This window comes from Nesoenas mayeri (assembly GCF_963082525.1).
Source record: "Nesoenas mayeri genome assembly, chromosome: Z".
NCBI classification, from domain to species: Eukaryota; Metazoa; Chordata; class Aves; order Columbiformes; family Columbidae; genus Nesoenas; species Nesoenas mayeri.
The window spans coordinates 69,681,735-69,742,682 of record NC_137542.1 but is presented as its reverse complement, the minus strand read 5'-3'; the positions used below and the strand labels follow the sequence as shown (position 1 = coordinate 69,742,682).

The window sequence follows — 60,948 nt, the reverse complement described above, 5'->3', positions numbered from 1 at the left end:
CTCGCTGGATGGCAGCACAGCCTTCTGGCGTGTCAGCCACTCCTCCCAGCTTAGTGTCATCAGCAAACTTGCTGATAGTACACTCTATTCCCTCGTCTAAGTCGTTAATGAATATATTGAATAATACTGGCCCCAGTACTGACCCCTGAGGTACTCCACTAGATACTGGTCTCCAACTAGACTCCGCATCATTGACTACCACTCTCTGGCTTCTCTCCTTAAGTCAGTTTGTAACCCACCTCACTACTCTATTGTCTAGACCACACCTCTGCAACTTAGCAACTAGGATGCTGTGGGAGACTGTGTCAAAGGCTTTACTGAAGTCAAGGTAGACCACATCCACGGCTCTGCCATCATCCATCCACCTTGTAACATTCTCATAAAAGGCTATGAGGTTGGTCAAGCATGACTTACCCTTGGTAAAGCCATGCTGACTGCCCCTAATAACCTTCTTATCCTTGATATGCCTTGAGATAGCACCAAGGATAAGTTGTTCCATTACTTTCCCAGGGACAGAGGTGAGGCTGACCGGTCTATAGTTACCCGGGTCCTCCTTCTTGCCCTTTTTGAAGATTGGAGTGACATTTGCTTTCCTCCAATCCTCGGGCACCTCTCCCGTTTCCCAAGACTTGGCAAAGATGATGGAGAGCGGTCCAGCAATGACCTCAGCCAGCTCCCTCAGCACCCGCGGATGCATCCCATCTGGACCCATGGATTTATGGATGTCCAGTCTATTTAATTGCTCCTTAACCCAGTCCTCATCAACTAAAGCAAGCTCCTCCATTGACCTCGCTTCATCTGGGGTCTCAGGGGTACAGGGCTCCCCAGGACAGCCTCCGGCAGAGTAGACAGAGACAAAGAAGGCATTCAGTAATTCTGCCTTCTCTGTATCTTCCGCCACCAGGGCACCCACCCCATTCCTCAGTGGGCCTACATTGCCTCTGGTATTAGTTTTATCCGCTATGTATTTGAAAAAGTTCTTTTTGCTGTCCTTGACCCCTCTCGCCAGCTGTAATTCTAAGGAGGCCTTGGCTATCCTAGCTGCCTTCCTACATCCTCTAACAGCAGCCTTATATTCCTCCCAAGTGGCCAGCCCCTGCTTCCATGACCTGTAAACTCTCCTCTTCTGCTTGAACATACCCAATAGATTCCTATTCAACCACGCAGGCCTCCTGGCTCCCTTCCTTGACTTCCTACGTGTGGGGATGCTCTGATCCTGAGCGCGGAAGAAGCAATCTCTGAATGCAATCCAGCTCTCTTGGGCCCCTTTTCCTTCAAGCAGTCTTGCCCATGGGATTTCCCCCAGCAATTGCTTGAAAAGGCCAAAGTTAGCCCTGCTAAAGTCCAGGGTTGCAATTCTACTTGCTATTCTGTTCCTGCCACACAAGATGCTGAACTCCACCATCTCGTGGTCACTGTAACCTAGGCAGCCCTCAACCTTTACTGCTTCGACCAGACCCTCCTTGTTAGTGAGGATGAGATCCAGCAGTGCACCTCTCCTAGTCGGCTCCTCCACCATCTGCATGAGGAAGTTATCATCAATGCACTGGAGGAATCTCCTGGACTGTGGCTGGCTGGCTGAATGGTCCTTCCAGCAAACATCAGGGAAGTTAAAATCACCCACAACAACCAGGGCCTGTGACTGCGAGGCCACTCTCAGCTGCCCATAGAAGGCCTCATCAACTTCCTCAGCCTGATCTGGTGGCCTGTAACAGACGCCCACAACAGTGTCACCCCTGCCAGCCTGCCCCTTGATCCTGACCCATACACTCTCAACTCGCTCATCATCCACTCCTGGGCAGAATTTAGTACATTGTAGTTGCTCTCTCATATAGAGAGCAACTCCACCACCACGCCTGGCTGGCCTGTCTTTTCTGAAAAGGGCATAGCCATCCATGACCACATTCTAGTCATGTGAACTGTCCCACCATGTTTCTGTAATTGCCACCAGGTCATAATCTCCCAGCCGAACATAGGATTCTAACTCCTCCTGCTTATTCCCCATGCTGCGCGCATTGGTGTACAGGCATTTCAAGGAGCGAGCAGAGCACTCCCATTTCTCCCTAGGAGCATAAGAGGCCATCTGGTCCTCATCAGTTCTAGAATGCTGCCCCACTGGGACAAGCCCAGCTACAACCCCATCCCCCTTCGAGCCTAGTTTAAAGCTCTCCAAATGAGCCCAGCTAATTCCTGCCCCAGCATTCTTTTGCCCCTCTGAGATAAACCTTTCCCACGTGACACTGTCCGGACTGGTGTCTTATAGAACCAACCATTATCAAAAAATCCAAAGCCCTGCCTGTAGCACCACTCTTGGAGCCAACCATTTAGAGAATGAATTTTCCTATTCCATCCCACATCGTCACTTGAAGATGGAAGGAGTGAAGAAAAGATCACTTGAGCCCCTGAGTCTTTCACCATCCTTCCCAAGACCTTGAAATCATTCTTCATTGCCCTCAGACTACGGGAAGCAGCTTCCTCCCCATCTGTCTGGAAGACCAGCAGCGGGTAGTAGTCTGTCGGGTGCACCAGTCTTGGGAGCTCTCTAGCAATATCCTTGATCCGGGCTCCAGGTAGACTACAAACTTCTCTAAGATGAGGGTCAACTCTGCATATTGGGCCCTCTGTTCCTTTCAGAAGGGAATTTCCTATTACTATCACCCTTCTTTCTTTCTTAATAGAGGCAGTCTTAAGTTGTGGAGTCAACCGCCTCTTCCTATGTGATCCTGTAGGCAGGCTTGGCACTGCCTCCTCACCTACCTCTTCTTCCAGATCCAAGGCCTCAAACCTATTATGGACGGGCACCTGAGGAGACAAAGCAGGCAGGGAGGGGGGCTGCCCGTGACGCCGAATTGGAATACGCTTCCAACCCTCGTCGTCTTTTAGGTCCCCTACCTCTGCCCGACAGCAACAAGGGTGGGGCCGTCTCAAGACTTCCGCCTCTTTCCGAGAGGGCAGGAGGTCCATCTCCTTTTGAGGGGTACCTCCCTGGGACCTTTCCGACTGGCATGTCAGGGTGTTACTCCACCAGTCAATCTCCCTTTCGCACTCCCTGATGGTCCTCAGAGTCTCAATTTCCTCCTTAAGCTTCACGACCATGTGGAGCAGATCTTGCACCTGCTCACACCTCACACAGGTGGAGTGCTGGCCTCCCTCCCCCGGCAGCAGCAGGCTCTGGCACTCCCTGCAGCCGGAGACCTGAACAGCCACCGTTCGGGACAGAACCTCAGTCTGCGTTGCCACCGTCTGTTTGAGACAAGCTCTCCTCCTGGAGGCGACCATGGTCGTCAGTAGTCTGGGATGCTGGCAATAAGTTAGAGGGGCTAGCAAGCGTCAAGTGCTCTCTGCACCCTGTTGCACAAGCTGCCACACCCGCTGCTGCAGCACAGTGTGGGTGGGACTCACCCGCTACTCAAGCTGGTTGCTCCTCCCTGCGCCTGGTGGGCAGCGACTAGTCGCTGCCCTCCCAAAGGACTTTTCAAGGCAATGGGAGGGGGTGTGGTCGCCGTCACGGTGGGAACGTCCCCCGCCACGTCAGCCGCTCTCTCGCAATGGCTGCCTGGGCTTTGGGGATGGGGACCCGCCGGGAATCACGCTGTCCCTGCACGTTTCCCTCTGAGCTTCCTAATCTCGGCTGAACCTCGTGGTCGGCTGCACCCCGCCGGCTCCGGCTCTCGCTGGGCTGGCTCCGATCAGCTGACTGACTGACTGGCCAGGCAAGGCCATGGCATGGTACACGTGTGGAGCAAAGGCAGGGACAGGCAGACATCAGGGTATGGGAACTCACCTGCCTCTGTCCCTTTATCTGCCTCCACCATGCAGAAGAACCTTGTGCACCCCTGCCCACTGAAAACCACATTGATGTAGGCTTCAACAGGAGAGGAAGAGGAAGGAGGAGGGAAGGATTTGGATGGATTCGTTCAAAGATCAGCTAAAATAGCTGAAACTAGTTGCACTAAGTGGGAGGTGAGGAGACAGTGAGGACCCTTTCAGTGGGGAAGGTTTGGGTACGGTAGGAGGAGAAGCCTGTTCAAGGTCAGGGGTCTTGGAAGGAGATGGAAGGATGGAGAGGAACAAGTAGAGGAACAGAGCCCAAAGGGCCCATGGGACAGCGCACAGGCTGTGTCCCTGATGCCCTGCCATGGCTCTTTCCTCCAGTGACGACCTCCCAGCTCAGTGTCCTTGGGGGCTGAGCTCAGTTCCCACATTTTTAGAGCATAGGTGACCATAAAGCTGCATTACCTTGGTCCAGGAAAAGGCTCTCATTACCCCTGCTCCCTTTGTAGCTGACTTTCCTCCCAGGGGCTGACAGGGCTGCAAACATTTCCTCCTCAAAAATGAAAGGAAGAAGCCGTGAAGAGACCAAGCCCTGAGGGGAAATAATAAACAAACCCGTGACAGCATCACCTCTTTGATAAAATGCTGGGAATATTTTACAAGAGCTCCACAGAGAAATGCGGCTGGCTGCTAGCCTGGAGCAAAAGCTCCCAGATCTCTTGCACCCCCAAATTCCCAGTTTGCTTCATCGGGTCTGGTCCTCTTCCCCCTGTATCCATGAACCACAAGTACAAATGGGGCTGAGGGTCTCTGCTAGGATCAAGTGGGAAGGAAAGGGAAAAACACTGAAGAGGAGAAGAGTGACTTAATGAAAGAGAGGAGGAGGACAAAACCTGGAAGACAAATTAATCTCAGAGACGCTGAAACAAGGAAGAGGCGTATAAAAGGGCTGAGTGGAGAAGAGGTCATGGGAAGGGAAAACACTGAGCCACTTAACCGAAATGATTGAATACCAAATGTTGGGTACAGGCTGTCTCCACCAGCACACGACACTATCTTCGGCGTGCACCTTCTCCCCGCCTGCCCAGGGGTAGGGTGGTGCTGATTTCTCTGCTTTAAAGACACACAAAGGCTCGTGCCCAGACCAGCAAAGGGTCTCGGGCGTGGGAAAGCTCTGCGTCACCACCCCACACTTCCAGGCACCTGGCGTGCACACTGCAGGAGAGACACCAGTGCCCTATAGCACAAATACAGAGACAGAGCCACCCCTCCCAAAGCCAGCTCCCGTCTCCCAAGACTTTCCATCCTGTGTTAACCTCCCCTTGGTTATATATACAAAATGTAGCGTATTTTCCTCAGTTCTACAGTTCAGCAAGACCCCCTGAGCCTTGGTTTTTTATTGTTGTTTAAACTCAGCCACTCTTTCTGGGAGTGCAATTCAAGACTTTAAAGTCACTAAACTAAAATCAAGTACAACTATTGCTGTTCTCACCCCGTCAGGGTCAGGGCGTCCCTTGCTTTCTTGCTCTCTGTCCCATGGATTTTCCTCCCAGTAAGACCAGGCTCAAAAGAAGGGAAGGTGGGAGACTGCATCACCCAGGTAAGCACCTTGCACTTGAGGCAGGTAGGAATCCTGCAACCCTTCATAGGACCACTTAGCTTATGAAGCTTAGCAGGGCTGGTACAAGAGCCAGGTTCTTCTGGACAGGGATCCTTCAGACGTGCTGGAGCAGCTGAGCTGGGATTTATTTGGTTGTGGCTCTCCCGTGTCTAGTTCTTTGGTTCCTCTGGCTTAGTGGAGCTTTATCATCATGTCTCCCATCAGCTTCTTTCTTCCTGAAGGGCCAATACAGCTCCAAACATTTCTTGAATGGGCACGAGGTAAATGAGAGGAAAGGACCCAGACACGCAACAATTTGGCTGGAGACTGCTTAAGCAAGTTAAAGGTCAACAGAAACTCTGCAGTTCTGTGCTGGATGGAGTTCAGAGGTTGCAAGTGAGCCCGGGAGGTTAAAGTGAAAATGTAATTGTTTAAGGGACTGAGCTGACACCAGCCAAGACTCAAAATTCAACTATTACAAGTCGACCCAATGACTCATACCTGAGAGGTGAGTGTTACGAGCTATTAGCCATTTGAACCCACGCTCTGGGTTTGCATCTCCTGGCCAGAGACAGTGCACAGTCCTATTAAGAGCTCAATATCTGAAATGACATGTTTATGTGGTTGATGCCTGAGTGCGATCCGTTCGGGGAGGACTGGGAGACTGGGTACAGCCCCCACCAGCTATCCTGCCTCTTTGACTCAAACTACACCTCTTTCAGCTCCAATAGCCCTGTCTGAGCCTTACCTGCTGCATCAGGCAGGGAAGGACCACCTGGGGCCATTTCCCAGCAACAGGAGCCATAAAACTGAGCACCTGGGGAGTTCCCTGCAAGGTTGTCCAGAAGGGCATTGCTGTACTCTCAAGTACAACTTAGAACAGGTGAAGATCTCCTCAGACAAGCAAAGCCTGTCTGGCAGAGAAGGTGTCTCCCAACAAGAAAACTAGAGAAGAAGTGCTAATTACAAAACATCAGTGTTTCTCCTTGGGACAGTGAGTTTGTTCCTCCCAGTATAAACCAACAAACTCCTTCCAATTACTATGTAAATGCAGTGTTACTCTGGCTCCTCGAGAAAGCTGGTTTCGACCAAGTCTGTCACAACTCAGACCAAAACAAGAAGAATATCTGGGAGCTCTGGGAGTCACCTCATCCATGTGGTTTTCATTGCTCTCTGTTGCAACATTCCTGAAGAAGGTATGGAGGTGCAAGTGGCTGTTGTTGGAGAGAGGGTGCAGGGGAAGACAGACCTTTCATCTTGTCTCTGTGCTATTCTTAAGCCTCTATAGCAATGGGCATCCTACCACAAAGGAAACAGAAATACGGAAATTCGATGAGCTTCTGCCTCTGTCCAGGCCATAGCTTCCTGGGAAGGAGTTTAGCTCCAGTTTGACATTCTCCAGGACTTGACCCAGTTGCACACACACAAAGGTATCTACACGGGGCTTGGAGGTATGACACAGGGCCTGCAGGAGACCTGAGCCCTTCTGGACTGCCAGCTGGAGCCAGGATTTCTCAAATGTCACCAGATATTCCTCAGGGCATCTTAAATGTCTCCAGACACCTACATTTAGGCATCTGAATTGAGCCTATAGTCAGCATGAACAGCTAAGCCATTTAGCTCCCCTTTGCAGATGTGCTTAGTGAAAATTCATGCTGTCACCTGCCAGACTGAGCCAAGTCATGGGATCCTGTAGTTCCCTCAGCTGCTCTTCACCCCTCTTGCACTGTGCTTATCTCACTGTCAAGGGCTATGGGGCTCAGATACGATCAGCTTCTGTACCCATCCCCTCTTCTAGGTCTTCCTGCACTTTTGCTCACGTGTGCCTCCACCCTATACTCCCTGGAGGCAGCACAGAGGTTTTCACAGTGTTTCCCTTTTGCATGTGGAGTCTTTGTCGCCTGTCTGGAGGGACAAACACCACCCCAGTATCGGGAATATTCATCACTGCGGTGTGTTTTTCAGGCTCGGCTGTTCATCTGGGTAAGCACAGGGCTGGGCTGCAGTGCCTGATGTCTGCTCAGTGCTTGGAGCATCTGGACTAAGAGGCAGCAGACGTAAGTGACAGGTTTGGCAAGACGTCACTTCGTGTCCTGTTGTTCAGAGATAGAGGAGACTCTGTTATCTTGCGTTTCCACTGGTGACAGAGTAATGAATTTAAAGAGTTAGTGGTGTTTCAGACACTGGAGAGTGAGTAAATGCTGAATGTCCCACATTAAAAGAGTGTAAATCCTGACAACAGAGAAATACCTAACCTGCACTCAGTACTTTTCCTGGAGCAAAAGAGCTTTTAGGATGACAAGACCTGACCTGTCCCCCAGCTGTCTCTCTACCTCATCCCATTCTTGTGCATTACAACCACACTACACACATTTTTCCTCCTGGAGGTGGTTAGGTGTGAGCACACTGGAAGTTCTTTTGTCTCATGGGTTACATTTGGGTGTCGAATTTTATACCTGGACTGCAGCTCTTCAGCAGCCACCGAACAGTGTAAGACAAGAGGGTCACCAAGTCATCCCACAACACCCAGTTAACTGATGTGGGCTCCCATGGCACCGACTGATGGGCAAGCAGAGGCAGAGGGTAAGGTGTCCTTATCTGCCCTGGGGTCTAGAGGAAGGTCGCACCCCCGTCTCCAGGCAAGAACTCTCCTCTTCTGCTCAGTATGGGTCAGGATTGTTAACTGCACTCAAAGGGTGTCTGTTCCTTCGTGTGCCACCAGCTACAAAGTCTGGTGTCACTTAACCACACAGGTCCCCTCAGGCAGCTAGCCTGGGCTTAACTCCTGGACTTAGACACAGGTGAGCTGTATCTCACCACTTAAATTAAAACATTGAATACAAGCAAGCAAAAGAAGTCAAAGACACTTTAATTTGAGACAATCAAAGCTCAGGGGAGCGGGGGGACATTTTATAGACTATTTCCCCGATCCTAAGGAAGACGTTTCAGCCAGTTGCATGCCAGCAGAAGAAATGAGAAGAAAGAAAGAGGTTATCCCAGGAAGGCTGGGGGAGTAGAAGAAGACATAGGTGGGAACTGTGCAAATTCCCTACAAAGAGTTAAGGTAATTTGTGATCCTGCAACCACTAAAACCACCATCTCAGGTAGCACATTTCTTGTTATGTTTTCAGAGGTGTATTCTAATTGGCAATCTTTAGCCTGCAAGCTTGCTCTCCTGGTTATCCTCCTCCCATTTATTTATTTCTCTTTTATTCACCTCCTTTGCCAGATTCCCAGCCCCAGCTGGACAGGTTCTGCTGGGGAAATACCTTGTTAATACCTGTTTCTCCTCAGATCAGCTGGAAGATAGACATCGAAGAAAAACTAACTCAGGCTTAACTAAACTTTATTTTCTGGAGCAGTTCAATGTAAAGGCTGCAAGACTATTTTTATGTCCTCTGCCATTCCCTATCATCTCTCTGGGCAAAGGAGGTGCTGCAGCTGATGAGGCAAGAGCTCAAACACTTGGACACCCAACACAGGACTTAGGGAAGATTTTCCTTTGTCAACTATAAATTCCACGCAGCAATTAAGAAAGTAGATAAGAGAGTAGAATTTGTTGCTGTATAGGATGAAGTCTCCATCGCCCTTCCCTGATGCTCTCGTAGGGCATTTAGCAGTTTCCCAGCCTGAGAAGGGACCGGGTCTCTGGAGAAGGTACAAAGAGAGCATGGGTAGGATAGAGAGGAGACTGGCTCTTCTCACTGAAAAGAACAATTCAAATAGGGAACCCCTACAAAATGCTAATGCCCATTGCCACAGGATGTCCCCAGAGACAAAATTAAGAATGGATCAAAAAAAGGCCTTAGGGCAAATGTATTCAGGAGTGATTACTGATTTCCATACTCTTGACACAACCTCCAGCTAAGAAAGGGTCTGACATGCAGTTCACCAGACATAGAGACCCCAAGGAGATATCACACCACACTTGTCCTACCTCCTAGGCTTTTCCACCACAGCACCAGGCTGCAGGAGTTGGGGAGGGAGATGTTGTGTTCTGGTAGCATCCTCCAAACCCACAGACCATGATGGGGAGGTTGGCAAGCCAGAGCCACAGCCAGGAGGGACAGACGGCTCAGGCACTGAGGGGGAAAGCTGAGCATGAGAGAAACTGCAGCCGCTGAAGGGCACCCGCATCCTCCCACATAGGAATGGGGATGAGGACGAGGCTGGTCTCCAAGACAGGTTCACCTGCAAGAAGGACTGTTTTAAGAAGACACCTTGAAATTCCCGATGCAACTAATGAGTGATGGCAGAATTAGAGGAAACCCCACAACAACTTAGACTTTCACATCATTTGCACCCCGGTTTACCAAGGTACTTTGTACAAGTGCAAGTACCCACTCAGTGGGATGTGAGAACACATCTAGAGGGATAGGACCACATACCCATGGGGTCCACAGGTACAGAAATCATGTTATTTTGCGTGTGCTCCCCCCTAGGTATAGCTGACGTACAACTGCGTACCTTTCCTGGCAAGGGAAACGATCCAAAATTGACTCTGTCTTCCCGTTCATGTTGAGGTTTCTTTTTAATAAGTGCTGTTTATTTTGGATTTCATAACCTGCCTAATTCAATGTCATACAGTTTCTCAGGTATCTGTGTATCTTGCTCAATGACCACTCTGTGCAGCTGGTTTTACTTCCAAAATACCAGACACCTCTGTACACCTACCATTCATTAAAAAGAACTCAAACAAACAAACAGATAAATACCCCAAACCCAAGGGATAGAGGTACTGCAGGGCTGCCTGAAACTACGGCAAATGAGATCAAGGGTTTCATTCAGTGGTGCAGCAGCTCTTGGCTTGGGTGTGTTTCAGTAGCGTGTCTGCACAGACCTATCCAAACGCGAAGGTGGACTTCGAGCCGTTCATGCAGCCTGTGAAGTCCCACTTGCAGGGGGAGGGCTCTGATGCTAGTGGAGATGTGCTGCCTTAAGCAGCCAGGACAGCTGGATGTCAAGATGTGTTTACCAAGATGAGACACTGATTATTATTAAGTTCTTTAGAAATGTTAGGAACAACAGATCAAAACCAAATGCTTAGCCCTGAGCTTGTTACACAATTTAACAAGGGAATCCCCATTTTCATTCCTTCTTTAGGCTGCTGTTAGAGGACTGAAGAAAAACCCTAAATAGTCAACCCAGTCTTGCAAGTAAAAAAAAAAAAAAAAAAAAAAAAAGAAACAACAAAACAAAACAAACAAACTTGAAATCTTTCCTGACTAAAGTTTGAATTCACCTCCACACTCTAATTGACAATTATAAATAAAAGCCACACCACAAAATTTGCTGACAGAGTATTTCAGCTGCTTCATAAGTAAAAGTGTTGCCCTTTAAAATGATTGAGTCTTTCTGTCTATGGCTTTCACAACTTTATGCCATTGACCTTTTCTTTTTCAGTGGGGTTTTTTGTTATTAATATATGGCTAGATATGAAAATATTTTATATCTGATAAGCTCATTTGGCTGTATAAACATTCTCCAGCCTCCAAGCGTGAGATGGTTGTGCTCAGTTCTCTAGCCAAATTAATCCCTTGCAGCAGTGACAAGCCACATGACAGCAGCTCAGTCGCAGCCACATGTGCCTGGAGTTCCTTGATGTCCTCCTCACGTGCACACTCTGTAGCCAGAGAAACCATCATGTGGGTTCCTGAACTGGAGCTTGAATGGGGAAGAGTGGAGAGGAAGCTCCTGCTCAACAAGGAGTTTGTGGCACCAGAAAGGATTTTTATTGTTCTTTACACAGTAAATAACAAATGAGGTAGTTTAATTAGAATTATAGAATCAATTAGGTTGGGAAAGAACTTTAAGATCATAGAGCCCAAAATACATGTATCCAAGGATTCTCCGAGGCTAAAGAGGCTCCTAAAGTCTTGAATGCCCACAAACCTGGAGGTCCTGGAGGCACCAGGCCTGCGGCCATGCCAGAACTGGGCAGTGGGTAGGGACGTCTTTCTGCCTTGAGATATAGGATGAGGGCAAAATCCTTGGCCGCACATAAGAGCTGGGAGTTCAAGCACGACCTAAGCATGCAGGACTACCAAGGACTTACAGGAGACAGCGGCGAATACAGCAGCCTTCACAGTCTTCAGAGAACTGCTGGAGAGGGTCCAGCACGGGGCAACAAAGATGATTAAGGGAGTCGAGCATCTCCCTTATGAGGAAAGGCTGAGGGAGCGAGCGCTCTTTAGCTTGGACAAGAGGAGACTGAGGGGTGACCTTATTAATGTTTACAGATATATAAAGGGTGAGTGTCAAGAGGATGGAACCAGGCTCTTCTGGGTGACAACCAATGATAGGACAAGGGGTAATGGGTACAAACTGGAACACAAAAGGTTCCACTTAAATTTGAGAAGAAACTTCTTCTCAGTGAGGGTGACAGAGCCTGGAACAGGCTGCCCAGGGAGGTTGTGGAGTCTTCTACTCTGGAGGCATTCAAGACCTGCATGGACACCTTCCTGTGTAACCTCATCTGGGTGTTCCTGCTCCGGCAGGGGGATTGGACTGGATGAGCTTTTGAGGTCCCTTCCAATCCCTCACATTCTGTGATTCTGTGGTCTGTGCCAATGTTGTCCCTCAAGAGTCTAGTCCTTCACCCTCTTTCTAGGAGGGCAGTCAAGGAACTTGTCCTCAGCTGGAGGTGGTCAAGCAAGTCCCAGCCTGCTCCTGCAGCCCCATCACCCACCACTGGCAGACTAAAACATGCTTTGTGATAGAAGAACTGCACAAACGGAGGCTGTACTATTCTCCCATCTGCACTGCAGTGCCCAGCAGACTCGGCCTTTCGATTCATGATGCCACCTTGTTCCTACAAGGAGAAGCAGAACAGGGTCTGAAAGAGCTCAGCACTACTGCTGGCGCTGCATGGACAGACAAAGCAAACAGAGCTGGAAAAGCCTCCTGAGGCACCCATCTCAAGGCACCAGGAGAACAAGGAACCAAAAGCAGGTTTCTTTAGGTCCCAGCTAATGTGCCACCATATTACAACACCTGCAGCAAAGAGCTTAGACCAGCTGAGGACCCAGAGGAAATGAATACTTGGCCACTTTCAGCCTGCCTTATAAATTTTGTAGATTTTGAAGTCAGAAGGGGCAATTCCTGTCAACTTGACATTCTGTAATATAGAGGTCTGGGAACTTCCTCTAACCGGACTTGCTATTAGGAAAATGGCTTGCAGTTTAAATGAGAGACCTTTTGGCAAGTCTTAATTTGAAAACCTCACACAATAGAGAATCCACAACATCTTTTAACATTTTGTTCCAGTGACAAATTGCTCTCCCTGTCAAGCATGAATAGCTTAAATCATAGATTTATTTCTTCCTACAAAGTAAGTCTATTTAAATAGCTTGACAGCTGGAGTTCATCTGACCTAACACCCAGATGACTGTATTTGGCCAGATGAGTCTTACCTCTCTGGTGACTCCAAAAGCAAGACATTAACTACAAGATGATTCATTACATTTGAAATTTAGGTATGGAGAAAAAGTAAAAAGGATAAAAAAAGGTTTAGTTTGGGTGGGCCTGCCAGATGAATAATGGCCAGAAGCTCGCTCAAGGCAGCTACGTTGAAAACAAACAGAACCACAGGTTGCAGCAACTGAAGGGTGCCTGCTGCCAGGGAAAATGCCATCTGCAGTTAACTGTGTCTTTCCCTTCCCAAAATTTAATAGCATTTCTAAAGCTCTTGTAATCTGGCATATCAGACTGCACTGCTCTCCTTACACGGTTGGCAAAGAGCTGCCCTAATCACATCTCATATGGGCCATGCTCATCTGGAAGGTGGTGCTAAGTTCTCCACTGCTCCTGCTCCACTGACTGCAGGCTGAGCCTGCTCCTTTCCACGTAGTAATGGATATAGTCACCAGTGCTTGGTGCTTTTCCAAAAGATCCCAGAAAGGCTGAAGTTTTACACAGTGGGAGTATGGTTAAGACAAAAATTCTGACCTGAAACTGCTATTTTATTGCAGTTTCAATAAGGGTAGTAGCGTATAACCATTGAGGCACAAGTAAGGCAAAGGTACATGCCAGGGGGAAGCAGGAGGGAATGCAAAAAAAAACAAAACAAAACCCCAAACAAACACACAACAAACAAACAAATCAACCACCCAAACACACCTTGAATCAAAAGTCACAAGGTCTGTAGTAAGAATTTTAATACTTTAGGCAAGTGAGTGGAAGATACCATGTGGTAGAAGAGTAGAAGAAGGACTAGCCGTCCTGATGGGACATGGGAATTGGCCTCTACAAGAGGTCAAGACTTCTACACATATTTTGAGACATAAGCATTCAACAGAGACATGGAATAAAGCAGTATGCTGACTGCAGATAGAGCATACCAAATAAATTTGGCAACTTTCTTGCTAAAAGCCATTTGATTTCTAGTTGGTGAATTGGAGGAAACCACATTCATCCAGACTTCACTGAATTGTTCAGTATGGCACCATATGGGAAATTATGAGTTATTTTAAGGCAGTACAATTAATACAGGAAAAAAATACAGTGGGACACAAATCAGCCAAAGAACAACAATAATTTTATTTACGGGGGACACAGACTGAAAGAAAGACGTTTGTAATTCTGTGAGCACTGGGTTCAGGTCTGTGATACTTTTTGTTGCATGGCATGGCTAACACAAACTGACAAGTGAAGCATGCTGGGCGATGCTCGGCAGTATGTGGAGTAGGTTTGCATATTCAGAACTACATTAATTGAAAGAATAGTAAGAGAAGTTAAATGGCACAAAGAGCAAGGGAGAAATGCTCACCTCTTGATCCTTTTTCCTGAAGAATAAGATGCCTGACAGCAGGACACCCCCACCCAATACCCTGACCTTTGTACTGAGTGCAGGAACCCCATCTCCTCCCACCTGCCCCAAAAGCCCAGCCCAAAATGAAAGAAGTAAAGCACAAATGGACCTTGTAGGTGAATTGCCTGAAAAGGTTAACTCCATTTTGCTTTACAGGCTGAAGAGGTCTTGAGGAAGCTATTGCTATAGATGACTTCCTTTTCATAGCAAAGTTTACAAGAGCTGCTTAAAAATAGAACCAACACCAGCATTTTACTGTGCGAGTATTGACATTTTATTTTTTAAAAAGAAAAAAAAAAAGAATACATCATCTTAATGACTGGAAATGTATATAAAGTAACATATTTCAAGGAATTCACACGTTAAAGAAACAGGCTTTGAAAGAGTTTGTCTAATGCAGTGGCATGGGACCTACAAATTCTTTCACAACCGATACTGCTTATTTCAAATATTCTGTGATAATATGGCATTGGGAGAGCCAAAGATCCCCTGTGATGGCAGCACTGCTAGTACAGGAGGTGCCATGAATGCCTGGGATACCCTAGTAATTCTGGAAGGTAGAAAAGGAGATGCTCTAACAACACAAAGCCATAGTCTAAGGCCACCCCAGGAAAATCCAACAGTACTTCAAAACTGTCAGAGACTAGTCAGTTGCCACACATCTTTAAATTAGCTCATCCCAACCCTGGCATTTAGTAACAGCTTTAAAGAGTATATTTATATATAAATCTACTCTAAAAAAAAAAAAACAAAACTATTGTGAAATTTACATGAACACACACAACTTTAGCAACACCATGTTTCCAGTGGAACTTGGCTATTAGCTGCTTGGAATTTATATACAAAGTTGATTAATTAGAAAGGCTGCTACAGGGAGCCAAGCTTTCTTTCTGGGTTAGCCCCTGGATAGAACAAGGATTTCCTGTGTGTTTTCTTCTAGGAGCTGGCAATATTAATAATTGTTATTAGAACACCAGGGTTCAGTGGTTTGTAAACACTTTTTTCCTTAATATTAGATTAAAATCCAGTGCATTCTTACTCTCTAACTGACATTATGGATCAACTGATTCAAATGGTGTTCTGGGAATTCATGGGAGATGTAAAAGTCTGCCCAATAAAAATCCTTTAAACAAGTTCATTCCTGGTGCCAAGTCATTGACTTTAGAGCAACACCAAGCATGAATTTGATCATTTGATCAAATCGCAGGCAATTTTTTTTCTGGAGTGTAGAAGTTTCCATTCCATGCTAGCAAAACATTTTAAGTTTTGCATGATCCCCACTCTGCAGATGGGGACACAGGTTTGGAGGAAAAGAGTTTGCCAAGGTTGCAGGCAAGGTCAGCAACACAGCCTAAAAGGCTTCCAGATTCCTGAACAACTGGCCCATGTTGGAGGTGTTGGACAGCAATGCATGATTATCTTCTGACTCCTAGAGTCCTCAGCCTCTTACTAGGGAAAGATTACATGATACTGCAGCTCATAGGAAAATGCATAAAGCAAATGCATGAGGGATACATTAAAAAAAATAAAAATAAAATAAAGCTAGAATATCTCAAGACAGGAAAAAAAATTCTTCCTGCTCGTCTTGAAGCTCTTCTTAACTCCTTCCTCCTCCTTGCCAACTGCAGTCCTGAGTAATGAATGTCTGCCAGATCTGGGTGGCAGCTTCCTCAGACCCTTTCCTTGTGCTTCACATTAGCCAGCTTGACTGTTTCCTGCTCAGAGGCAGGTGGAGAAGGCTCATCATGGCATCCAATCATCAGCTGATAGACTATCACTCCCGCAATGGCCCCAAGGAAAGGAGCAACAATCGGTACCCACCACCACTGTCTACCAGTCCTGGAAAACAAAAATAAAAGATACAAGATGAGAGCTGCAGCCTGTGCATTCGGACATTCATGTTTGGATCTGGAATAATGCAAGATCTGGTCATCTCCAAACATCACCATTCACTTACAAAAGACAACAGTACCCCCATGTCCGCAGCAATTTCCAAGGTGGATATTACCCCCACACACACTGCAAGTTCAGGTGATGAGCAATTCAGAACAGGCAGCTCCAGGACTTCCAAGGCTGCCTCTCCACCAAGAAAGGAGAGAAGCAGTTGGAGCGCCTGGGCTAGGCATTTTAACATCCCTCCCATTGCTTGCAGAAAAACATTGCTTGGAAGCACATGGTCTGTACTGCTCATGGCTCTCAGTTTTCTCCAGCAAAACCAAAATCCAAATATCACAAATGCCCCACATTTTCTGCTGCTGAAAACAATTATGATAAGCTCAAGTTTAAGGTGCACCTGAACTTCTCATGGGTGCTCCAAGATGTCCTCCCTGATAACAAAGTTAGGTCATTTGGTCTCACTGTTGGAAACGGGAGTTTCTATGACTTTTAAGAAATCAGAGCAAACCGTGTCTTTTAAATATGTTTATAAAATCTAAAAGATACTTTAGTGCTAAGATATGGGTGCTAAGGCTCTTTATGATGCCAGAGCTACCACCTATTTGTACTTGTAATGTTTTTTCCCCTTGATGCACAAGGATTTCATTGGCAAGAACTTACGAGAACACTTCAGTGCCCCAGCCAGCAATGGCCGTGAAGAGACGAGGCCCAAAGTCCCTGGCAGGGTTGACAGCGTAGCCAGAGTTGAAGCCCATGGAGGTTCCAATAACAAGGACAACGAAGCCAACTGTGAAAGCCTCCAGCCCCGTGGGGACAGGGTTGTTGTAGGGATCGACAATAGCCAGGACACAAACAATCAGGGAGGCTGTGCCAATGAACTGGGGAGGGAGAGGGAAAAAGAAAAAATTTAATCCAGATTAATCTTTTAACCTAATTATTTAACTCCTCTGCAGTCCTGTGCATTTAGGACTCCTCCTCTGAACTGAAAGACCTGCACAAAGTCATCCCATGGCACTATCAGACCACAACTGACTGAGTCCCCATGGGAATGGGAGACTGGAACGTACTCCTTCCTACACATCAAGCCCACACCTTTTTCCCTACCCACAGGAGAGCTGTGAATAACTGTTCCAGCAGCCAGAAGGGCTGAAGACATCTTCCTGAATGTGCTTCCTACCTGTCAAAGCTGGGTGGCTGTTGTCTATTTGCAGTTGATGGGAACTTTAAGGAGGAGACAATCACCTCCGACACCACCCCACAGCCAGTCAACCTCTGGGCTGTGCCACAGCCATAGTAGAGTGGGCATGAGGAATAATTATCCTTCCTCATGCTATCACTCTTCAGGGCTGAGACCAAGTGGGGTCCTTTTCACTGTTGGCCAGTCTTGTGAGGCTGGTCAGTCCCCTTAACACAAGCTTTCTTGCTGAAGGGTACTCTCTGGCTCTGCTCTAGCTATGGGCTAGTGAGATACCTGTGTCAGCTCTGGACATCTTCTTTTTAAATTTCATTTCATTCTCTAATGAAAGGAGAAGCCCAGAACCACCCCAAAAGATTCCTTTTCAGAGGCATCTTCATCCTCTCAGCACCCTCTTACCTGGTCAAAGAATCCATTCACAATGTTCAGATGTTGAGATGGGTAGGTGGCAAAGATACCAGCAGTGCCATTTTTTCCTGTTACGTACAACTGGTTGTTGCCAAAATCCCAGATGGCATCTAGAGGTGAGGGGGAGGCAGGGTGGAAAGGAAGGAAAAACATAAAGGTAGAGAGGTCAGTCATTTTCCAGCATGGAGAGAGAGATCCCTGCTTGGAAGATGACTAAACTGCAGTCTCCAAAGAGCCGTGAGTATTGAGATAGAATTCCCTGAGCATGCTGTTGCAAAACCACCTGCTGTAGAGCACTCATTTGGAAAACTTAGGGTGTGATCTACCACAGTGGTTTACCAGTCAGGCTCAGATGCAGATTGTCCAAGTCCCTGTTCCTAAAATGCCTTGTTTGCCAGGCACCAAGAAAAAGTCGGAGCCAAAAAGTAAACAATAAGTTGACTCCAAATCTCTCCCCAAAGGTACCCAAAATGCCTGTGGTATCACTCTCAGTGTCAAAACATGAGATATTGCTATGGATCTGATCTGCAGCAAACACAATTGGGGCTGATCTTGCAGTTCCCTCTAAGCGAATACATAAGTAGCTTTAGCTCTCAAGGTTGCCTTGTAGAGCAATCTGCCCACTGTCTACTACTGTGTAGAAGTGGAATAACTAACACAGGTGAGCTGTCTAGATTCCCTCCATGGTTAATAAGAGGGAAGTTAGGTTAGTGAGAAAAACAGACGCTTTCCAAAGGTAGCTCTTCCATGGTTTAGACAACTAAAATGGGATTAACTCTTCTGAAGAGGGGACTTCAGCCACCAAATAGAAAGGTAGCAGGTGTTGAACTAGAGACCTGATGTTTCTTCTTTCTAAAGTGAAAGTTGGTGCTAGTGCTTAGGATGGCGGTTTCTTCCCTTCAGGTGCAAGCTACAGTGACCCAGATGTCCTGCTCAGCTACAGGGAACATTGCTCTTATTGCCAAAAACAGACACAAGGAGGCAAACTCCAAGTCAAAATGTCACCCTTGATATTTGAGGAAGAGCAATTTCCAGCACAAAGAGTCAGTTCTTGCCCACTGAATGCTGCCCTATGATGGGGAACACCACTAGGGACAAACAGGCATGAGGAACTGCGTTTCTAGGATGCTTTCCACAGTACAGAATAACTCTGAGGCCAGCAAAAGCTGATAAAACTCCTGTTGTCTGGAAGCTAACACAAAAGAATGCAGAAGACAAGGTAGATAAAACTGTTCTAGAACAATACACAGATATAAAATCTCTATTACTAATAGTATTTGATTAGTATTTCTGAAAGATCTGTTCTAATCCAAATAGTACCTACAAGAGAGGCCATCCAGTGGTCTGTTTAAAGTGATCATTACTCAAGGACAAAAACTTGCACACATTGATAATGCTGGTTGACCTTCAGATTGATTTGAACCCATCGTCATTGAAAGACCAGGAAAGCCTTGCCAGAAACACAGTAAGGAAATATCTCACATCTCTGTTCTGCAAGAAAATGCTTCTCTCTGATTTGGGAACCAGCCTCCCTGTGCTGAGTCATGAAGAACATCCATCTCACCCCAAAAAACAAAGTTTCTGCACTTACCATAGTACAGCCCAAAGACTATGCCAGATCCCAGGAAAGCCCCCAGGGTTTGGGCCAGGGCATAAATTGGTAGCTTGATCCAAGGTTCCCGGGCCAAGAAGCACATGGCAAAAGTGACAGCTGGGTTCAGATGTCCACCTGCAGAGAGGTTGATGGTTATTGCATTTTCATGGGCAGAGATGTGGTCCTAGGGATGTGTCAAGTAACACTGGTTTCAATACCAGTGCTACACAGGACAAGCTCAGCCATCTAAGCCTACACAACCATTGTCACAAGCAAAATCCATCCCACATGGAGCCACAACGTACCTGATACCTGTCCTGCAATCAAAATGCCGAGCGTCACAGCGAAGCCAAAGGCCAGGTTAACAGTCAGGAAACCTCCATGAGTCCCTCTGCTGAGCACGATCTGCGCAACGGAGCCACAGCCGAACAGCTAGGAGGAGAAAAAGAGATTTAAATTACCCTCTCTGCTTCACATCACGGTCAGCTGCTGACCAGGGCCTGCCCCTGCTCCACTTACACCTGCATGCACCACCAGAGCCCACCTATGACCCAAAGCCTTGAAAGCTTCAACCTTCAGTTGAAGTATCTAGATATCTCCAGGGTCAGCAGAGAAGGAGAAAGGACATGGGACAAGCCTGTCTCCCATCAGGAGGAAACAAAACCAGGGGCAAAAGCAAGATCAGACCACAGTTCACTTCTCCAGGACACTGGAGGCCTTTATCCAACCATCTAATTTTCAGGTGATAGGGGAGAAGAATCGGCCAGACAGCACCCTGGAATGAGATATTTACACTGAAATTGTTCAGATGAGGGATGCGAGTACCTTGTTGCTAAAAGGGCTAATTGTTTGACAGAGTAACACATGGATTGGCCAGGGACAATTTTGCTAATGCCTTGAAATACAGATATGACTGAAGGTTGTATGCAGCCTGACTTTCATGGAGTCCTCTTTCGGGTGGCTCTGGCTGACAGCGAGGGATTGGGGCTGCCTTCTTGGGCTAAGGTATCTGCAGTTGTCCCAGCCCCAAGCTACAGTGTCTGCTGTGGGCACTGTGTGCACAGCCCACACCATCCCAAACCAAACATATCCCTCCTATGCCAAAACCATGTGAGAAAGGATAAGGGCAACACATTTGTCCTGTTCCTGCAGGACCAGCGTAGCACAGGCACCACCAATTGAAAAGCCCATGTTCCACAGACATCCTGCCACCAGCACAGCCAGATGTTTGGCCTTCTGTCCAAGATCAGGAGTGCACTGAGCACTTTGGAGAACAGAAGTTGTTTCTGATGGGTGATATGGGGTGTTTCCTAGTAGCTAAGGGAGATATGTGCTCTTGCTCATAGATGTTTGCTACAAACAGGTGATCCTTCTCTTCCCAACCACATTCAAATGCCATCCTTCCTATGCTCACCCTTCACAGCCCAGACCAGTTTCCCCTGGTAGTTCAGTTCATCACTTATCCCGTTGGAGACTTTCTGCCTGGTCAAGTCTCTCCACTACCCACTATGTAATTTAAGGAACCCTAATCCTCATCATGTGTATGTTTTTATCTTCCACTGACTCCACCTGAATTGATTCTTTGTGTATACCAGAGATTATCACATCAGCAGGTACTGAGACAATCCTTAAACTAGGGCAGGGATTACCCATTTGCTCCTGAGATCCTCAAATCTAGGGATCAAGGCTTGCCTTGCTTCTCCTAACCCCATGCCTATATCTACACATTCATCAAGACTTCCTGCTTCTGTGATCTCCATCATCCCAGAATTACTCAATTGCCATCAAGTAGACACCCGGGTAGCAGGGGTGGCTCTTTTCACATCTCCTGCCAATGCTGGACATGCCCATTGAGAAAAGCACAAACCAGATCAGGGGCAAAGCCAAAACACACCTAGGTCATCCCCTCCCATCCCCTTGACAACTGATGAATTACTAATAAAGCAAACATGGCACTCAGTCTGCTGGGAAAGAAGAAGCCAGGTAGGCTGCAGGCTAACTTATGAGGTGGACACTCTGTACACGGGTGTCTCTTGATAAGGAGCCAGGTACCCAACACAAGACCTTGCGTAGAAAGAACAAAGGAACCTGCAGAACTTGTTATCTGATGAGAGGGGATGTCTAGCACAGCTCCCTACCAGGTGCAGTCAGAAGAGTTCCTTCAATGTCCTAACTCTGAGCTGCCCAGCTGGGAAACTATGGCACAGAAGACATCAGGCAAAGGCAGGAAAGATGAATCTTCTTTATTGTGCAACACACAGACCCATCATTGCCAGCTACACCCAAACCACTGAGGGAAATGTAGCTCCAGCTGAGCAAATAAATACTGGCTAATGACCAGGGTGACAGATGTTCTTTCCCTTACCCCAGAAGAGCCCCAGCATGCTTTAACAGAGATCTGGAGAGAGTCCTTGGTCATGGTGTTCACCTCTCTAACGCCACACATCACATCAGTCTGACCAGGGAGGGGGTGAGCCCACAAAAAGGTGCAATGGGCACCCTGAGTTTGGCAGGGTTGGCCACAAGTTCTTCCAATTGATGAAGGTATTTGTGTTATTCACTCTGAAAGAACTGGCAGTTCTGCAAGTGGATGGTGGTTGGCTCGTTAGCCACATGCCTTTCAGTTGCAGAAACCACAGAGTAAAGCTTACCCCCTCCACCCACAAAGGCCTTCGGTTAACCTGGAGGAAGGCCAGATCTGCCGTTTCTCAAGAGGTTGTTCCCCATTCTCCTCTTCCCTCATCCTATACCTAGCAATACCTCTCCAGCTTTTCCTCAGAATAGAGTCTATGGGCCATGCAAAAACACCCTGGAGCCACTCCACAGCACCATTACAATTATTTATCAGATGAGCCCTGAGCACTACTTGACTTAATTCAGCGTAACAGTAGAAAATTTGACTCTCGGCAGATAAAGAGTAATGTAATATTTAGGGACAGGTTTGAACTTTGATATGCATGTGTGCAATTCCATCCTGCAACAGTGAAGTCCACTAAGCATGAAGAGATATTCTTATGCATGACATCCATCCGTGACATTTGACTTGCAGAAACCAGTTCAAATCATGCTCACCCGTGATTTTGTGGCAAGCAGCTTGACGTTACAGAGTTTTGTTGTGGTAGTGGCTGTTACGGTTTTTAATCACGCCATTTCCACGTCTGCTATTTGCTAGTTTTCCTTCCAATCACTTTTCCCAGGCCATATGAGACAAGAGACACTCAGCACGCATTTTTTTAAGTCTCTTTTCCAGTGCTTACAGAGAAGCTTTTAGGACCAGTTGAAAGGCAAGGAAGTTCAAAGAAAAACAATTCAACATTTATCTCACTGGCTTTTAAGTCCATGCAATGGACTCACTCTCAGTTTTAGAAACCTGACTCCAACACATGGAAACATTACTGTAAGAACATCCCATCCAACAGAAAGCCAGGTTAGCACCTCACACAGCAGCATGTGCAGCAGTCAGTTTTTATACTCCCATGACTCCCTAGCCAAGCCCAAAAGCAGTTTTAAAGTGCTAATAAAACAATTGTAACAACACATTATTCTGATGTATTAAAGGTACTCTCCTAGGAACTAAGGTCAAAGCACCCATTGACCAGGTTAATGGAAGCGTTCTCCTCAATGTCATCTTACGGGCTCTAGCAAATCTAATAGTTTTCTCTGCCAACAAGGAGACTCCTCACTGCTCTTCCCTCACAAGCTGATCCAAATCCTTGCCCTGTAAAAAAAATAACAAAATTGATGTTCTGCAGGAGCTGTGAGTTGAACTCGTTCAAGGGTGGGCATGTTGACAAACTCCAAAGTCTGGACAAGGAAGGGGACAGCTAGAAGTAGCAGCCACACCAGGAAAAAATAGCTAGTTGCTGGGTGAAACTTCACACTCAGGGAAACCTTAAACTCCAGGGAGTGTTTGGAGATGGGCCATGTGGCTTTATCACCCAAGCTAAAAACACCCTGTCTCAATGTCTGGAGACAAGAAGCTCCAGAGCTAGCCAAGGCTGGTAGGAAGGGAACCTAGAGGGTTAAAAAAGTGGAAAAAGCTAATGAAGAAATGAGGCTACCTGAGTTTTTAGGCACATGTAGTGAAGAGCAGCTCCGTACATGAACTTGGGAGGAAGGCGTTCAGCACTCCCATGCACAACAGCCAGGTTTCCTCCCTTGTTTGCCTCCTCTTTTCTTTGCCAGCGCTTTTTCACACCTTCAGGTGCAACACAAAAGACCTGGATGCATTTGCTCTTGGATTTCAGACAGATTGATCTCTAAATCAAGATGGGAAAGTTTTGCTGGCATAGCCCAGGAGTGTTATTACCTGAGTTACAACTTTCCTGTTCAGACAGCATAAATAGCAGGGATTAGGCAAGGAGCCTGCTGTAAACCTACCCTAATCAACCCAGTGGATGGGACAGGCTGCTCAGCCCTCACTGCCTTCTGCTTAGTGGGGAAGATGCCAAAAGGGCAGTCAAACCAGGGGTCTACTCCAGAGGAAGAGACCCTAAGAGACTAATGGAAGGTTTTACACATGAAACACACAAAGGGATGCCTCTTCTCATATCAGAGTGGAACTTAGGACTATCCCGCAGTCCCTTCAAGGAGAGAGGCTGAGAGGGAAGGAGCAGAGGGCTACCACTTCACAGGCAGCTCAAAACAACCTCCCAGCTCCTCTGTTGCTCAAAGCAAAGTGGTTAGAGGCACTGCCCGGCCTCTTTCTGCCCTCCCTGAGTGGAGCCCAGCTGGGTAGACCTGAAGACAGGCCCATCCTCATTCCTATTTATGCTCAAGCAGCATGTGAAGATCTTCCTCAACTCCGTGGCCTGTGTGGCCAAGACAACCTGCAGCAGCCACAAGAGCAGGGCAAGGAGAACCGTCACTTTTGCCCTTCCTCAAAGCATCTCTTGAACAAGCACGCTGGTGATCATTTACAATTTGCAAAGCAAGGAGAAACATTAGAACCTAGAGCCAGGCTTCTTGTCCAGCATGGCTGGAACCAGCCCGGACAGAAGCAGACCTATGGGGAAGGGCAGCAGCAGATGGTCTGTCATGTTATGGTTCTTTCTGCACCACATGCTGTCCCAGAGCCAGACAGGGCTGCAGGACTCGAGAGATAAGAAGGTTTGAGGAAAGTTCTGTCGCACGTACATCACGTGCTACAACAACGCTGTGCAAAGCTGGAGAGACGAATGGCACGCAGTGCAAGAAACCTTAGTAACCGTCAGTGGAGGAGCTGGGCATAGAGAGGAAAGTCACTATTTTAGCTTGTTCCCACACACAGAAGCAAAAATGCTTGTTCTCCTATCCCTGGTATCCCTCAGATGAGGAGTCTTTAGACCTGTGCTTCTGGTGGGGTTTTGGGAACTGCTGGGGAAAAGCTGCCTTCCCCCTGAGGGCAAGTACCTGAACTGTCATGTTTGTAGAAAGGTGAAACCTCTTTGCTCCTGCACAGGGGCAACAAGGCGAAACAGTCTTGGACAGTTAATGAAGAGCTTTGAGCAGTTCTGGTGGCAGAACCAAGGGAGAGTAGCAGCAGTGCTATTCCCCACACCTTCACACCCAGCAGCACAAGAGCCTTTGCAGAGAAGGGTGAGCAGCACTCAATATGCTTACAGCAAAGACTTCCAGCCCCTTTTAAATCCTAGCAAAGCATTAACAAAAAAAAGCTAAAAAAAAAAAATGGGGAAAAGAGAAATAATATTTTTCAAATGCAACCAGCTGGATTCAAGAAAATCATCACAAAAAAAAAATCAAACAGCAACTGTGGGAACAGCTGTGCCACCCTGGATGGCTGTGGGATGAGTGACAACTGCAAGTTCTGCACTGCCAACAGTTAAATGAGGCTCCTTCATCATCCCAACCACTTCACTATTTCGGTTTCTGTGGTCTGCAGCACACTTATACACCAAAAAGCTGCTACCTGGCCACAAAGTCACGGCAGCCCTGATTGAAAAGCAATTAGGAATTGTTTTTGTCCTTCTTTGTGCCTCAAGAGCTGTGAATCACAGTTAGTCTGACTTGGAAATCAACTATAAACAGTAAGTTACTTCTCCTGCAAATGTAAAAACCAAACAGAGCCCAGCTTTGGTATTTACAGCCAGTAGAAGAAGACAAACAGATCAAGCCTTTAAGGGAGGCAGAGAGGCCACTGGAAACTGGCTTTAGAGAGTTGCTACAGTAATAACACAAACAAGTGACTTGAAAAATGCCTTCAGCGTTTGCCTTGCTTAACTATTGCCAGCAAGTGGTGCCTCTGACATAGGTATAACGTTCAAACCTAAAGTACCACTCAGAAAGTGCATTTTGAAAAGGAAAAAAAAAAAAGAAAATAATTTTAATTGTCAGAAGAAAGGTAGAATCAGCATTACTGTTCTTTTAACAGTAAGGACATTGCCCACAGACTAAAAGCACATTGTATGAGGTGCTGGTTGTAGCGAATGCAGTTTGCAAGCAGAGAGCACCTTGCCTTTGCGCTATTCAGAGCTCAGCTCCCTTAGTTGGATTATTTTTCTTATCTTATCTTAAAAGAGGCACTGTTTTGTTTTAACATTCTGCTACATTTACAACCTCCTTTCAAAATAAATAATTAAATAAATAAAATCAAGCACTAGGTTAATTCTTACAGGCAAATGCACTTTGCAGGGGTCTGGAACAACCTTGCTCAAGAAGAGTTTGAGAGCTGCAGTCATTATGCAAGTGAAAGGGTGGAGGGAAGAAGCTGAAACTGTGCCAATATGCACGGTGGGACAAGTTTTACATTACACAGTGAAATGTAAAGTAAGCTGCAAACTTTAAGCAGTCTCACTCCCTTTGGCTCAGAAAATTTATTTCCGTGTGAATGATATCAAACCTTAAATCAATCCCTAATATTGCCCTCTTCTAGATGTATTTGTGTTCAGTAAACCACATTTCCCATGAAGACAGTTTCATGGATTCCAGGTCTTTCCTCAAGTATTTTGTTGCCTGAAGCCCATGACAGCTATTTACCAGGCTCAAATGCAGCTCAATGCATTCACACCCAGCTCAGCCTGCTGGCAGGGTGGGCAGCAGGGACTTTTGCAAGGTACAGAATCTCTCCTGGGGTTCTCCAGTTCAAACTACAACCCAGATCACCTGAAAGGGCCAGAAAGTTGACTTCTAAGCTTGTCTGTTTTTCAGGCAGATGATATAATCAAAAAATGAAAAGGAATCTGCATGGTAGGCAGCAAAGAAAATTTTTTTCTGGTAAAATAAAGTCTGTAAGCACCACTTCATTAACAGAAGAATAGACTGGGGCAGCTCCAAGGGACTGATGCCCAGCAAAGTCATATTCAGGCTTGCTGCCCTGGAACTCATTTTCCTCTCCATGTACTCTGGTTTTCCCAGGAGCATTGAATGTGTTTGGGACTACCCCATTTCTCCTACCAGCCCACCCCATCTTCTCCCACATGGACACTGAGCACCCACAGCCCTCCATCCACCGCAGAATTGCTGCAGGAGATCCGAGGTGAATTTTACAATGCCTATGAGATGGAGTTGAGTGTGTCACTAAAATCAGTGTATTCTTCACCCCCAGACACTAGCTCAGGACATCCTGAACAAGGGGAGGTATCTACTTGCACACAGTTTAAAACATAGCAGGTGTTGTGCCCCCAAGGGTCACCACTTTCACCAGTGCAGCAGCCAGCCTGGCTGATGGGTGCTCATTACCACATTCATTTTGGAGGGTGGTTATGATTTTGGCCCAAATGCTTCCTCAGGTTCTGAGCCCCTCCCAGGTCCTCTCTGCCCTGGAGAGGCAAGGTTCTTTTAAGAGTGGTAGCATTTTATGGGGACTCAGTTGAGCCCCCTGCCCTCCCACAAAAGACCCAGTACCCCTCTTTTCTTCATTTGTAAATGATCTTACTTATTAAAGTGTAAGACAGCATGTTGATCCCTTTGTGTTGTCTCCAAGACCACATGCATCTTCATCAAGCCCTCCTCTGCTTTCAGCTCCTTCAACTGTTAGATTTCTCCACATACAGTCCTGCCACAGGTTACAGAGAAGCATAAACCTGCAGTGACTCCACTGAAACCTTAAGGATTTCTCAGGATTTAAACCACTTCAGAGGAACTTTCACCTGCAGATACTCACTGAGCGAACATCAACTCCTTTCTTCTGCAATATCAAAGCACCAAACCCATGGCCTGCTGGACAGTCCTGCATTTTTGGATGCAGATTCCCAAAGCCGGATATCCCTGTGCCAGTTTTGCTACACCAGTATTTATTCCCCACTCATCACACACAACTGTCTGAGCTGCTTGCATCTTCAAAGCAAGCCAGGGGTGCTCAAAGCATCTTCAAACTAAGTCAATTATGCAGATATCCACCCCGCTTCATTCCTTCTATCCCATCCCTTTAGAAAACGAACATTAAGAGGCAGAAGAGGGGGTTTTTGCCATTCGCCACTTGAAAACACGTCAGCTGAAAACACGGCTCTGTCACACACATGATGAGCACAAGCTCCCCATCAGCTCCTGACACGGGCCACTGCGGTGTCGTGCAGCCCCGCTGATAAGACCCTGGGGAAACAGCAGCCAACAGCAAAGAAAAACACTACAGCAGTTTAAATTCTAGCTACTTCTTCTCCATAGGATACATAAAGAAAACAAAGAAAGGTGAGGAAGAAGCTTTTGTTTCCCTAGGTGATAACACTTGAAGTATTTCAGTGCCAAGAAAATATTCCAGGGCAGACAGAAAGGAAGTTTTGCAGGATCTCTATCAAAATATTTGCTGCTTCAACAGAGACTCTTTTGCTCCCTGCACTTTGTAGACACACAAAAGCCCCTAAACACCCATTAAGCTCTGCAGAGCTCACCCTTTGCCAGCAATACCAAATCTCATCCTATGACAACTTGCTTTAGTTTTTCCCTCTGGATAAGGACTTCTCTAGTCCTCACAGGGCAGGTTGCACTGCAGCTAGGCTCGTGCCCAGTGCAAACCCCGGCATCAGCACAGCCCCTTCACCAGAACAATCTCCTGCTTCACCCAGGGGTTAGAGAACATCATAACACCACAGACTCACCACCAGGATCAGTGTCCCCAGGCACTCGGCCAGCGCTTGCCGCACTAATTTGTTCCTGATCCTCAGGTGCTCCTCAATAGTAGCAAGAATGTCCTTTTGCCTCCCCATTGCAGCCGAGGTGCCCTTTGAGCGGTGTCAGGGAAAAAGCAGCAGCTGACAAAGCCTCAGCAAGGTTTCTTGCCCTACACAGCTGCCTTTGCTTATAAATAAGTTTGGCGATGCCTGACACACCTCCTGGATAACCACACCCCTTCCACCCTCACTTCAAACTCAACTGGTTTTTTTTTTTCTTCCTTTTCAGCGTAAGACAGAGTGGGTGGTTTTCTTCATTTTCTTTATTGCTTGCATCTGTGAGCAAAAGATTCAGGAGTTTCATAAAAACAAGGAATTAAATGTGGAAAATGTGTCCCGCTCAAACCCCTGCTGTTTTCATCACTTATTATCTAAAACATGGGACCATATCTGCTCCTCTCCAGCTTCATCTGAGGTCCTAAGAGTTAAATGTATGAACAGAACAGTGTCTTAAGGCATTTATGTGACTAGGGTACCCTGCTTTCCTCTCTCTTTTCCTTTTAAGCTCCTGCAGGATGGCAAAGCTATGAGCGCTCCAGTGCTTTTGCAGCAAAATTGTGGGGCAGGAGGGTTTGATCTCCCACACTTGAGCTGCGGGCTGAGGACAAGGCACCTCCTGACTCCAGCAATTACCCAGCTAAAGCTGGTATCAAGGAGCAAGTCCAGACCTTGCTGCATGAAAATCTGCATCTGCATCCAAACTCTTGTGTATCGTTACAGTCTGTCTCACCGTCTCACGGCTTTGGGAGTGCTTTTGCACCCCATTTCCCTGAAAGCTGTAAAGAAAAGAAAAGCCAGAAGAAATCCTCAGTGCAGGACCAGTCCCCCCGTCATAGGGCTTTGACAAGGAGACCAGTGACTCACTGAGCTTCACAGGAATCAACCTTTAATGCCTTTTTGTCTTCAGTAACATCCCGTGTCACTCTGGCTGGTTCTATGGGAAAGCCGTAACAAAAGCTGTCCCAGTCTGTACCATCTGGGGTGAGGGCTGCTAGCAGGACGCTTGCCACCCATGGCATCTGGTTTCTGTTAAGTGAGCAGTAAAAATTCCCCTGGCTCTTTGACTCACTGGGGCTTGACGCAGAGCAGCAGAGACGAATTTGCAGGACTGGAAGGGACCCCTTTCCTGGATTTGTTCCCCCGCCTCCTCTGCAAATCCACAGATGCCCGGCTTTACTCTTCCCCTTATTTAACCATCAGCTTCCCTGTTGGAAAAGCACGGTGAATGGGCCTTTACTTGGCACAGAAAGGGCAGCCAGCCTGAGGAGCGGGGTCAGGAGTCTGGTTAAGAAAGCAATAATGTGTGGGGAATCAAATGTACAGAAACACTCAGGTGCTAACTAAATTATGAGGACAGGAAAACCTCCTTATTGCTTTGTGCTCAGGCCTGGTCTGGTATCGCTGCTCCTCTACCTCCTGCACTCCCTTCTCCTTCATACTCCACTCTGCCCTTTTCAACCACAGTGGTCACAGTCAGAAACGAAGCTGCATGTTGGTTTTTTCTGGTTTGGTAGTTCCTAAGCTGAGGCCTGTGGGCTGTTTTGCCTAGATATGAGAAAGACATTTTTTACAATGAGGGTAGTGACACACTGGCACAGGTTGCCCAGAGAGGTGGTGGATGCCCCATCCATGGAGACATCCCAGGCCAGGCTGGACGGCGCTCTGAGCAACCTGATCTGGGTGAAGATGTCCCTGCTCATTGCAGGAGAGTTGGACTAGATGACCTTTGAAGGTCCCTTCCAACCTAAACCGTTCTATGATTTGTTGAACCACCAACGTGCAGATACTGTGTTCTGTAGCGTAGGTTTATTAAGATGTATTTACACTGGGTCCTGGGTGTCATTCCTTCCCTGGTGATGGGAACAGGACTAAAAGACTAGAGAGAGCCAGGTGAGGAGCAAGAGGCATGGGAAGGTGTGATGTTCTCCAGGTAGCTAAGCACATGTCTCCCGATTGCAGCATCGGAGCCCTTCTGGCTATGAGTTGAGGATACAGAAACTTCCTCACGGCTAGTAAAGGGAAGGGAGATGTCTAGGCTCCCAGGCTGATGATAGAAGATGGTGGTAACACCCGCATCAAAGCTGGTGCTTGGAAAAGTCTAGACAGATGCAAGCCCAAGGAGCCAGAGTGGGGTGGGCGCTCCAACACCATATCTGCTGCTGACTCACTACCTGACCCTGAGGAAATCCTTCACCTTTCCACACCTCGGCTTCTCCATCAGTATGCAGGAGAGAGTGGCATCAAATTCCCTTCACGGGTGTTGTGAGGGTGAATCACTGAAGCCCAAGATCCAATGACTTCAAATGAGCAACAGGGACTTATGCAATTGCTTTCCTGACAGACAGCCATGTTATTATCTAGGTAGGATCTTGGGGAAGGGACAGTGATGCAATGCTGGAAGAAGCAGAAGATCTTTTCAGAAGCAATAATCAAAGTCTGGGTAAGGGCTGAAAGACCTCAACTCTGGAACTTCTTTGTGCCAGGGTAGGAATTGCCCTGCCATACCATTCAGCTGGGCTTCAGGGACACATGATCTAAGCACAAGGTAGTTAAAGATGTTTGTCAGCAGCAATAGGTTTCCAAACAAGCCCATCTCCCACAATAACTGGTCCATAGGGTACTAGTGCCCATCCTGATTGTTAGAAGAAGTCCACCGGTCAGTAGAAGTAAACAAGGAAGGATTTAGCAGCAAGACTAGCAAGGTAGGGCCTCAGAGATGCTGGGCTTTCCTGGTGTGTGGATGCAGTAAGATGTCCATGCCTTCAGTGTTGCCTTGTGTGGACATTCAAATATGCTATTACACAGCACAAAGGATTGAAAAAAAAAGGAAATTTCCAAACCTCTATCAGAAAAACTCATGCCTGACATCCTAGTGGTTGTGCCAAAGCTATGGAAGCCCAACCAAGGAACTTCTGTTGTCCATCATGTCCTGATTCAAACATCAGGTGTTAAAGAGCCTAGAGTGAACTACTCCTATCAATCTGTACAGTGCCAAAAAAATCAGGGCAAGGGAGAAAGGAAGGGGAAAAGTAAAAATTTAATTTATGGAAACTGCTGGTTGCCCAGAGGAATACTCAAAGAGAAAAAGGAAGTTCAGCTCAACAGGGAAATCACAGACAACACTGTTCTGTTCTGCTCCTTCTACAAATCTCACACTTTTCTTCCAGTATCTCCTGGATCCACAAATACAGGAACAGCTGGGGATAAACCAAGATTTGAACCCATGCCCTCTGAGCCTGGTCCAACAGAGCACTTCTCTGTTAATTTTTGTGACTTTCTTATTCCTTTCCTTTCTCTCCTGCAGAACCATGCAGCATGCCACAAAAAACTCGCTGTGCTCAGGCTGTTATTTCTAGACATGATCCAAAACCAACACCCAGGTTCCAAGTTAGCTGTTTGCATTTCAGCCTTGCAGCTTGGCTCCCTCACTCCTCACTCCACTCCAGGGCAAAAAATACAGGTGAAATTTCAGAGGAAGAACCGATCCTTGGCTGCTCTACTTCAGCTGTTTTGCTGCTGGCTCTAGTGCCACAAAATCAACCCAGGCTCATGAGCTCCTTGCTTTCTGCAGAATGCTGAATCAGCCTCCAGCAATGTAGTTTTTCCTATTAAAAAAAACAAGCTTAACAAAGTAACCAGACTTTTCCTTAAGCAGCTAAATGGATAAATCTGGACTGATGGGTTCCATATCTTGTCCAAGCCAAATTGATTCACTCATCCGGGATGGATGGTGCAATACAATAAAGAGAAAAGTGTGAATCACGCAAATCTGTAATGACACACTCATTGCTGGGTCACCTGGTGCAGAAGCCGTTATGCTGAGAGGTCACTGGGTGAAAGCATGATGGGATCCATCCTTGTGCAATCTCCCTTTGGAAGATACCTCTGATCATCTCCTTCCCATGATCTACTTGACAGAGCAATATGGTGACATGTTCAGAAGATTTCATTAAAAATCAAAATTATAGCTTGCCTGGCAAGGCAGGGTAGGAAGTGAGTGGGTAGGAAGTTTATAAGCCTTCTAAATGATTTTAGCTGTAGGGCGAGTGCAGTGATTTCAACATCCCGCCTCGAATCTCCAGATTTGCAGAGTCAGGTGCTCATTTCATGTCTGGGTCTGCTTAGCCCTCCACCTTGAGTTAGAAAACTGGAGAAATTCCTCAGGGAAAGGGGTGGTCTGCACAGCTGAGCGTTGTTGACGGCATCTGTGTCTGGAAAAACTTAAGGTGAAGCTGCAATCCTAATTCAGTCTCCTCAGAGTTGAAGTTGGCAAACTGGGTTTGGACTTTGCACTGCAATTTGCTAATTGAAATAACACTTAAAATCCTTGAAAACAGTTCTTCATGAAGTCCACTGCTTAGGAGCTTAAGGTGACCCTGCGTTGAGGCTATAAGTCTTGTTCAGCATGTCCCATAGGGATGTATCCCCCAGAGTTGTGTTGGAGTATGGGCCCACAGCCTGTTACCACTGGCAGTTCCTTGTCATGCATTATTTCCTCCTCATCCCAAAGCTGGTCCCAATTTACAGGAATAAACATCATTCATCACATGCCGTTCCTGCAGAGAAGCCATATTCCATTATAAGCAGTTGCATACCAGAATAACTACTGTACAGTGGAAAAGGACCAATTGCTCCAGAAGAAAGCTTTTTAATAACACATCTGAAAGGAAAGCTATTACAAACAGCTCTCTTGAAATATAGTTTTGGCTGGACCTTCTCCCATAAACTGCTCTGTGTAGACAGTCGTTCTTCTGAAAGTTGCAGAGCCAGTCCTGGCTTGGAGACACTGCTGCTGCTGAGCACTGCAACAGGAGAGTTCAAAGACCCTGAAGGTACAAGACACATAAATGGGGTGAAACTCCACCAGCCCAAAGTGTGAGTCAAGAGCAATGACAAGAACTTTCCTTACCAGGTGAGGACATGTCCAGGAATGGAGAGTGAGCCTGCTCTCCAACCTAAACATAGGTACTCTCAGCATAGATGTCCCTGGGCACAGAAACAATCTCTTTAAGAGCAAAAAACACCTAGATGTCATTTTAGGTGTCTACACCATGTGATCATTTAAGAAGCATCTCTTTACGGACTATAAGGTAATCCTGAAACAACTATCCCAGATGGAGACAGCAGTCAGTGTAACCCATCCTCAGTCTCTAGGGAGGCATGGATCTGCAAAATGCAAAGGTATTTGTACCATAGAGGAGGTGAGGTATTTGCAGTAGGAGCAGAGAAGCCTTAATACAATTCACAGCAGGGGCTCTCTCTGCATTACCACATGAATTTCACATTACCCATGCTCAAGAAAGACAAACTGAAAGTGGAAGTACTGCAAAGAATTATCAGAAAGACAAGCAGGTGAATGGAATCACTCCAGTACGGGCCAAAACTGCCCAAATAAGTTCATGGGACAAAGCCAAGGCCAAGCTGGGACATACCACAGTCAGTAAGTACATCAGGAGGCAAAAGAACTGTTTGTGTTGGCACAGGTGCAACTAGGGATGAACCAGACATGGATAATTTTAGGCTAGAGAGATGAAATGGAAGAGCATGGATGTTCTGTAGATATTTTCTATTTCCAGGAAGATATTTTCCTTTCTGAGGCGATGCAAGGATAGAAAGTACAAGATGGTTAAATCTTGAAGGATCCATGGGGTTCCCTGAGGTAATAAACTCTTTTTCCTCAATTTCTGTACCCTGGCCCAACTCTACATCCCAAGTCTTGCTTACCCTCATATAGTCTCTGCAAGGGAATTGCTACTAACCTGCACCCTCAGAGAAGAGAAGAGAATTGGGCTCCTAAACTGTAAAAACACCTTTTGAGCAAACTACACCCTCTGTCTCTTAGGGCTTCGGGGCCACCAAAGGATTTTAACTACCAGTTCACCTGGACACTCTCTAAATATAAAGTGAGCTAGCTTACTCTTGGTGCAAGTGAGAACAGAGTCTGCTGTCCTCTTTGGGACATCCATTCCCCTAACTAATTTAAAATCAGCCTGAATCCCAGGGGAATTTCCATACTGCCTTTTTTTTTTTTTTTTTTTTTTCCCCTGGGTAGTTTAAGTATTAAACATCAGACTTAAGCAAACAAGCATTAAGGAACTGCATTGTAATGGGCATTTCTGAGATTCCATAATGCGACAGGATTTGGCATGGACAAGCCACCTGAGACAAGGGCCCGCGGCTGTGCAGATAACAGGGCTGTAAACAGAAGGGCTGGGCTGTTCAGTGGATACAACACCCAAAGTCTGAAGAGGTATAAGCATCCACTTCATAATCCACCTGGAGAATCCCTCTCCCAAAGAGAGGGAAGGTGTCCCTTACCTGAAAGATCCTGCACAAGTACACACCAACCAACAAGGGACATGAGCTGGTTTGGAGCCTTGGCTTTTGGACTGGATCTGGAGGCTTCAATGGAGGATTGTTCTTGTGGGTAGGGAAGAGCAAAGAACTTGAACACTGTTGTGATAAGAGCCACTATCTTCCCCTCCTTCCCCTAGGATGGCATCATGTTGGTTGACTGATCCTATGGCTTACCTGGAACATCCGGAGAGTAAAAAGGCAACACTTGCTTAGAAAAATGCCCTGACCTTTTCTTCTTGGCCTGCCCAGAAGAAAGCAAAGTAGGGATTCATACACTGAAAGACCTAGTGAAAGTCAGCCCAAGTAGGTAACAAAGTAGGATGTAGGAGATATTCAGAATTTCAGTCCTAAACTAGGAACACTGAAACGGGACTAATACTATGCCCAGAAATACAAGTCCTAATTTGCTTCATGACACGAGGCAGGGATGGATTTTATTGTAAGAAATTCACTGTCAAATCAAAATGGAAGCAGAAGAGGACATGGCAGGGACATGCCTACCCAGATGTGCCTGATGTCCCCATACCTCTTACATCTGAGGGCAGGGCTGGATGTTGAGAACAACCAGCCCAGAAGCCACAGGAGCTGCCTGCCCTGCCACAGCACCATGGGTCTGAGGATCAGAAATGGGCAGACAGGAGCAGACGCTTTGCGGTGAGTCACCAGGGCCAGTACCCAGTACTGGCAGCAGCTCCCAACTTCAATCGCCTCCTCCTGGAGTCGGACATGCATTTTCCCTCGTGTCAGGAAACCCCCAGCTCTGCTGGCTGCCAGCACTTGGGGAGGGCAGGGTGAGACCTGAAAGCAGGACCAGAAAGAGGAAAGCATGGAGTGTACCAAAGGGATGAACAAGCGATCCACTCCTTCCACACACGGAAAACCCTTGCATCTCTCTCCCCTTTGGATGCTGAGGGGATGGATCCCACCATCTACATCCCTCAGCTCCAGCCCTCCCAGCAACTCTCAATAGTGGAATCCCATCCCCACCACAGCTCCTGTTCACTTCCAGGCTGGAGAAGAAGTAGCAATGCAAAGGTGACAATAGCAGCAGTGGTCCAGGGAACTCAAAAACCACAGAGAAGAAGAGAGGTTACTCTTCCCCAGGCTGGCAGCAGCTCCAGGTCTCCCCATCACAGACACATTGCTGTACCATGTGTTTTGTGGGGTGGAAGGAACAAGGCAATGCTGCCAAGGTACCAAAATGCCCACCCTGTAGCAACATCTCTTGCCACACACCCTCTTTGGAAAACCATTTCCCAGTAAAATTTGTCAATGAAAGTCTGTTGTCTGTGGATGGGGCTTTCCATGCAGGAACTCTCCATCCTCTGGGGCAGGCGGCATCTCTTCTGCTTTGCCTGTTAACCTACATGCTGATGTACCCATTTTTCAACTCCAGGCTGGGAATGTCAAACCCCTCAGCCCCTCCTGGGAGGCACAGGTGATGGGTCTTTGATGTCCACCCGTTTCCTGAGCCCACTGCTCAGACATTGCACCCACCCTTCCTGTCGCCACATCCTGCAGGAAGCCCACAGGGTCCTGAATCAGGGTTGAGTTTAGCAACTGGAGTCAGCAAGTTGGATACCTATTACTGAACGGTGAGATAAGATCATTTACACTCATCCCGCTTGTGGCTCGGGGAGTATCTATTGCAGGCACCCACCTGGGGCATCCGCTCAGCCTTGCAAAACCCCTTGTGAAGAGGCATCATCCCTGGCTCCACACCTGCTCTCCCACCCCTCCCACAATGAACACACTCAGCTGGCAGAAATGACGATGCAAGAAAGGAGGATGCGGGGCTTGGCATAGCCATCGCGCCGCTCATTCATCCCTCCACCCAGCACATGGAGTTGACAATGACAAGGGAAGGGTGGAGAGTCAGAGAAAACCTGGTAGCACACCCCAGTGTGGACCACTGGGGAGAAATAGGACATGCTAGTTTTTTGTGGAAGTTTTCCCTAAAGGATGTGCCAGGAAGATTTGGTCTCAGCTGCTGCCAGAGAAATCACGAGAAATCTGAGCTCAAGGCTGTTATTAACCTATATAGGAAATTTCATGCCTTGCTTCTCCTCTAGAAGAGCAAAGGTGGCTGTGAGGGGGAGGAGAGGCGGAAGTCTTCCTCAGGAGGGGTTTTCCATCCCAGCATGCCTAAGACACCCAAGAGGCCAGAGATGTGACAGCCACAAGCCCACCACTGCGCAGCTTTGCAGCATGGAGCAGAGCACACCGCAGCCCTGCCGGTGGCCATCCCCGATGCCCTGTGGACACAGCACCTTGGTGAAAGAGTGGTGGCTGAGCTCAGCAGGGCTCTGAGCACAAGATGTCTGGAGTTAGCTCATGCAGAGACCCAGCAAACACCGCTGGGATTTCAGCCAAGGGTAGTGGGCTCTGAGCAGCCCCCAAGCATCCAGACCCAGGGCATGCAGGAGAGCAAAGCTGTAGCAGAAGGATTTACCTTGATGGTTGTGGTGGGACCTGCTTCTGGGACTACAGCCCTTTGCTGCTGTGTCTTGTACTGTCCCCAGGAGTGGCAACAACAGCCTGTCCTGGTTCCTTCAGAAATGGGCCAAGACTCATCATTAGTTTCAGTCAAGAGACAAGAAATCCGCAGCAGTCTGTACCCATGCACAACCCATGCTACTCATGCTGGAGAGGCAAGGTACCCCTCAGCTGAGATGTACTTTTCAGAGGACATCAAATAGGGAAAAAAGACCCATGTCCTGGAGGAGGCACCATGGCTCTACTCGAGTGGTGTCCCAGAATGGAGATGCAGACATACTGTCAGTGTATACAACCTTGCAGGTTACTTCAATTTGGACCACAGCAAACCCTGCTGAGAGCGACCCAGGAACTGGGACCGATTGCTGGTAACTCATCACGAGGCTCCATATCTAGAAATAAATCAATTTTTACTCACTGAAATGGAGTTTCATCAGGGGCCGTGGAGGGCTCCCTTGACACCAGCCCTGATTGTTTTCTGCTCATTTCCATTTACCGTAAGGTGCTTCGAAGACACTTCTGCAATCTGCAGTGCCCTGAGGATGACTCTGGGCCATGAAACCCTAAACTAGCTCATGGACTTGGACGGTAAATGATCACATCTGTCATTACTACCTCCAGCTGCTGGAGCTGTTGAACTTGGGTCTCTGCTCTGTCTTTCATCACTATTGTTTTTGCCGCTTGGTAAACAGGTAACTTTCCATCCTTGTTTCTGGGACAATGCATCATTCAATGGATGTGCTCCAAACCAACACCTTAAGGTTATTGTTAACTTATATAACAAGAAATGCTGGGCTAAATCCTCTGTGTGTGTAAACCGGAGTGTCTTTGGCTTTCAGCAGCAGAGATTCTGGCCCCTGAAAACTTGGTTGCCCTGGGGCCCAGGATGCTCCCCTGTTTGTGCTCTGCACCATTGGCCTGTGAGCACACTACAGGTGGTTTAAGATGTGTTTGAGCTCTGCCCTAGCATGTGTAAAAGCCCTGGTCACTGCCTGGGATTATTCTTCAGCTATTGCTTCCTTTCATGGGAAAGGAGGTGGAGGAAAGCAGGGACACTATGTGTGTACCAAAGCTGAGTTTCACTGGCCACAAAACTTAATTGCAATAAAGTTCAAATAGCCCTGCTCAGGAGTCTGTGTGGACATAAGATATACTTCTTAGTGCTGAGATTTCAAACAATAATGATGTTCTGGTTCTGCAACCCTGCCCTCTACCAGGACTGTTCTTGCAAGAGCTGGACAGCCACTACAGAACCCTGCTGTCCTGTGACTTCTCTGGTCACCTGGGCCAGCTTTTGAAAGGCCATGGCAATAAAAAGGTTGTCACTGAAATGTCTGACCTCCTTTCTGACATTGCTTGTGTAGTAGATATCCATAAGTTGGAGGATAGCTGTAGAGTGTGGAGGGGAGGGTAAGGGAGCCTCTCATGACAGGAGATCAGCAAGACGGGAGTGTCAGCACCCAGCCTTGACAAGTGCATGGCTGTGAGGATTCAGGTGTTTTTGTTTTTTTGAAAGATGTTAAAAAGTTAAAGACAGTGAAGACAGCACCAGGAAATTCACCTGAGGGCTAAATCAAATACCCATTGCAGAGAAAAGCTGAGAGTTCAGTATGTTCAACCTTTCAGACAGAAGATGGAGAGGCAGTTTGATTACAGGGTACAAATACCTCTGTGGGGAGAAAAATACAAGGTCTTTAATTTCCAGGACAAAGGCATGTCAGGCCAAATGGCTTTCAGCCTTGAGTCAGACAAATACAAATGAGAAGCCCAGGCATGGAGATTCTCACTTCCCAGTGCCTTGCTGGCTATCCTGGGGAAAGTGGGCTGGTGGGTTTATCAGTGAGGGAGAGGGAAGTCACCAGTGTAAACAGCTGGAAGATTCTTCCAGCTGCTCATTGACTGCGGGTGCTGCTGCTCCAGAGCATGCTCCATCATGTCCCCTTCGAAAGGAACATACACCTCAGTGGAAAGAGAGGCAGACGCGAACAGAAGCTATTTGCTAGCCTGAGGCTCAGCTGGGCTGAGCCTGTGCTGTTCTAGTCACGTTGTGTGGCATCCTTGAGCTCCAGGGATCTGGAGCTGAGCCAGAATAATTAATTGTGCAACACTTTTATGACTGGGAAACCTCCCTCCCCTCTCTTATATAATGGCAGTGCCTGGGGGCCAGTTGTCTCCTGCCGGCTGTGGATCTGCACGGAATGGAGCAGCCTCCCGAGCCAGGGGACAGGCACTGCCCCAGCATGGGGCACGGACACCCCCCAGTTCCCCTGCGAGAAGGATGGGATGCGTTTGCAGGGCCATGCCTCGAGAGAAGAGACACTTCTCTGCTCCCACAAGGGGATGAGAAATGTGCTTAAACACCCCATCCAAGCCCAAAACCAGAATTTCAACCATCCCAACAGGTCTAGCTGATTTCTCTCCTTATACCCTCCATTGCAGCCTCCTACTCTTCCACTCATTCCCCCTTCACACCACGCTGTGTGCCGTCAGACACAGCTGGACTATCCACATCAGGAGGATGCAGACGGGCAAACACGTCCCCACGGTTCCCAGTGCACAGCCAGTGCCCAGTGCCGCACACACGCACTGGGTGCACGCACTGCACCGAGCGCTGCCCTCCTCCTTCACTGGCTGGGCACACAGATCGCAGGGCCACTTGTCCCCCTGCCCAATTTGGGGGACAGAAGCAATGCCCAGGGCAGGGAAAGGTGGGTGTCCTGCCCATGACGGTGGGAGCCAAACTGTGCCTGCATCCCCAGGGAGGGAGTGGGATGTGTGGGGTGCTCCTCTGCCATGGGGGGCAGCCTGGATGGGACGGGCACTGGAGGGACCTGCCACAGAGCAAGAACTTCTGGATAAAGGAGATGGGGGTGTTTCTGCCTGTGAGGCTCAGAGATCTGCCCGCACAAGCGCTTCTGCTGCACCTTATCAGCATGACTGCCAGCACAGCCTGTTGCTCTGCTCCCAAGCTTGCCCATAGTGTTGCCAAAGAGGCACTGCTGGGGGCTGAACGTTTTCTACCTTGTTTGTTTGCCTCAAGTATCTATATATAAACCACTTTCTGCCAGAGACAATCTCAAGCACTTTCCAAAAGTAGGTTAGTAACAAAGCTATGATTTGCCTGTCTTAAAATAATATTTGTAAAAGCCTTGGTGACCGTGTCTTGTATCTGGGGCTTGAGATATGATTAGGAGGCACAGATGCAGGTAAGTGCTTTTGCCTACTGGTGAAAATCCACCCAAGTGAGGTCCAGGTGCAGCTCAGGTGACCTCAGCAGAAACTTGGCAGGTTTTTGCTGGCAAGACTCTCCTGAAATTTTGGCATTCATCCACTTATTTTCTGAAAATTTCTTTAGCTCCTAGGGAGGATAAGAGCACTCACGACACTGTCCCCACAAAGAAAATTAATCTGGCAGCTCCTGAGGGTTCTAAGGCAGAAGATGGGCACCAGGGATAAAAAACAGGAACTGATTACCTTCCCTGACCATGCTTTTCTCCATGAGATGTTGTCTACGAGGAAGGAAGTTTATCTGAGGGGGTACGTCTGGGTTTATCTGAGGCCCCACATGGGAGTAGAGGGGCAAGTACACTGTGAAATGAACCCTAGTGACAACAGGACTGGGAAGGTGGAGGAAGTGTCTGGTACTTAGAGAGAGTGACAAGGCAAAAAGATGGAAAGAGAACGCATGAGCATTGAGATGAGGACTGTGGTGTGATGCCAGGTAAGACCTTTCTTGGACACACCACCTTGTGCTTCCTCAGGGAGAAACCAAGACAAATGAGAAGGCAGTGGGACCCAGGGGTGGCTGGACCAGGTGACAGTGACTGCCAAGATGTGGAGGTCATAGGAGGGGATGTGAGGTGCATGGGACGGCTCTGAGGAGACCTGGCACTGGAGATGCAGCATCTGCGACAGAGGGCAGGGAGGAGGCGTGTGTGCAGCTGATAAGGGACTCGGGAGACACAGCAGAGGGACTGGGAGCAGTAAGATGTGCACAGAGGCATTTTAAACCAGTAGCTTAAGCTGGGAGTTGAGACTTGGCAGATAAAGGGTCTGATGTTAAGAAAGGGAGAGAGGAAAGTGTCCTTGCAGAGAGACACAGAAGGGAATAGGCACTAACTGAGGGCTTGAGGGGCTGAAAGCCTTGAACTGGGTAAAGCAATGTGGAGGAGGGAGAAAAGACTGAATCAAACAGGAGGAGATACCAAAAAGGCGTGAATCCATAGAAACGAGTCTGTATCAACCATGACACGCTCTGCTGCTGAGCCTCAAGAGAGCCTTGTGTCTCACCCTGTCCTCTGCTGTCAGCAAATACGCAGGCAAAGACCTTCAGGCAAAATATGTTTTCAACCCAACTTCATAAAGAGACCGGGGCCTCCCAGCAACCAGTTGTCCTGGGCTCTCTCCACACCAGTGGAAGGGCAGGGGGTGTAATGAGTCAGGAGGACTGAGTAAGACCTGGATTTTGATCAGTTGGGCGGGTATTTTTAACCACAGAGAACTGCTCCAGATGCATGTGTTAAAAGAAGTTTGTTAAGGCTTTAAAGTCCAGCCCTTCACTTAGCTCAGCCAGCCTGAAGTTCACCCACACGGTCTTGGTTTAAAAAACATCCTTTGAGTTTACACATGAAGACATAGTCACCGATAGAGAAGACCTCACCACGGTCCACACCTTCTTCACAAGGGGAGGAGGAAGGGCAGGTGCCGAACTCTTCACTTTAGTGACCAATGACAGAACCCCAGGGAATGGCAGGAAGATGTGCCAGGGGAGGTTCAGGTTGGACATCAGGAAAAGGTTCTTCACCCAGAGGGTGCTGGACACTGGAACAGGCTCCCTAGGGAGGTGTCACAGCCCCAAGCCTGACAGTGTTCAAGAAGAGACTGGAGAACGTCCTCAGACACATGGTGTGAACTGTGGGGTTGTCCTGTGCAGGGACAGGAGTTGGACTCGATCCTTGTGAGTCCCTTCCAACTGAGGACATTCTATGATTCTACGTTTCCCTCCTTTGGGGTGTGCAACAATCAGTGCTCAACTGATGAGCAGCACTTGCATCTTCTGTTTTGCTCTTGCCGCCCTTCGTTTGCCTTCAAACAGCTTACCTCTGCTCCAGAGGGCCATCATGACCCTTTCTTGGGTCATTCACCATCCTCCAGCTGGAGCAGTTCATTTAGATCCCTTCACTCCTTGGGATGGGAGCACAGAGGGAGGCATTATCCCTTCTTCACCTAGACACAGAATAAACTCTTGTAGGTCCCTCGTCTGGTGCTGTCCAGGTCCATTGTGTGAGAGCACACAGCGATGTACATTCCAGCCCAGCTCACATTGCCATCCAGCATTGTACACTCACAGTGAGACCAGTAAGATAAAGAGTTGTCAATTCAGCCCGCTTGTAGGAGGTCAATCGCTGAAGTCACTGGTGAGCAAGGTTAACACTGTCTTGCAGACCTCCTCTAACTGGGAAAGGCATATACACAAGCAAGTAACGAAGCAAATTGACATTCTAGGAAACCAGAACCACAAATGACAGTCTCTGGTGTGTTAAATCTGACTTGTTGGTGTTAAATCCTCCTGGTGATACTGATTTCAATAGAGAAAACACTGGAATGAGAAGGATACTGGAAGGGCATATACACAAGCAAGTAATGAAGCCAATTGACATTCTAGGAAACCAGAACCACAAATGACAGTCTCTGGTGTGTTAAATCTGACTTGTTGGTGTTAAATCCTCCTGGTGATACTGATTTCAATAGAGAAAACACTGGAATGAGAAGGATACTGGAAGGAAGACACTGTGTGTGTTATAAGCCTTAAGGATAATAACAGAGGGTCTGATGGCTCTGAGAGGAACAGGAGGTCCTGCAGTGACCTTGTTCCTACTGCATAGGTGTAGCATCAGCAGGCACATAGAGATTTTCTCCAAATCTCCTAAATGACTTGAGCCCAGAACTGGGAGGAACTGGGTCCAACAAAGTCTTTAGGCTTCTCACCCAGAGAAATTCAAAGACTTTTCAGAGAGCTTTCACATCACTCTGTCCAATGTCTAAGATAGGGCTACATCCCTAGAGAAATAGACTTGGATGATGCGAAACATGTGCTGGATGTGCACTGACAACACATGCCATTAAGCTGGACATCCAGGACACACTTCAGTTATCCCAAACTAGCTGTCTCTGAGGGGCCCTGGGGTAACTAAACCAATTAGCAGATCTGACATGAGAACTTCAGGAGAGTCTTGTCCTTCCAAAGAGCAGCTGGAGGTCAGGAAGGACATCAGGTCATACCAAAGAACGCTGAACATCTATGTTTAGGCAACTGAATCAAAGCCCAAATGTGAGACATTGGTGTGAGTTTGTAAATTCCACACAATGTCTAGACACATATTCCTTTACCTAAATACTTTGATCTATATCTGGTCCTTCTGCTGGCCGTTATGCACTTCTGAAGGACTTTGATTCCCAAATCATTTGGAAGGTTTGGCAAATGTTGTCTCTGGGCAACTGAAAAGATGTCTCTAAGATATCAGGCCAGATCCAGCCAAGGTCTAGACCCACCCCACTGTTTTGGTTCTGTTAGATGCCCATCTGACCTGTTGCACTGAGGTCCCCGTCATATACAAAATATCAAACAGCAGCAAAAGTAGGAAGATCCAAGGCAGAGGACAGGCACAACCTGGCAGGAACCAAGGTCTCAGTAATTCCATGGGGCTCTATTCTGAACATCAAGGAGGCAGGATTTTGCCCTGTGGATTTTAGCCTCAACTTTGCTCTGGTGTCTACAAAATGGGACTACAACAGGTTTTGAGACGCATCAAGGCACTACAAACCCTTCTGACAGAAGTTTGACCTGCCTGATCTTGGTATTCCTCTCTGCCTCAGTTTCCCGTTCTGCACAATGAGACCTTATCTACCTCATGTGGGCTATGCAATGATGACTAATTAATGTTAAGTAAGTGCTTCCAGATCATCCAATTCAAGGAGTTATAGGATTGCAAAATATTAATTACTGTTTACTTATTATCATGAAGTCAATAGCAAAACCATGTGCTCATCTGCCTCAGCCATGACGCAGAAGAAGGATGATGACTGATAAAGGCAGAGGTGTTGAGTCCAGTTAATCCTGTACAGCGCCACACGTGTATGTGTGTGTGTGCATGTGCAAAGGCACCCAACACAGCAAGGCCCAGGCCAAATTAGTCCCTACTCATGTCAAAGCCATGCAAATTGAAAGTCTGTGGCGATGAGCAAAAACTCATCTTGCCAAAGATCTAGCTGGGAAAACGGATATCTAACAATGATTTACATGTTTGAAAATCATGTTCATATACCACAGAGAATTCGAATAGTCAAAGCTGTAAAAAATTACTATGAATGACTACAAAGGTAGAACAGACTATTCTCACAGTGTGCTTGAAAACCTCATTGTCAAAGATAACAGACCATACGTGACAGGTGGGAGACAAAGAGACAGGGAGAACAACATCCAGAAATGGAGAACTTGACAGACAGATGGAGAAGAAACTGAGCTTCGTATTTTGTCAAATTCTTGCAGGATAATAGAAATTAGTTTTGAGTTCTACTTTGTGCCAGCTGGGGGTCAGAGGACTGGAGTACGGTGGGTATTCCACAAACAAGGACCACATAGGTGATACTCTCTGATTAATAGATGTTTAGGGCTGACCATGTTGATGGAGCAAAAGAGACTGACTCTACTGGAAAAGAGGCAATTCTAGGAAAACTCTGGTAGACAGGTTTAGGAAGGACCCTGAAGCGAGATGAGGGATACAGAGCTTGTTGCAGGCTGTTGAGGCCTGTTGAGGGGTGCAGGGCTCACACTGCTGGATCCAGAGGAGTTATGCTTTGCAAGCAGCACCAGGAAAGGGAGGAGAAAACACAGAGGAACACAGGAGGTTTGGGAAAAGAGTGGACAGGGTCTTATAGATTCATGAAGGAAAGCAGAGTCTGGGTTTGGGAAATCTATGCCACGAATAATTAAGAGCTTTATATTACAAAGGTTTTCAGGCATTTACAGGTGTCTCCAAATTACCACCTGACCTCAGAGGACCTACCAAATCCCTTAGGCATTTTAGCATCCTTAAGCACTTCAAGTTGCACCCTAGCATTTACACTGACATATAAAATCATCTTCCCTATGAGGGCTTGAAAGAGCAACCTGGAAGCCTGTGGCTGTGTCTCCTGCTTGGCTGCTTGCAGAGCACCAGGTGCCTCTAAGCCATGGTGATGTTCTCTGCAGGTCGGTTCAGAGCCAGGTACAAATACTGTCGGCAACCTGAGCAGCTCTTCTATGCAAACATACAGGGAAGCTGGATAAACTCCCCTAAGCAGGTCTTCAGGGGAACAGGAATGGTTCTGATCTACAAAAGCAGGATCCACAAGTCCAATCTATTTGTTTTCAGGGGTCTTTAGTAACTATAATATACTAGTTCAAGGGAGTCATGCGTGTTGATGCTACTCATTAACATGAAAGACAGGGCAGTTGCTGTGCCATGAAACCAGATGCAGAGCAAGAATGTGCTCAAGTCAATGGCAACAGCCAACAACTCTCCTCATGAGGAAATGTATCAGCAGGACCCAAGCTGGCTTATGGCCAGGGGCCCATGAGAAGCTCAAGCTGTTTCGTCTCTTCCATCCAGAGCCCCAAAACAACCAGGCCTAAACTAAAAACTGCAGTGACATTATGTCCTCCACACATGACAGAACAAAGCCAGAGGACTCCCTAGAGCCCATATGTTGTGGTCTGGAAATGGTGATGCAGCTCTCAGTGCAGGACTCTTATTGACATTCACCATGGTAGACAACCAAGGTCAAAGCAACCATCAAATACTATTTTTTTTCTCCTGCTTTGTGACTTCTGCCTAACTCCCCAGAAGAGATGTACAGCAAACAAGCATCTTTCATCAGAAAATCATTGCTGTTCTCTGAGACACTGAGACATGATGATGTATCCTCTAAGATCCTGTTGTGGGGATATAGCTCCTGATTCTATTCCCATCTCTAACAAAGAGGTCTAGCCCAAGGAAACACGCTTAAGCTTCAGGGTGTCTCTGAGATATGATCAGTCTGGAAGGCCTCAGTCTGATGAGAAAGTCTCCTTCTTATATTGCAGATGAAAGTTCAGAGTCAGAATATTTGCCCAAAGCTATTCAAAGAGTCAGGTACTAAAATGCCTTTGTCTGACACCTGAACCACCACACTGACACCTCATGTGTCTATCATGCCCGTTCTCCTCTTCATAAATTGCTCCCCAGTGACTACTGGTTATGATGGAGTCAGTTTGTGCAGCCTGAACATCACCGAAGTTCAGCCATGAGTTCTGCTGGTGGCTGTGGTGCTTTCAGGAACACTGTTTTCTCTTGGTTGCAACATCGCTTTCAGGACTAATATTCTTCCTTATTACTTTCCATCATCCGGTGAGATTCTGTTGAGTCTTTCGAACTGTCAGGATCCCATTGTGCATTTGCGATGAGTTTAACCATTCAGAGTATGGACTGATTTTTCAAGGGTATTATTTTATACGGCTACAACCCTTTTTGTTCCCATCCCTCAAGATCCCGGAACCACGTATTTCCAAAACATCTCAAAGAGCCAACATTTAAAGCATTGCCAATCATGTCTGGGCCCAGATTTCCAAAGGAATTCACTCTTTTTGTTGTTGTTGCTTTCTTACAAAAACAAGCGGCTTACCTTCATGTTCAGTGCTTTTACTAGTTTTGACTGAAAATCTAGGTCTTAACAAGAAGAGTTTATTCTTATAGCCTCTTGCAAGATCTGTTTTGTAGCCATGAATAGATCTGGGTCATGTCCACATTATAACACTAGCTCAATCATAAAACCTAAGCCAACAGATCTAAAGGCTTCAGTATAAATAGGACTAAACTGTGCTAAACAGAAATAAATTGATTAAAAGGCAGAGATTGTGCCCCACTCTACTCTGGAATCTGATTCTTTTCTGTTCTTTTGTTTGGAGATCCTGAGAACAGACATAGAGTGGCTATAAACATTACTATCTCCAAGGTGGAGAGCTTGGGATTATGGCAGGGATCATTACAGAGGGAACTTTTCTGGTACCTCAATGAATGCAAAACCAAAAAGTGAATTTCAGACAATCTGTCTTTTACTGTCCAACAAGAAACAAAAACAAATAAATGATGAGTCACAGCATCTTCCTGTTTATGCTTCTGTAGCTAAGAAGAGGTAGATTTCCATCGGAGCAACTCCACCTCATCTGCATCTGTTGTATTGTTTGTCCGAGCTCACTACTTTTATACTATATCACACCCCCCACAGCATTATATCTCCTTCCACATATCTACATTTGCTGAACAGCTGACCGCACTTCATTGCAGAGAAGCTAAGCCCCCTGATCACCCTTGCAAGGGAACCTCATCTGAAACAAGGGCTCATCAACGCTACAGATTCAGTCCTAATAGCAGACTTGCTTTTAGTGTTCCTGTGTTCCCCAACACAGATCTGCTTATGAGGGAGGACAAGACCTAGTCACACTTTATCAAATAACATCTGCAAATTGCCTAGACCCTTGGGTAAGTTGAGATTGTTCAAATGTCTGCACTACTCGTGACATGAATTTCTGCTCTGAGTCCCCAGCCCCAGTGAAAGTTGTAAGGTGAATGTGCACCAAGATGAGGAAAGGAGAAGAAAGGAAACACAAGTGGCCTTCTAAAGGTGAGGCCACTTAGTTCCCATCTTCCACCATCTATGAGATCTCACAACTTCCTCCTCTATGAGATTTCTACTGGATCTGACCAACAACTTCACATTGGAAGATGTGTTTGTGTCAAAAGGGACAGGACTGACAGCTGCCCTCACGGTGTCAGGTAGGAACTCCCCACTGTGTTCTGCAGGTTGGTGAAGGCCATAGAAGAAAAGACAAGGTGGGCTTTGTTGTTTCCCTATACATACTTCATATCAAACTGAACTGTCCTACACTAGCCTTCCCACAGCACTTGTATTATTTGATCTTCTGTGGCAATAGCAGAATAAGGACAGTGGGGCCCAAAGAGGGGATTTCAAATGTGGATAATGGGCTTCAAAATGGGGAGTTTTTGTCAAACTTGGGGAATTGACGTTAGAAAAAAAAAAAAACAACTAAAATGATAACACATGTGAAGGAAACTCTGTGTGCTACAAAAAGAGACTCTGGATGTGTTTACTCATTATACGAGATCAATTAGTGCATCGGAAGGTATTACTGTCAATTAACTGATGTTATAATTGACCATATACAAAAGACTAGTCCATTGCAAATGCAATAAAAAGGGCTTGCTTAACCCATCCATGAAGGTGTTTAAACTAACCCGTTTAATTTCACAACCAGGACAGGCTCAAACAGAAGGAGAGAGTCAGTTACTATGTTTCATCTGACAGGTAATAATTTCTTATGATGTGTTGACTTAATTCCCTTCCAATCAGATGAACATGCCCGTAATTAGCCACACAGAGCCAAACTGACCTGATGTGCAGTGGAGAGAGGAAGCACAGTAAGAGATGACAGTGACAGCATGAAGCGCTGGCTGGTGACCTGGGAATCAGAAAGGAATTGTACAACAAATGGAAATGCTGTCATACAAGTAATGATGAGCAGGATGGAAAGGCAAGCATAAACTCATGCTGAAGAACCTCAGAAGGACTAGAAGCTGTGAAAACATATAGAGGGCTCTGTAGAAAAGGTTCTTGAATTACGTTGGAAGTAAGTGGAAGATGAAGAAATGCAGAGCTGCTATTTACAGGAAAATAAAGCAAATAGTGAGTGAGTGAGTGAAAACTGTTATGTCCTGTGCCGTGCTTCAAAAGTAGGAAAAGGTTAACTGGGACAAGATACCAACAACAGAAAGTGTTAAAAAGGGGTGCGAGAGGAGTTCAGAATAGGAAAAACACAGGTTGAAGCCCAGTAGGCAGAGTTTAATAAACCAGGGGTTCTTAAGGAAGCAGCTAGAGACAATTCGGACCCACTAGTAATTATCTCTGAGATCTCTTGGTGTTCCCATAGGACTGGTGCAGGTAAATACAATATCGATCTTTAAAAAGCAGGCCCAGGAAGACAGTGGGAATCCCAACTCTGTCAAGCCACCTTCTGTACCCGGAAAATCCCCGCCTGCCCTATTAACTGGTCCAGTTGTAAGTGCTGGGAACGTAATGTGGTGAAGCCAAGATGGGTTTGTTGAGAAGAAACCACGTCAAAGCAAACCCGTTTCCTGGCAGATTACTTCATGGTCTGGGAGGAATCAGGAGATGAGGTACCACAGTTGGCACTGTCTTACATTAAATCCTAATACAAAATCAACAGAGAGTGGCTGTAGTCCTCATTGAAAGAAGTCTGCGCTCATACACTTCATTTTGCAAAGCATGCTCTCGAATCTGGGAGCATCTCAAAAGAATGCTCCGAGAGGCCAGCCCTGGGTGTACTTTTATTCTGTGTTTTTATTGGGTCCCAGAGAGAAAAAGGATACACTTGCAAGTGAGTCGGGGAGGGCTTTGGAAAACTGGCTCAGGTAGAGTATAAATTACTTTAATAAACCAAACTGGGAACTGCTGGAGAGAGCCCAGTGCAGGGCAACAAAGATGATGAACAGAGTGGAGCATCTCCCTTATGAGGAAAGGCTGTGGGAGCTGGGGCTCTTTAGCTTGGAGGAGACTGAGGGAGGACCATATTAATGTTTACAGATATATAAAGGGCAAGTGTCAGGAGGATGGAGCCAGGCTCTTCTCGGTGACAACCAATGGTAGGACAAGGGGTAATGGGTACAAACTGGGACACAAGAGGTTCTGCCTAAATTTGAGAAGAAACTTCTTTACAGTGAGGATAACAGACACTGGACCAGGCTGCCCAGGGGGGTTGTAGAGTCTCCTTCTCTGCAGACATTCAAACTCACCTGGACACCTTCCTGTGTAACCTCATCTGGCTGTTCCTGCTCCAGCCGGGGGATCGGACTGGATGAACTTTTGAGGTCCCTTCCAAGCCCTGACATTCTGTGATTCTGTGAAACTAAAAGGCTCTAAAGCCCAGGGCAAAAAAAAGGTTGGCTAATCTGTGGGTGGTAAGGACAGGAGAGCCAGAACTGGGGCATGGGAAGTAATTATTTTGCTTTTTCCAGTGCTGATGGAGCTGTAGCTAGAGTCCGGTGTCCAACTACAGGCACTGCACCTCTGAAACAGCACAGACAAGCCAGAGGTAGTCAAGACAGATCAGCAAGAAGGGTTGTAGGTTTCAAATGGAGAGATTTGGTGTGAGTTGCAAGCTGCCTGGAGCGCAGCTCCCAGCTGCCAGAAGCCCACCATGAGGACCACAAGCATTGCACATGGCAGGGTTGGGGCACCCACAAGAGCGGCTCCTGCAGGCATCACCAGGGTCTCCATGTGTTGATATCACTGACCCACTCTCATAAGACCTCCTCAAGGCTTCATGCCAGAGTAGCTCCATTCACCAGAGACTTTGTAAGTTGCTGCTGAGTTTAAGGTAAAACAGCACTGAGCATGCAAGTGCTCTGCATGGAAGAGACATCACTTTTATTTACATAGACATGGGCTTCTTTGTTTCCAGCAATCACCCATTTATGGCACAGATCTTTCTCCCGGTGCTTGACCCGAATAAACCCAAGAATGTGAGACGTTGGCTGGGAACCAGAGGGATGCACTTGTCGAGCAGCAGGCATCTACTAGTAACAGAGGCTGATGGAAAGCCCACAAGAGGAAGGCAAGCAGGGTGAAGGGAAGAAGCAAGGATTGACTGTCACTCCATCAGTCCAGTTCCCTGGCTAATGTCTCCAGGTGACACAACGCGGGTGATTCAGCAAGGAGGGACAGGGGCAGCACACGTCTGCCTGAGCTCCCCACGAGGTTCCTGCCTCTCTTGCCACCCCCAGTTCTTCTGCCAGCACCAGCTGGGCTGAGACACCGGGCACCCATGGCCTCCACACACCCATCCCATCCCCAGCACAGTGCTGCCTCAGCTTGTCCTCAGACAACCTGCACTGAAGGGACCTGGCCAGCTCATGATGCAACAGCGTTATTCATTGGCAGACAGGAGAAAGGGAAGTTGCGTTTTACCTTCACAGTGATTTAAATTTTTTTATGTCATTCTCTCCCCTGGGGACTGCCTCCACAGCTGGCATTGAGTAGGATAAGCCAAGACCATCGAGCAAATATTCCCATCTTTGTGGGACTGAAAGATGTTTTCCCAGGCTGCGGATGCTCACCAGTCATATCAGGCAGCTGCTGCAATAGACTAAAGGAGTTCATAGAATCATAGATTAAAGGGGTTCATAAAATCATTTTGATTGAAAGAGATCTTTGAGATCATTGAGTCCAACCATAACCCAAATCTAGCATGAAATCATGTCTCTAAGAGCCTCATCTACAGGTCTTTTAAACACTTCCAGGGATGGTGACTCTACCAGTTCCCTGGGCAGCTTGTTTCAAGCTTCACAACCCAAAAAGGAAAGGAAAGAGACCTACCCAAAAGGTGGGCATGCACCCAAGGAATAGGTTCATACTGACATTTAGGGCCAAGCCGTGTGTCATCTGCCCCCAACCTGAGCCACCTCCCGCTTCTGAATTTACTTTACATAGCCAGCACTCACGCTGCTCTCCCATGTGCCTCATTGCTGGAGCAGAAACCTTTGGGGATGGGTCTGTCTTTCAGAAAAAACCCTCAGCCACCACAGGCTATTCAGCACAAAGATACATGTTTTGCTGAGCCTCTACTTATGAAATGGTAGGAGTTACCACCTAATCCAAATTACTCCCCAGAGTTCCCTTCATTTGCAGGCATGTGAGACATCCTTCACCATTAGCTCCACAGGTCTCTGCTCCTGAGTTTGTACCTTTCTTCCTCATGTTGTCTAAAAGTAGAGTTTTTGTCATTAACACGGAAGAGACAATTCATCCCTAACCACCCAGTTAGCATGGCTGCTGGAATTTCCTTCAAGTGACAAACTAATCAGGCCTACCTCCAACATTTTTCATGTTCTCCATGTTCAGTCCAACATATCTCTCCCCATCCCATGCAGGGGCAGGACTTGGTGCTGCCAGCCCCCATGTCCCTAACAAGCTGTTTAAAGAAAATCCCTCCCAGATCAATTCCTACTGTAGAGAGACTCCTCCATTGCTCGTGTTTCCCAGGGCAACCACAGAGCCTCATATTCAGCTCCATCCAACCATGCATGGCTCCATGAGGTTCCTCAAGACCTTTCACCTCTGCAGCATTGGGCCCACCAGGACTTTGCACTCCCTGGGTCTCCAGTGCTAAGACCTGCCCTTGCTGAACCTCTTGAGACCAGCCTTTGTCCCAGCTCAGAGATACATACAAACTGAGGCACTGCTGGGAGGGGGTTAAAAACCCAGTGCTTGCATATTGGTGGGCTATTTTGGAAACCATAAGGAATTCATGCTACTTTGTACCAAGGTGGACAAGGAAACCCAGACAACCACAGAGAGCTTGAGATGTGGTTTAGGAAGCTCTCAGCCAATTGCCGCCTCCCAGCCGAGATGTGGTGCTGGCGTGCGTATTAATTTAGATGCAAAACAGCAGATCAAGACATTCACCCGAACTCGATCACAAGCCAGAAAAAAGCCTTTACATGCAACTTAAAACCCTGCTTTTCATAGCAGGTTATAAAAACAGGGATCCTTTGGTCTGAAAGGTGAAGAAATAATGTCTTCTTATGGGAAGGCAACTCCTACACATACAAGACACCAGTTTTAGCGTAGACACAACATCTACATGAGGAAAGCAAGCTTTGTAAGTTATGTTTTTCAATGAGGTATTATTGTGCAAGAAATATTATATAGCATGTTGGCTGGGAGCAAATATGTAGGAGGGTGTTATTAGAGCCATTACAGCCATTAGCTGTGTCAGAAAAACACAAGCCTACATTCTGCTTGAGAAAGACACTACTTTGAGAAAGTATTAGTTTAAGTATGGGCAAAAGGGGCTGAAGATTTTGTATGAAAAGTGCGTACTTCTAGAGGCACTTCCTATCCCCTAAACATCTCATACTGATAAATGGCTGGGAAGGCTTCTACAGGTGTTGGTTATCTTTCTGATTCAAGACTCTAACTAGCCTTGGTTATTCCTTAACTGTTTGTAATGACAAAGCTCTTTGAAAAAGTTTAGTATGGATTTTTTTTCACCTTATACAAACCTTTGTGTAATTACCCCTTAATTGCTTTTTTATGTAAATCTGAAAGGCTTTATATTGCATATCTTGAACTCCACCCCAAAAAAGTTTTGCATGATCACCACCAGAATACAGAGTACTCATAAGAATCAGGAAATTATTGTCTGGCAGCACAGAGACATATTCCTTAGAATATTCAGAGAGATATGAAGGATGTTAGGAAGAAAAGATGGTGGTATTTTAAAAAAGAAATTTAGTGTCAAGAATTTCTTCAAGAATCAACAGAATTAACAAGACAACTTGTGTGCTGGAGGACTTTCATACAAAGAGTAAAGTTTGTCCCATTTATCTGGAACAAAATCTCCACTCCTGTAAGATCCTAGAATGGCATCTCATCAAACTGAAATCCATTCAGATAATTACTCTACCCAAGAAGAGGAAGACACAAAATTATTTTCTGCAAGAATGAAAAAGACCACAAAGTCATAAGCTGAAAATTTCAACAAGTTAACCCCAAGAGGACAGTGACTCATTGCAAGAACCTGGAGGTAACACAACAGCTTGCTTCAAATCTGGACAAGTATAAGAGATTTGTATTTTCTTTCTTCTTTGGGTCTTTGGAAAGAAGTGATCTTGAAAAAAAGCCTCTGAAATGAACATGTAAATGTGTCCTCTATCCTCATCCCTCAGCACCCATCACACCCTCTGCAAACAAACTCAGCAAGAGCAACAACAGAAATAAAAGAGTTTACCAATCACAAAACACAATTGTAAGACTTAGCAAAGTTTCAGCAAATTGACATATCAGAGACTTCTGTGCTCCGGGTGGGGCAAAGTATTTAAACCACTGCCCATGAATCAGACCAACACCTTTATAGATGTTAATGGATTTTTTTAAAGCATTCTGGTTAATTCGGTATATCCTTGTTAATCTTATGATTGGAACAGGTTTTCCTGGAGGTGAAACACAAACAAAATTTAAATGGGAAAGAAAATCAGAAGGATTTGAGTGTGCTTTGGCTAGGTACTGAAATTTGCTATCTCAAGACAAGTCTTTAGATGACTTCTGAGTAATAGGCTTAGAGGATTTCTTTGATTTCACAGGACTTATTAATAGCATTTGTGTTTGTCCTTTCAACCTTAGAGTTTATTCTTTACATGCCCATAAGTATTTTCTGACAAGGAAATGGTACTGCTGCCTGTGAAGCCTCTTAGCTACTGATGACACTTGCAACAGCTCTTCTACTAATTTGGGCAAAAGCGTGAGCTTGCTTAGATCTGTAATTCCTGCAAGGCCTTTCTGCAAAGGGGTTGCTCCTAGCTTGAAATGCTGTTTGCTTTCTGCGTATTGTAACAATAAATCACCCTATGAAATAACTTTGCCTTTGCTTCTGTTGCCCTGTAAGTCTTGAGCAAAGATACCCAGGAAACTCTACGGAAGGGAAAACCCCTCTCCATGAACCAGGATTAAAATATAATCTGTTAAAAAAAATCAGACAGCACATGTAAGTGCCCCGAGTGTTTTCCACAGTGAGGTGAGATGCATTTTCTTCGGAGCTGTGAAGCTAATGTGGGGCAATGAGTTATTGCATGCTAGAGACATAATGACTGCCCCACTCATAAAATGTGCCTCAATTTAACAAAGCCTTTTAGACATGTCAGTCAAGGATGTGAAAGACAAGAATCTTTTAAAACTGTGAATAAACTGCAGTGAATGTAACTGGAATAGAATCAAAATAGAAAAAAGAAAGAAAGGGAAAGGAAGGGGGAAGGGAAGGGAAGGGAAGGGAAGGGAAGGGAAAGGAAGGGAAGGGAAGGGAAGGGAAGGGAAGGGAAGGGAAGGGAAGGGAAGGGAGAGGGAAAGGGAAAGGGAAAGGGGAAAAGGGAAAAAGGGAAAACAGGGAAAGGGAAGGGGAAGGGAAAGGGGAAGAAAAAGGAAAAAAAAAAAGAAAATAGAAGAAAGAAAATAGAAGAAAGAAGAAAGAAAAAAGAAAAAAGAAAAAAGAAAAAAGAAAAAAGAAAAAAGAAAAAAGAAAAAAGAAAAAAGAAAAAAGAAAAAAGAAAAAAGAAAAAGGAAAAAAGAAAAAAGAAAAAAGAAGAAGAAAAAGCAGAAGAAGAAGAAAAAGAAGAAGAAAAAAAAGAAGAAGAAAAAGAAATAGAAAAATAAAAATAAAAAAGAAAAGAAGAAAAAGAGAAAGACAAAAAAAAAGAAAAAGAGGAAAAAAGAGCAGGCCCCTGGCCTTGCACTGCAATTACAGAGGTCCTGAATCTGCCCATGTGGAGTGCCTCTCACCTCACCTGGCTAGCCCTCATTAAATACCCTGTCCTCAGCCCACTTTCCAAGTCCATCAGCTCTTCCACTCTTCCTGCCACCTCTTAGTGAGGTCCTCTGCAAGATGCTCTGCCTCTCTAAAAAAGCTATATATACAGCACAGCTCTGACTGGCTTCAAACCGCTTTCCTCATGAACAAATAGAGCTATTGCGGTGAGTGACTGCAGCTCTTGCTTTCTTCAAGCCACAGTAAGTGTTTTCAGAAGAACTGGATTCTTGTTAAACAACAGCATTAGCATCACAGCCAAAGTTTCTGACTGTTGTCCCTGGAATCACCTTTTATCTCACTGGTACCACGTAAAATTCAAGACAGTGCTGATTATGGGAGAAGTGGATAATGTTCAGGAAGGTTTGGTCATCAGCACTGTGAAAAGTTAGGATCAAATTAGATGCTGTAAAGAAAGACTACCTGAGGTCACTGCATTTACCTCCTAGAACCAACATGCCAGTCTTATGATGTAGAAAAATAATAGAAAAATAGACTGGGGGAGGTTTGCCTAGTAATTCATTGATTCCTGCAGCTGGATTGGTGGATTAGTATTGCTCAATATACTGCTACTAATCCAGAAAGGGAAGCAAGCCATTAGGTGACGAGTGGTTCATTGCTCCCTACTTTCTCAACTGTGTTTATAAATGTATTAAATAACAGTGACCATAAGTTAGCACTAGTCAGTTACACAACCGTAGCACATTGGGATGCAAAGTGACCTTGAGAGAGCCAAGAAGGGGTCAGTCCCGCTCTTGTGATTACGGAGAGATGTTTATCTAGCCTGTTCTTTGAGATTACCTGCCAGGAATCCCAGGCCTCCTCAGATGACACATTCCAGCACCTGGTGATCCTGCTGCCTGTGAGATTTCGATCCCTCCACCACCATTGCTACAACATGCTCTACTGACTTCCTGCCCCTCCAACTGAGGGAATGGCTTCTTCCTTCAGTATTATTTTTTCATGCATTTGAAAATTTGCACTGGGCCTCTTTCAGTCTTCTCGGTGCAACAGCAGTGGTTTACTGTGTCTCACGTCACTGTTGGACCCTAAATAAGTTCTCCTGCAAGTGTATATCTTTTTAGAGATATTTTATTCATCGGCAGGTCTAAAGTATATAGAAAATTGCTTTTCTTACTCAAGTCTTCCAGATCCTTTAAAAATAGACCAGAAGACAACAGACTATAGTACTCTAGACTAAACAAGCCTGGTCTCACCAGTCTTTCTCCATGCATCATGTTTCCTCTCCCTCCAGTCACTCCTGTTGCATTCCCTTGGACTCTGTCCCACTGGTACATATCTTTCCTGAAGGGCAGTGCCCAGAGCTGGTCATATTACTGCCGTGTAGGCATGGTCTATGCTAACAAATTGTTGGAAGTATTTCATGTGTCCTGCAAACAATGCTGCTGTTTATAAATCCCAGGGATGTTTAACTTTTCCTTTTCTTTTTGCAACACCATGGTGCTGTTGACTTACGGTCAACTGATAATTACTATAACCACCTGCAAAGCCCTTTCTATACAGCTGCAGCCTACCCAACTGTTTGTCTGCCTCTCCCCTGTTTGTCCAGAGGACTATTCCTGCATCCGTACTGCAATCTGCGCCATCCTCCTCAAATTGCATTCCTTCTCTCTGGTCAGAGGTAATAAATACAGTGAGCAAAGAGCTGACAGGGCTGGGCATGGTGACGGTACAATAGTCTATGACAATGTCAGATGGAATTCCGTAGAATTACAGAATCATTGAATGGTTTCTGTTGGAAAGGACCTTCAAAGCTCACCTAGTCCAACCCCCCTGAAATGAGCAGGGACATCTTCACCCAGATCAGGTTGTTCAGAGCCCTGTCCAGCCTGGCTTTGAATGTCTACAGAGATGAAGCATCGACTACATCTCTGGGCAACCTGGGACAGTGTTTCACTAGCCTCATTGTAGAAAATGTCTTCCTTGTGTCCAGCCTGAATCTCCCCTTTTTTAGTTTAAAACCACCACCCCTTGTCCTGTTGTAACAGGACCTGCTAAAAAGTCTGCCCCTATCTTACAAGCCCCGTTTAGGTACTGAAAGGCTGCAATAAGGTCTCCCCAGAGCCTTCTCTTCTCCAGGCAGAACAATCCAAACTCTCTTGGCCCTTCTTCACAGCACAGAACCCCCCTTTCTACTCTTTTTCTCTTGATTAACCCTTTTTGTTCATCATTTGCATAGAATAATGCCAGTTGCAAGGAAAAAAGCTTGAATTATTCAAAACATTGCCAAGTTCAACCTCTCCACAGAGACATCTGACCACCACAGTAAACATCTCACTGACAACGTCTATTCCATCTGCAATGAGTCACATAATTTATTTTTTAGTTAAATCTCTGTCTCTGAGTGGGAAACTCTCCCAACACCTCCTGATTCCTCGCTGGTGGTCTTCAAGACGCAACCCAAAACAGTGCAGGTCTCATAACAAGCTGCGCAGACGAGCATGTGGTTGCAATGCTGGCACCATGCAGCTTCAGTTACCTCCAAGGAACAAGGAAGTTCTGGCAGGGATTCCCAGAAGCAAAAGTGAAAAAATGCAGCTTTCCTAGTGCCCGAGCCATTAGCCAGCACAATCTCGCTGCTAAGATGTCATCTTGATGCAACACCCATTTTCACTTCACATTTCATCCGTGGAGGGTACCGACCCTGTGAGCTCCAGCAAGGTGGAGCTTCAACGTCCACCTGGGCTGCTTGGTGAGTGAGGTGCATAAAAGAAGTGATGGTGTCTCTTGAGAACAGTGACCAGGAATCCCATTAGAGTCATCCTGGCCTTTCATACGTGCTTCAACAAAAGCCAAATACAATACAAAACAGCTGCAAGAAGCAGGAGAACGGATGAAGGGGAAGTCACTGGAAATTTTCTAGCTTTATCAAAAGAGTTAAGTCTGGTAGACTTTTGACCAAATGCCTTCACTCTGAAAAGCCCCATGGACAAGAGTTTTGTAGGGTGCCTCACATATAGTGTCTTGTACAGACCATGATTGCCAGTGAGGTCAGGTAGTGAGGACAAGCCAAGCAGATCCACAAAGGATCTGGTAACCCCCATCTCACTAAATTTCCCTTTTTGGTCTGTCTTCTTCTCAGATAAAGTATATGTGAACTACCATCAAGATTCTCATCTAGTTCAGGGTCAAAGATTAAGACAGAGGTTCATCAAATTGTCTTTATATGATCTTTGCTTTGTGTCGGGATCTCCTAATCACTAGAATTTCCCTTACTAATTAGACCTCAACTGAATGAAGAGCAAGAATGCTTTTGCACCCAAAAGCCCTACAGCCTTCCACACTGTAGTTTTTCATGCAGGACACTGTTCATATGCCTGACAGTCCTGTTAGCCTCCAGGCTCACACACGGCCAGGTGTCAGGTTCTGTTGCCATTGTGAAATACCTGTAATTTAAGTAAATGCAAAAAAATAAAAGATCACAAGTTTTCCTATGTGCACAGCTTCTGTAGCATGAAGGGCCCTAGTGCCCAGAGAGATGGATGGGTCAGTCCCACCTTGCTGGGCGTGCAAGCTCTGCCATGCCAAGGCCATGCTTGCAGCACATTTCCAGAAATCTCAGCAAGGAGAACCCAGCTTCTCCTTCAATAGGAGACGAGGAAGGCTGGAGATTACTAACAGAAGTCCTGGGGAGTGCTGCCGCACCCATTCTTCCTCCTCGCAGGACAACTCAAGCACTAGTTGCACAAGGACCCAGTGGTGTTGCTGAGCCAGAGTCTGTTTCATGAGAGGGCCCCATAGCTACTTTTCTTCCATTTGGCATCTGCATCAGCTGTTTCCAGCCCATTAGCTGCTCCACCACAGCCTGGGTGTGGATGCTTCCACTCCTGGGGCACGGGATGAGGCCCCATTGATGGATTAACCACCTCAGTGGGCAGCATGAACAGCAAGCATAATTTGTGCACTCAGGCTGCAGATGCCAAGAGGAACTGAATTTTAATCTCATGCTGCAGAGGTCATATCCTCAGCTCACAGCCTGAATCACATCCTCACCTCACATTCCTGACCCACTTCAAGCATGGTCTAGCCCCCTTGGCAAGAAAATGTTGAGAGGTTGCTCTGAGTACATAACTGAGGGGCTCACACTACAACCAGTGGAAAGTTGGGGGCAGCTGAGTCTCCTCTAGACCTGGCCCTCAGGAGGATGAACACAAGCCCCACCTTCTTGCTTTTCAAGGAGAATGGAGAGAGCTTTTTAGAGATGGACGCGGACCACGAGCTATCAGACACAGAGCTGCGTGGATTTGCTTTCCTGGCCCTCTAATTCTACGCACTCCCAGGCAGTGACAGCCCAGCAATAGCAAACCCGTCTGTGCCCCTCCTGCTAGCCTTCTCCCACATAATCAGGTCTAGTCATCAATTCAGTGAATGCCCTGCAAATAAATTACACAAGAAAACTCTGATTACATAAAGTGCATTGCACAACACATTATATAAAGCTCAGGTCATGGCCCAATCAAAGAGCACTCAGCTCCTTTACACCAAGCAAAATAAATTAATCCAAGGAGCAGAAAGTAAGAGAAAGAAGAAGAAGGATGCTCTCCTTCTCTTTAGGAGCTTTGGTCATGGCAAACCTGCCCACCGGGTGCACCTCCACCCCTGAGCCAGCCCAAGAGGACCAGCTCCCAGCCAGACCCAACCTTTTGGCTTCAATCCTGCCTACAAGGTACCCAAAGTGGAAGGAGGGTTATGCATCCCGCAGGAAACTGACCTACGAATAGCTACCACCTCACCGTCAACCTTGGCTGGCTCTAATCGAGTTTCCCAGAGGCAAATGGTGCCCATCCATCACTGAAACACATCTTGGAGAGGAGAAAAGAGAAAAGTCTCTTTAATGCCTTGCTCAGAAAGGACTGGTTTTCTTTCCTGGCTCTTGATTTCAAATCAGCTGGAAATACCCATGGAGAACATTCAAATGCTCACTGTAATAGAGCAAGTTTCACATCAGAAGGTGGAAATCAAAACAAAGTAGGAATGCTCTGCCAAGTCTGGAGCCAGAGATGCCCCCATGATATACAATGGAGGCCAAAGGTCTCGTTTCTGTGCCCCAGTATTCAGATTTTTCCAGGAAAAAGGTTTGGGATTCATAGATTTTAAAGCCCAAGAGCCCTATTAAATTAGACCCAGCATTTCCAATCAAACCACCATAGGGACTGCAGGTGGAACCTGCTCCTTCACTTGGAAAACCCCACTCACTGAATCTCCCTGTGGTTTTAGTACAA

General features: G+C 46.5%; 1 protein-coding gene across 1 annotated transcript; it reads right to left on the bottom strand.

Moving 5' to 3' along the window:
- Window positions 1–14,441: 14,441 nt before the first annotated feature.
- AQP3 (aquaporin 3 (Gill blood group)) lies at window positions 14,442–28,498 on the bottom strand. Its single transcript, XM_080363176.1, has 6 exons — window positions 28,309–28,498; window positions 19,582–19,708; window positions 19,274–19,411; window positions 17,674–17,792; window positions 16,740–16,957; window positions 14,442–16,022 (listed from the first exon to the last, which is right to left on the bottom strand). Exons 1-6 carry the CDS (start codon window positions 28,414–28,416, stop codon window positions 15,854–15,856), a joined length of 879 nt encoding a protein of 292 aa, XP_080219302.1. The 5' UTR covers window positions 28,417–28,498; the 3' UTR covers window positions 14,442–15,853.
- Window positions 28,499–60,948: the final 32,450 nt, after the last annotated feature.

Bases quoted from the DNA above. Each gene is read 5' to 3' on its own strand.
- AQP3 (XM_080363176.1), bottom strand. From the start codon at position 28,416: ATGGGGAGGCAAAAGGACATTCTTGCTACTATTGAGGAGCACCTGAGG. The intron at 16,958-17,673 runs GTAAGAGGGTGC...CTCCCTCCCCAG, and splicing joins TGAATGGATTCTTTGACCAG to TTCATTGGCACAGCCTCCCT. The intron at 16,023-16,739 runs GTAAGTTCTTGC...TTTGTTTTCCAG, and splicing joins TGGGGCACTGAAGTGTTCTC to GACTGGTAGACAGTGGTGGT.